Source organism: Pinus tabuliformis, chromosome 4_1, assembly GCF_031772625.1.
Source record: "Pinus tabuliformis cultivar Carrire ecotype Pingquan chromosome 4_1, CPIR1, whole genome shotgun sequence".
NCBI lineage: Eukaryota > Viridiplantae > Streptophyta > Pinopsida > Pinales > Pinaceae > Pinus > Pinus tabuliformis.
This window is the reverse complement of record NC_142303.1, coordinates 71361866-71433954: the sequence shown is the minus strand read 5'-3', so window position 1 is coordinate 71433954 and position 72089 is coordinate 71361866. Positions and strand designations below refer to the sequence as shown.

At 39.4% G+C, this 72089-nt stretch overlaps 1 protein-coding gene and 2 pseudogenes across 1 annotated transcript; all 3 read right to left on the bottom strand.

The window, feature by feature from the left end:
* Positions 1-4239: 4239 nt before the first annotated feature.
* LOC149174194 (uncharacterized) lies at positions 4240-4955 on the bottom strand (annotated as a pseudogene).
* Positions 4956-34202: 29247 nt separating this feature from the next.
* LOC149174193 ((-)-limonene synthase, chloroplastic-like) lies at positions 34203-61593 on the bottom strand (annotated as a pseudogene).
* Positions 61594-67301: 5708 nt separating this feature from the next.
* On the bottom strand, positions 67302-71349 carry LOC149174192 ((-)-limonene synthase, chloroplastic-like). The gene is made up of 10 exons (XM_089419227.1): positions 71025-71349; positions 70699-70901; positions 70490-70605; positions 70119-70327; positions 69449-69558; positions 69134-69232; positions 68834-69049; positions 68586-68724; positions 68219-68467; positions 67302-67976 (listed from the first exon to the last, which is right to left on the bottom strand). The coding sequence occupies exons 1-10, from the start codon at positions 71289-71291 to the stop codon at positions 67677-67679; spliced, it is 1908 nt and encodes a 635-aa protein (XP_089275353.1). The 5' UTR covers positions 71292-71349; the 3' UTR covers positions 67302-67676.
* Positions 71350-72089: the final 740 nt, after the last annotated feature.

Genomic DNA, 72089 nt, shown 5'->3' with positions numbered 1-72089 from the left:
AATCTAGTCATTGCATGATGACTTTTCATATGCAGCTGAGGTCAAAAAGGAAGCATTTCCTTTGTCTTCTAGACAATGGATCTCATCATCTTCTTCGAACTGGTCTTCTTCCATGACTGCATTCTAAAAAGGAGCCTTCACTGTTATAGACATATTTGGGCACATCAACCCCTAAAAGAGTTGTTTCATACCCTAAAAGAACATAGTCATCTGAGTTCATCATTCCCCAAAAGTTCCATCTCAGAAACCATCCAGAAATTGCCTAAATTGAACCATATTGACTGCTCCACTGGAAAAGTGCGATGCATACTAAGTGGTACACTACCAGGGTGTGATGCATACTGTTTAGGCCTTCTATAGGGTGTGATGGGTGAGGATGGACAAATGTCCGAGACAGTTTGCTAGGTGGTTGCTCATGGAATCTTCTAGAAACTTCTCTTGTGCCACTTGCCTCTCTAAATTCGCCCAAGGATGAGTAAGGGATCTAAGAAATCTCCAATCCCTTCTCTTATGGAATCAACTGTAACAAGTGGAATGACACTAATCAAACCCCAGGGATGACACACACCCTTGCACACATCTATAAATGGATCCCTCATCCAAGAGATCTGGAGGCTGGAATATTGTGAATTGCAAGGAAGTGCTGATAGTTTGTAATTGAGGAAAGAGCATTGTATTGTTGGTGCGATCTTGCTATTTCATGAGGTGAAGAAGGATTGAAGCTAGGAGGATGATGCTGGATCAGACAACTGGGTTGTAATTCTCCCTTCTATTAATAAATTTCTTCAAGTTTTCTTCCATATGATTATGCAATTGTGAATGCTAACATTTGTTCATTATATATCTGATTCTCTAATGTTTATGTTGTAATAGATCACGATGCTTTGATGGTTCTTTGTTGTTGTACTTGTGAAGGTACTCTCCAAGCGTGTTAAGTACGGGGAGGAGTTGCAGGATCTATCAAAGGAGAGAGAGATCAAGCAAGGGATTAAGCGAAAGTTCCAGGTTGGTTCCATTATCTTTCTCTTATCTGTTACACATAGAAAAAATCATTGAATTACTTTAAACTGTTGTTTCTAGGGTAGCTGCCAAACCTAGAGGGCTAGCATTCTTTAGGAATACTAGTTTTCCCAGAAACATTCACCCTTTGGTCTTCATTTGCATTTTTGTTTCTTTACAAAATCTGCAACTGCTCATTCGTTCTTCTATATGGATTTGGATTTGGATTTCTTGGGGCAAAGGTATTAAGAATTCTTCCTTTCCCCAGTTGTTGCTCAACCTTCAATTTAGAGATTCAAAGGCTAATGACTCGATCATTTTGGTCATTTTATATATCTTAGGATCAGAGGATGATGAAGACTATCCCCTTGATCTTCTTCTATCAACATTTCCCTTGAACTTCTCTGCATCCATGATGTTTGATTCCACTTCTAAGGCTACATCCTGCATGTCAGCCAAAGTAGCACATCGCCTCTCTCTCAACAGTAGGCAGAAGTCAGAATCAAAAGCACTGGCATAGGTGAGTTTAGCAGAGGTAGTAGTGGGTTTTACTTCAGCTGGAATCTTGTTGTACATATGGTTAAACCTTTTATTGAAATTAGATAGCAACTCACCATTTTCTCTCTTTAAGTTTCCAAACTCAGTGTTGTAATAGAGGAGGTCCTTTTTATCCCCCCAATGCTTTAGGAATGCATCATCTAAAGCTTCAATATTTGCTATAGATCTACGGGTTAGTTCTCTAAACCATTTTATAGCCTCTCCATCTAGGCTTTGGACAAAGACTCTCATCCACACATCATCTTCACTAATGTCCAGATTATCAGCATAGCTATAGAATGACTCAAGATGTTCTTCAGCAGTAACACCTTCAGTCCTAGTGAACTTAGGCCTATATTTCTGATATTCTCCAGTAGGCATGGCATTCAAAGGAGTGGGGAGTATTAGAGGTCCATACCTAGTAGCTATGATTCTTTCCATTTTGGTAGGTGCTTGTGGACCTGCCATAGTTGTGGTAGCTAAAAGAGTACCGACAGTATGAATGATAGAGGGCTGAGGAGTGACTGACAGGACTAAAGGAGTATGATGGATAGGAGGTGAGGTTTCCTTTGGGCTTAAAGCGAAAGGAGAACCTAAAGAATGAGGAGCTTTATGAATCTCTGAGAGTTTTTCTTCACTGCTATTATTAGATGCTATACTCTCAACATGTATTTGTTCTATTACAAGACTTTATTGTAGAGATATAGGAGATTGTTTAGGTTTACCTGAACCTGATGCTCCTTTTTGCAATACCTTTCTCTCTTTGATGATTTTTTCAGGATCAGGTACCGGGTCAGCGTGTAGCTTTTGAGGATTTCTCCGAGTATGCCTCACAAACTAAGCTAGAACTATGAAGTGGAGTCGCTAAGAGGTTCGGCCTCTAGTAGAGTCGCCAGATAAATGATTAGAACCAAAAATGTGCCCAAACTTTATCTATCATCAAAGTTGGATCTGTGTAGTTTCCTAGGGAAGTTGAGCTTTAATTTCCTTTCCCCAGCAACAGTGCCAATTATGTTATCACTCCAGGAAACTCTCCTAGGTTGTAAATCAGAGATGCCTGGTAACATGTAATCTTCAATATTGTTCTCTGAACTATTGGAATAAATGATGGTTTGGATCAAGTTAGATAACCATTTCAACTCTATTCTTACTCAAGACATGCATGAACACCCTTAACAACACAAGGCTTTAGACCACAAATGCCCAATAGTTTGTAGATTTAATGGGTAGATGGAGAATACTGACAGTACCAACAGATTACATACATGAACATATATGAATGGCTAGCTACAGGCAACAAATGAACTTACTGACTATACTGGCATATGCATATATAATAACACATATAAATGGCTAGCTACAGGCAGCAAAGAAGCTTGCTAATCTAATATATCAAAGAAGAGATAAGATGACAGTGATCTGGCCTTACACACATAGAAAACCTGCACAAACTGTTCTAGTGCAAGCGTAGAACAACATAAAGGGGATGGACATTGAACATCTAATGGCAAAAGAAGCTTATATTTCTTAGGATGAAGATGAGAAGCTTGAATAAACAGAGGAGGAATAATCTCCAAAAGTTGAACCTTTGTTACATCTAGTTTTCTGCCTTTTATGGGCCCTTTACAATGCTCCTGAGCTCTCAATAAGGCTCGAAGTCTTAACCTTGTTTGATCTATCCCTTAACCATTTGATTCCCTCAATAGGCAGGCATGGCTCGGAGGTTTTTCTCTTTCTAACATAGGAATAACCACACTCACATATTTTGGGTGCGTTGGCAGGGAGCTCTCTCTTGACAGAGATGCCTGTTAGAGCCTAGATTTGCCTCAGGATGAAAAGAAAAGGTTCTAGGTCCACATCAAACCATGCTCATCCTCGTAACTAGCCCTATGAGGACAGGAGAGGGCTCTCTCCGGGTCAATCTCAGCGAAAGATAATCGATGGGGCTTGAGATGACTGATTTAATAACTGATCTTAGGCTAGTAAATAAACATGAAAGAGGTAGTTTAATAAATGACTGAGTTTTCAGGGCTATATGGGACAAAGAACAGCATGAGCTGAGAAATTAAATCAAAGACACCGAGAGTTTCATGAGGCAAGATAGGCAGGAGGTTTAGCAATCAAATTTAAATAAAATGGAGTGGAAAGACTGTTAAGAGGTTGAAAAGGGCATAATGAATGAATCCTTTTCAAACGTAAGAAGAAACACAAAGCAGGAATGCCTTCCCAAGGCAGAGAAGTGAACTGGATTCCACCTTTCTTACTTAAAAGCATTCAACTGGAAATGACTATGAATGAACTGTAAAACATAACAAGATACATATGAAACAGAAAGAAGAAACATATGCTAAACTCATACCACATGAATCTCATGAATCAGAGCTGCATCATTTAATTAATTTCTTGGCCAAATTGTATAGTGAAGTGTTGAGTTTCTCTTCCACACCTTTCCCAGAACTCAGACCCTTTACAAATGATTTACAATACAATAAATAAACTCAGAGGTGGGAAAACAGATCGATGAAAATAGGGAGTTGTTTCAACTAAAATCATGAAGATAGAAGAAGAGCCGTCCATCTGTTCTATAGATAGAACAATGTTACATTATTCCACTTGAATCTGTTGATGACCAATGAAGAGGTGAAATCTGTAGGTGTAAATCCCCTTTGAATCACAACTGAAGACAAAAATAGGCCACATAGCTTATTTCTCTGCTACGGTTGATGTCTTCGTTTTAAATTTAGGCTTTGGTCCGTGTCGATGTCTCTCAATGCATTTAATTTCTAGAAGATGCTTAAACCATTCCTTTACAACATCTAAATATTCGGGCCTTTTACGCTCTCTCAGGAGAAGCACTCCTAACTGCTCCGATGCTTTAGCTTCTCGCAGGTGAATATTAACATCATCACTTCCAGAGACAACATACGTTGCATCACCACTAAATTTCACACAAAACACCCTTTGCATTCGTTTCGTATGGTAGATTTCTCTGCTGTGACCTGCATTATAGGGGAATATTTTCACTGTTCTATCATAAGATCCCGTCACAAATTCCCGACCAGATGGAGAATAATCAATATCCATCACAGCGGAAACATGGTCTTGGTGCGCACATGTTGAAATAGTTATTCTTCTCATATCATAGCTATAGCAGTTGCAATCTTCATTAGCTGTAGTGAAATTCATAGGTTATCTTGGATATTCCATTTCCTTGTCTGCATAATTAACTTGTTCAAAGGTGATGCCATTCGAAGGTCATATAGAACAATACTACGGCCACTGGCAATTGTTGTGAATATATCTTTCTCTGCAGGATTAAACTATTCAGAAATGACAGTATCAGACCCCCAAGCAAAATTGTTTATCGGTTCTAACCTGTCATGATCCCAAATGTCAACTTGAGCCCCACCAGTTGCCCATCACCTATCAAACGATGTTTCATAACAATTACAAAACTTCATAAACCTACTCGGAGCATAGGAAACTGGGTTGATTTGAAATTTATTAAGAGATAACAAAGTTTTGGTGTTCCAGCCCTGTGCACTGCGCCCCATCCCAACGCGCTGCACAGGCTAGATGCGCCGCGCCAGTGTAAATTTACACTGTGAAATGTCACTCTATGCGCCGCGCCCTGTGGATGCGCCGCGCCTACTCCCAATGCGTCACGCAGCTCTGTGTCAAAACACTTTCGACTTCCAAAAACTAAATTTGCTTCTCCCCGTTTTCATTTCGGTTCTCTAATGTTATTTGGCGTGCAAATGAAATGTTGGAACACAAAAATGTCTCTTATGACAGGGCTTTAATTTTTGACTTGTGCACACCCACTTTCTAAACTTTAGCACTTTTGCATTTAATACAACTCTGTCTTTTGGTTTCGTCACTGATTTTCTAAGCTTGAATAATGAAATTGTTCTTGATTTTTTGCAGGGATGGTGGCATTTGGATTTCAGCAAAGGATGACCAGAAGCTGCATTTGAAGTACTCCATGGCAGAAAACTTTAAAAATACATATTTATTCTTCTTCAAAAATAGAGTTTTGAAGAGGAATCATCCTTGAGCATTATTGATGATGAAAACCCTAAAATGAAAACTTATTGAACCTCCCTTTGGCCTGCTGGCATTATTGGGCACTTTGAGGACTAAATCAACTAAATCCTAGACCTAAAAAGACCTAAAAACCTTAAATAACTCTTTGCTGACCAAGAGATTAGAACAGGACTGTAAATGACTTAAAATTGATTTAATGAACTTCGATGAACAGACCTGAGCCAGCAGGTACAAAGCATGAGGGGTAATGACTGACAAGACCCTTCCGTCAGATTATGGCATGCCCCTAGCGGAATGCAGATGAATAAACGGAATGAGACACCTAAAAATGAAATGCAATAAGAGAAATGATCTCTGACGGAGGGATGTAAAGACCGACTCTAACAATGCCCACAATCTCTTCTGTTGATTTCGGATATGTTGCGTTGTTCTGCTCCATGATGTATTTGATTTGGGCTATGTTGTGTTGTAGATTCCCATGATATTTCTGTTTTGGGCTAGTTGGGTATGCTTTGTTGTGCTGTAGATGCCTCTCAGCATCGGTTTCTCTTCAAACTGTTTAATAATGAGTGTTTTCTATTTTACACAGAAACCACTGTAATGTTATAAACTCCTACCAATGTTTGTTCCTTTCAGACTTTAAAAGTCCTCAAAAATAATTTATTTACCCATCGGGTCTGCCCTTTGGGTCACTGTCACCTATCGCAGATGGCCCGGTCCCTTTGTTCCCTTTGTATTTTTGCAATATGGCGAAAACCTTAAAAAGCATGAAAAACTGATCTTTGTGGACCTGAAAACATATATATATTTCGCCTCTGAAACACATCGGGTCCAGACTTCATCACTATCGGCGCTGCCAAGGTTCTTGCATAATTAATTAAATAACAAAATATATGAAGAATGCATTACAAAATGCTTGGGTGCGGACTTGAAATATTAAGGAATATCGTTCACAATGCCGTCGAGTCTAGCCTTATTGCATCACACATAGGAATATGTAAAGGCCCCGCCCCTTTGGTCAGTACCGATGCGATAATGCGATGTGATCTGATCGCAATCGCATATCACTATATGTAAAGGCCTCGCTCCTTTGGTCTTCCCGATCTTCGATCCGCCGATGTGGTTTGGGTCGTTGATCCATGCATGTGATCGACGGTCCTTGTTTAATCGTCGATCACCATCGCCCCATGGTTTGCCCCGATTTGCCTCCACCGATGCGACCCACCAATAAGATCTGGGTCGTTGATCAGCCAGATCTAACGAATGTTTTGCTTTCTCACTTTAAAAGCCCGTGATTTTGGAATTTTAATGGTTTTCAAGTGTTTCCTGCCTCCCGATAGTGTATTTCCTCCCCTTTAAGGGCTTTCCACCTTTGACCATTTTGATTTCAAACGACCCTTAAGAGGATTTTGAAGAATTTTGGGGCACACTTGGATCCTTTGGGATAATTCTTAAGCAAGTTTGGAGACTTTTAGGACATATATGGATCCATTTTTGGGTTGTTTTCCTCCAAGGCTAATAGGGCATTATAGAGACCAAATGGCATGACTAGGAATTCATAATGGCCTTCATGAGTTCGGAAAGCAGTCTTTGGAATGTCTACTTCTTTCATGCGAATTTGGTGACATCCCGAGCAAAGGTCAAGCTAAGTAAAGAATTGAGCCGCATTTAGTTCATCCAGCAAATCATCAAAAACTAGGATGGGAAATTTATCTTTCACCGTCAGCTTCTTGAGGGCCCTGATGTCTGGACACATATGCCATTCCCCATATTTTTTTAGCACCATGACCACAGGTGATGAATAAGGACTAATGCTAGGATGAATGACATTGGCTTCCAAGAGTTCCTTGATGATTTTTTCAATTTCATTCTTTTGGGCGAAAGGATATCTGTATGGGCCCACATTTGGTGGTTGTGCCCCTGGGACCAAAGTAATGTTATGATCATGTTCCCCTCTTGAGGGTGCAAGCTCATGAGGCTTGTCAAATACTTGCAGATGGTTGTTTAAGACCTATTGCATCTCAGGATGAATATGAAGGGAAGTGGGTTCGAAGGCCTAGATGGCATTAAATTGGGCTATAACTCCATGGTGGCCCTTTTTTAACAATTTTTCCATTCTATGTGAGCTGATGATAAAAGGAGCACCTTCTGGAGTCCATGGAGGGTATGTGTGTAGTTATTCTACTTAAATCTCATATATAACTCCTGGAAATCCATTGTGATTGGGCTGAGTGTGCAGAGCCATTCAACACCCAAGACAATGTCACACCCACCCATGTTGATGGAAAACATGTGGGTCTTTAGGTGATAATCCCCCATTTGAAGTTTGACATTTTCACAGTGGCCTTCACATTTCATTGTCCCCCCATAAATAATCTGGACCTGGAAATTAGAGACTGCTCTGACAAAACAATGCACTACTTTAGTGACTCTTTGATGGATAAAGTTATGCATATTGCCACTATCAATCAAGACTACTATAGGGCGATGCTTAATAAAACCTCTGATTTTGAGAGTTTGGGGAGAAGAAATTCCTGCCAAAGCATGAAGCGAGATAACTGGTTCTTCAGGTGTAGCTGGGAGCTCATTGTCCAACTGGTTGTCCTCATCTTCCTCCTCTGGTCCCTCAAATGGTGGGGCTTCCTCAGATGAACTGTGATCAGTAGCATCAATTTGAAAGAATTTGGGTTCCTTGCATTTATGCCCCGGGGAGTATTTCTCATCACAACAGTAACACAATCCTTGTTTTCTTCTTTCTACCATTTCCACTGGTGACACCTTTTGAACCTTAAATGTTTGGGTAGTGCTCAGAGCCTGGGTGGGGCATCCCTTGGCTATGAAATTTGGACGAGTCGATTGGGCCGCTAACGTGCGTTCTACTTCACGAGCTATCTTGCAAGCTGCCAGCCATGAGACTGGGTGTTGTAGTTGGATGTGGGCTTGTATGGCATCTTTGAGACCACTGACAAAACATTCCAAGTAGAATTCATTTTCTATACCTCCTGTGCAGAAGGCTAATGCTTCAAAGGCTTTAATATATTCTTGCATTGTGCCTGTCTGTCAAAGCTTAGTAAGACGACCCAAAAAATTAGATTCACGGTCAAAGCGATCAGAAAGGGATTTTGAGAATATCTGCCAAGTCATTGGCATTGCATAACAATTTTTATGACACTACCACCATTGCCATCTTTCTTGGTCCAAGTACAGGCTTCCCACACTTAGCTTAGTCGCATCATCTCTGATGTGATTCAATGTGAAATATTGCTCCATTTGTGCTAGCCATATGTCTGGGTGAGAGTCATCAAATTTATACATGTCCAGCTTGGGTGGTTGAGGCTGGGACTGTTGGTGGTTTCCATAGAAGTGAAGAGAATGGCTAGACTTGCCCTCAAGGTTTTCATTAAAATCATATGCCTCCAATTGTTCCCCTGACTTGCCCTTTGTGATTGTGTCATTTAAGGTTTGGATCTACTTCGTTAATGTCTCCAACTTTTGTTCAAGGGTGTCTATCTTCTCATTGGGCATAGCTTGAGCTCTGGTTTGTACCATGCACAGATCCAGTGCACTTGTCGTTACCGTGAAAAAAAAATTGGGACCACCCAAAATTTTGATGCTGACAAGTGAATGGTGCCACCTTGCTCAGCCCGTCGACTTGATTCTTATGGGCTAAGTCTCCTATAATATTGCAGTAGACGATTCCCAGAAAAGTTAATTATGCCCAATGTCTTGCGAGAATCACGCCTAGGTATAGGAGCCACACAAATAGTCAAATCTGTCGGCGAAACCCTCAACTGCAAAGTATGAGTAGGAATGTGGTAGTGATCGAACCCCTGTTGCTAGATTTGAATACCGGATCTGATTGTTGTGACTGCTACAGAACCCAAACTGCTGGATCTGACTGGCGGATCTGATAGATCTGAATGGTGGAACTGATTGTTGTAGCTGCAAAAGAGGCCAATCTACTAGATCTGATCTAGCAAAGATGATTCGTGATCTAGAGAGAGACAAGGGAACTATGGTCTCAAGGAGTGTCAGGTGCTACATATTGCAATATACATAAGGGTCCGACAGTAGTACTCGGCCCAATCTTTTAGGGCACTAACCAAGGAGGATCAATCGTACCCTTAGTCGTACAACCCGACTACCCTATCGTATGCGAGTAATCTCCCCAAGTGTTGTTCTTGGCGTATTGTAGCAGCAAGACGACCGATGGTTTATCTATGGCGAGGCTTCAAGAGAGTTTAGGGGGCTTCCGATATACCCAGAGGGTACTTGGAAGACAGTCTGTATGCGGTTCTGTCTAATGCGCTACTACTCGAAGGGGTACCCACAGGGGTTACAAGGGAGTCCAACAAGCGTGACCACCTCTTCTATTTCCTGCATGCATGCCTCCCCAAATCCGCAGGTTTATGCGCTCAACAACAGATCTCGTGGTTTAAAGATGCCAGAACACGTCTCTAGCCAAAAAAATTCTGCTAAAAATGGAGATCCCACTGGCCCTGGAAAGTGCTCTGATGCCACTTGTTATGATCTTGACCTGTGAGAAGATACCAGAATACCAAATATGCAAAGAAATATACCCAGAACACAGAAAAATAAGAAATAACAACATTTATTTTATTATTCATAAAGGAAATCAATGTTCACTTGCCTCTTCGAGGAGGCAACCTCCAATAGAGCTGGGCTCAATTACAAAATAAGACACGACGCTCCTCAAGTGGAGTCTCTATCCTTTATATAGGATTCATACATGCAATACCATGGGTCAGTACCATGGTTCTTATTAATACCATCTATATAATACTATGGCCCATTTGCAACTAACTGTAGTCCCTTCTTTAAGTGCGGGTCAACCACTTACAATTATTAATATGGGCTTTATTGACTCTTTAACTAACTATAACTATGACTCGACCTTATTACATAAATAAGGGGGCTAGGGTTGGACCCTAACATTATAGCTTTCTACAACAAAAAGAAACATTGTCTTGTTCCTGAGATTAACTTTGTTTATGCATCAGATACTGTTGTAATTCATGTATGAATGTTATTTGATGTATAACTAATCATCTTGCTTATATGATATAAAGTTAGTTTCGTTAAAATGCTTTATCTATATGTTGCTATGTATGTTCGGATTGGTTGATTTGTAGATTTGAAGATCATCAGGAGTTGTAGAGGGTCTGAACCCTGCTGGAACTACCCAAACGAAGGACATCTGGGTATGGTCGTTATAGCATAGTTTGTTTATATAAGCATGTTGCCTGAGTTGTTTGAGTGTTTCTTACTGTAGTTTGCTCTTTGTCTGTTGGGGTTTCAACCCAAAGCCCTAGGGTACTTATTCCCGTAACAGAATTGGTGACTCCGTTGGGGATAACAATCTTGTTATTCCTAGTTTGGGTTGTTCAGTGTGAATTAGGGCTCAGTTCTTGGTTTGCTTGCTGTGACAGTATTTTTTGGTCCAGTAGAATCTTAGACCTTAAGTCTTATCTTTTTTATCTGACTTCATTTTTTTATTTTTCTTGCAAAGCTTAGTATATGCACTTTTGTATGTTTACAGTAGCGTACAAACGCTTGTTTCTGTGAAGTGAACCTATGTATACATGAGTTTCCTTTGTCAGAAGCACGTGTACACGCCTCTATGCTTGAACACAGTTGTGTATACCATTTTTTGCATTCTTTTATCAAATCTCTCTGCCCATAAAGGTTTGTTTCTTGGTCTGTTTGGTTTCTGAGTGGTGAATTTCTGTCTTTAGAATTAATTGTTCAGTGAGCTTACTATTTTTAATTCTCTTCTGCTTTGAAAAGCTTTTGGCCTAGGTTTGTTGTTGAGTGAGTTTTATGATTTGTGTTTTGGCACGCAAGACTTCTTATAGAGGTTCTTGATTGTTTTGGTCCTCTGGAACATCAGATTGTTTTCAATCTTTTTGTCAAGCTTGATTATTGGTCTACTTGCTTTGCTTTCCGTCATTTTGTGGCCTTACACCTTTTCTTGCTTTTTGAAAGTTTCTTTTTGATGAATTTGAAAGTGTTTATTTCCTGACTTCTTGGTTAGTTTCTCAAATCTCTTTGCTACTATTTGGGTCGATTAGTGCAAGTTGAAACTCTTTTTGTTCAAGTTTTCATTCGTTGTCGAATTGGTAACTTGCAAAGTTTCCTTGTGCTTTGCTTTCAGTCTTTGCGTCTTAAGTGGCATTTTGAGTGCTTTCGAAAGGTTGTTTTCATTGCTTCTTGAAAAAGAAAAGTCCTAAAAAAACATTGTTTTTGTCTTCTTTTTCCAAGTTTGATTTTGATTTCTTTTGATTTTTTGAAAGTGAATTGTGATCTTTTTGGATTTGTCCTTCTTGTTTGGAAAAGATTTTGTATTCCAAACTTGTATTCTTTTCAAACACTTAATTTGGCTTATTAATAAATTATAAACAATTGCTTTCGTTCTTTTTAGAGTAATCTAGGATCTTGCATTTTCATGTACACCTTGCATTAGGATAGTTTTGCATTATTAAAGCATCAATAGTCTTTTTAGTTTTTTGTGAGTGTGAAGTGTGCTTTAAGAAAAGAAAAGAAAAAAATTTTACCTTATAGAAGTTTTGTAGAACCCAAGTAGAAATTTCTTTTCATCGAAGAACAAACGATTGCATTTCATATAAGTTAGTTTTTCATTAATTTCTTTTGCGTCATACAAACACCATCGGTTTCATTTCCATTTATCCCTTTGACTTAAAAGAACGGCCATTTAAAATCAAGTGCTTAATAAAATAAACTATAAATTTTTGTATTGTCATCAGAATACACCAACATGTTTTAGGTTTATTTAAGGCCTTGGATTAGGCGAGAGGAGAGTAAACTCTCCAAGGCCACTCTAAATTGTAAAACATAGAAGTTTGATTAGAGAATGAAATTCAATAGCATTAGGGAGGCCGAGAAAGCTCCATGATTGGGAGTTAAGCACGAGGGTTCGTAAAGATAAGGACGAGAGCTACCCCCTCTCTTACTTGTCGGATCCTACCTCACGATTGTTCCGCCCAGCTTTTGATATGATTTGGTGTCTTTAGTTGCCAATCCTAGGGATCTACACAGGTGGCTGTGGAGGGGAATCCTATGGCACCTAAGGTTTTCGTTGCATCACGTTCAACAGTACTTCTGGAGGGCACCCTTGCGAAGCTTGGGGACTTGCACTGGCAAAGGATGTTTTCTGGAGGTCAGCGTAACTACCTCTGATACCTTCGCTAATAGGCCTGGGGCATAATTACCCCAGTCTATTTTCAGAAGGCCTTTATTATTAATTTTCTTGTATTTTGGTGTTCGGTCCTAATCACCAGGAGCGGAAATACTTGGAAGTTTTTTGTGTTGGGTTGTATTATATTCTTTCCACATAGTTACAGGGAGTTTGAGGGGTACCCGTAACCCCACTTTATGGGGTCCGGGGCAGCACCCCAGAAAATTTTGATTTTGGACCCTATGTTAGGTTGGTGGACCCACCTATGGTTTTGTGCATGATTTTCACACATGTTTTTTGGACGCAATGGTTTTTCGGTCCATGGTATTGGATGCGATGGTTTTCGGTCCATGGTATTGGATACTTCAGCATGTATAAATATGTATTATAACATTGAAAGGAACATAATGAAAAATCAAACTAGTAGTCCCGGTTTTGGGATCCAGTGGGAAAATCTCTATGTATATGTGTTTCATGTGTTATGCTCTCGCATTTTTTATTTTTCTATGTTTTAGAATTCGTATGCAGGTAATTTCTATACGAGGTTAAAACCTACATTTGGTATTGGAGTTGTTTTTGGCTTCAAGGGGACGCCTTTGTTGTTGAGGGGTTTTTTTCGGACCTGTGGTAGACCCTGTTCAGTGGGAGATCTGCGAGATCGATTCTGGTGGTGAAAGAAGATGGCGAGCAGTGGAAAGATAAAGATCGAGAAATTTAATGGTCAGAGTTTTGAGTTATGGAAACTCAAGATGGAGGATATGTTGGTGGATAAAGATCGATGGATCATAGTAGATCCAGGTACTAAACCAACAGGAGTGACCGATGAAGAATGGAAGAAGTTGGATCGGAAGGAAAAGAGCACAATATGATTGTGTGTCTCAGATTCAGTATTGCTGAATGTATCAGGGGAAGCTACGGCAAAGGCTTTGTGGGACAAGTTAGGGACTTTGTACCAATCTAAGTCTCTGGTGAACAAACTGTTCCTGTAGAAAAAGTTGTATAACCTGAGGATGAAAGATGGAGACTCGGTGATAGAGAATCTGAATGCGTTTCATACTGTGGTAAGTCAGTTAGCATCTGTTGATATTAAAATTTCAGATGAAGATAAGTGCATTTGTTTGTTGTGTTCTCTACCAGATTCGTGGGATAGTCTAGCTATTGCAATAGGTAGCAATGAAACTACTTTGCATTTTGATGAAATAGTTTCATCCTTGCTGATGGAGGAGATGAGATAGAGAAATATGGAGAGCCAGAATGGTGATGCCTTGTCTGTACGAGGACGGTCCCAAAATAGAAACAAAAATAAGTCATCGAGTGGGATATCTAAATCTCCAGGAAAACATGTAAAGGTGGTGTGCTGGAAATGTGGAAAGGAAGGGCACTTCAAAAGGAACTGTAAATCTAAAGCTCCTGATAAAGGAAAGGGATTTGATGATGCTCCTTCTACAGAGGCGAAAACCACCTTAGATGAAGGTGGGGATGTGTACTTGGATTCTTCAAGTACACATGTAGATCATGAAGCATGGATGATTGACTCAGGTGCATCCTTTCACTTCACTCCCCATAGAGATTGATTCTGCGAGTATGAGAAATATGATGGTGGTGATTTCTTCATGGGGGATGACAAGAAGGCTAGAACCATTGGTCGTGGAAAAGTAAAGTTGAACTTTCAAGGTGGAAGGGTTAGAACACTTCAGGGTGTTCTACATATTCCTACATTGGCTAGAAATCTGATTTCTGTAAGCAAGCTGGATGATGCAGGTGTAAAAACAGTGTTCGAGAAGGATACCTGCAAGATGGTTTGGGGAGCACCGATATTGATGCGGGGAGTTCAGACTGGAACTCTGTACAAGCTGTAAGGTAGCACTGTTGTTGATGGGTGCAACAGTCCTGTGGTTCCTGAAAGTGGAGCAAAAAATATAGTGGTCTCTAGAGAGAGGACCATGATGTGGCATCAAAGGCTTGGACATATTGGAGAGAAGGGCCTTCGAATACTTCATGGTAAAGGTATGGTAGAAGGTATGAGTAATAGCTCTCTGGATTTTGATTTCTGTGAAAATTGTGTATATGGGAAGCAGAATCGGGTGAGTTTCCCATCTGGAAGTAAGAGGGTGAAACAGATATTAGAGCTTGTACATAGTGATGTGTTTGGACCTGTGAAGGTTCCATCACTAGGTAATTTTGTGTACTATGTATCATTTATAGATGAATTCTCAAGGAATACATGGATATATTTCCTTAAGAAGAAATCTAAAGTCTTTGACAGGTTTAAAGAATTCAAGGCTTTGGTGGAAAACCAGACAGAGAAGAAGATAAAGGTGTTGAGGACAGATAATGGTGGAGAGTTTTGCAGTAAAGAATTTGAAGAATTCTATAAGAAGTGTGGTATATCACGGCAGAAGACTACTCCATATACACCTCAGCAAAATGGAGTTGCAGAAAGAATGAATAAGACGTTGATGGAAAGGGAAAGAAGCATGCTTAGTGGTGCCGGGTTAGGACAGGAATTCTGGGCAGAGGCCGTGGATACTGCATGTTACCTGGTCAACAGGTTACCTTCATCAGTGTTGGAGGATAAAACCCCACAAGAGGTATGGAATGGTAAGAAACCCTCTCTTTCACATCGAGGGTATTTGGATGTGATGCATATGTACATGTTCCAAAGGAGAAATGAACCAAGTTGGATAGTAAATATGAAAAGTGCATATTTATTGGGTATAAGGATGGTTTAAAAGGTTATAAGCTTTGGAACCCAGTAACAAGGAAGGTTGTGTACAGCCGAGATGTGGTGTTCAAAGAGGTGAAAGATGTTATTAAACATGAAGTCCAACCAAAGGAACCTGAGAAGATAGAGTTTGAGCTGAAGGAGGAAGAATCAGATTCTATAGCAGAGGACGAATCAGAATTTGAAGAGCCACAAACTCCGACTGTGAGAAGATCAATTCGAGAAAGGTGGCAGCTTGAAAGGTATAGTCCATCTGCTTTCTGTTCAAATTTTGCTTTGTCTGCTACTGATGATGATCCCAGAACTGTGAAGGAAGCAGTGGATTCAGAGGATGGAAAACTTTGGAAAGAGGCCATGGTTGATGAAATGGCATCTTTGCACAAAAATGAGGCTTGGGATATGGTGGAGTTGCCGGATGGAAGGAAACCCATTGGCAGGAAATGGGTGTTCAAGAAGAAGACAAATGCAGAAGGAAAGGTGGAGAAATATAAAGCTCGGTTGGTAGAAAAAGGTTATTCCCAGGTGCCGGGAATTGATTTTGGTGATATTTTTTCTCCTGTTGCCAAGGTAACTTCTATTAGATTACTTTTATCTATTGTTGTTGCTTTTGATTTTGAGGTAGAACAGATGGATGTGAAGACAACATTTCTTCACGAGGATCTGGAAGAGGAGATCTACATGAAGCAACCTGAAGGCTTTGCGGTGAAGGGTAAGAAAGAACTGGTATGCAAGTTAAAGAAGTCTCTGTATGGGTTAAAACAGTCACCAAGGATGTGGGTAATTGGCTTCACCAGAAGCAAAGCAGATCATTGTGTGTATTTTAAATTAATTGGTGACCGCATTATTTATCTGGTCTTGTATGTGGATGATATGTTGCTGGTTCGAAATGACAAAGAAATTATCCAGGATTTGAATACCCAATTGTCCTCCAAATTCGACATGAAAGATCTTGGTGCTACAAACTATATTTTGGGCATGGAAATTAAAATAGATCAGACAAAGAGGAAGCTCTGGTTAAACCAGAGGAAGTATGTTGAGACAATATTGCAGAGGTTTAATATGCAGGATAGTAAACCGGTGAAGGTTCCTATTCCTGTAGGTGTGAGGTTATCTGTTGAACAGTGTCCCAAGACACCAGAAGAGGAAGAGGACATGTCCCGTATTCCATATGCAAGTGCAGTCAGTAGCCTGATGTATGCAATGGTCTGTACTAGACTAGACATTGCACATGCAGTGGGAGTATTGAGCAGGTTTATGTCAAAACCTGGGAAGGAGCATTGGATAGCAGTGAAGCGGGTTTTCAGGTATTTGTGTGGCACTAGTGATTATGGTTTGTGCTACCAAGGAAGACCAAGATTGGACAGAATGTTTTGTGGCTTTGTTGATGCAGACTGGACTAGAGATTTGGAGAAGATCTACAAGTGGGTATGTGTTTAACCTATTTAGAGGTGCAGTCAGTTGGATAAGTAAGAAACAATATCTAGTGGCACTATCAACTACAGAGGCCGAATACATGGCAGCCACTCATGCAAGCAAGGAAGCAGTTTGGTTGCAGAGATTGTGTTCAAGTATGGGGTTAGTATAGGGAGCTATAAGGATAGACTGTGACAGCCAAAGTGCAATTTTCTTAGCAAAGAACCCTACTTATCATTCAAAGACAAAGCACATTGATGTTCAGTATCACTTTGTGAGGGATATGATAGAAGACAAAAAGATGTGGCTGGTAAAGGTGGACACTTTGAAGAATACTGTAGATGCATTGACAAAATCTGTGAGCTCTGAGAAGTTCTCCTGGTGTAGAGAACCAATGGGCATTTCAGGGCTGAGAAAATGACTAAGCTCTCCTGTAGCCCCCTGTGGAAAGAAAACAACAAGTGGGAGAATGTTGGGTTGTGTTATATTCTTTCCATGTAGTTAACAGGGGGTTTGAGGGGTACTCGTAACCCCACTTTATGGGGTCTGGGGTAGCACCCTAGAAAATTTTGATTTTGGACCCTATGTTAGGTTGGCGGACCCACCTATGGTTTTGTGCATGATTTTCGCACATGTTTTTTGGACGCGATGGTTTTTCGGTCCATGGTATTGGACGCGATGGTTTTCGGTCCATGGTATTGAATGCGATGGTTTTCAGTCCATGGTATTGGATGCTTCGGCATGTATAAATATGTATTATAACATTGAAAGGAACATAATGAAAAATCAAGCTGGTAGTCCCGGTTTTGGGATCCAATGGGAAAATCTCTGTGTATATTTGTTTCATGTGTTATGCTCTCGCATTGTTTATTTTTCTATGTTTTAGAATTCGTATGTAGGTAATTTCTGTACGAGGTTAAAACCTACAGTTTGATTGCTGATATCTCTTAGGGATATTTTAGTGAGTGTTTTGTGCTCCTAGTCGGCCTAGCTTTTAATTTTCTTGGGTCTTTAAGTATATTTTATAAAAATAATTCAAAGTGGTTGACCGACCATCTCGACAGTCTCAGAGACTTCATGGGATTTCACCTACGAGTTGAGAACCTTCTCCTAGAAGGCGTAGGAGCGATTTTACCAGTGGTTTCCAACTAGTGGCAGCAGGCACATCGGAGATTGATCCTCCGCTTGGGGGCATTAGTTCACAAGATAGACCTGGTACTACTACAGAGTTAGAGAGGAACACACCAGTTCTTTCTCGAGTACTCTTCTAGTTGGAAGATAGTATCGAAGTAGAAGAGCTTTCAGAGTTGGTTGTGGCTCCGAATTCTCCTCTCCCTCCTGATCATCCAGATGTTTTGTTATACGTTGGAACTCCAACTCACAGGCCTTTGAGCCCAGGTCCACATACATCTATCCCTTCGATGACCACTGCTGGAAGCATGAAATCCACGATGAGTGTTGTGAGCATGCAGACTCCCATATCTATGCAAGGGGGAGGAACTATTTCCATCCCTTCTAACACTCCCAATACCTGTTTATTTGGGTCTACTTCCATTCCGTCAACGAGTGGAAGTTCTCAAGCTAATGCATCCAGTTTTGGATTTTTCCCTTTTGGAATGCCCTCTCAAGGTATTCCTTTAGTTCTTTGAATATACCATCAACCGCCTCTACATCCATGATGAGTGGATTGACTTCTTTTAAGGGTTTCCTATTTGGAAGTGGTCATATACCACATTCCAGTCCGACAGTAGGGTCTATGCCTTTTCCTTTCACAAGTCAAGGTAGTAACCCATTTCAAATTTGGACAACCCCTGCGGTTAGTGGGATAGGAGCTGGGAATCAGTTTTTCGGCCAACAAGGGAATGTGTCGTATTCCTCGGTTAATTCATTTCAAAGTTTTTCACCCTTTGCTAACGCTTGGAACCCTTATCAAGGGTTGTCATCTCCTTTCAATACTTCGTTATGGGCTAACTTTACCGGTTACGGAGGATTTTCGGCAGGAGTTGGTCAAACTTCAAGTTTTGCTGGACCACAAGGATCACCCTTTGGTTTAGTAGGTTCTACAAGTTACTTCGGGCAACCTAGTGCCTTCCAAAATCCAGGTCATTCTTTTCAAACCTATGGGAACCCCGCCCAGTTAGGATGGAATTCCCAAGGTCCTCCACGACTTCCTTTTCTAGTCACGCTTAATCTGCCAGACTTGACTAAATTGATTAATGATCCAATTAGGTACAATTTGGCTTGGCCTCTGGTCCCAACTAAACTTCCATCGAATATTCTAAAATTCGAAGGGAAGAATGGTGAAGACCCAGGAGACCATGTGACCACATTCCACTTATGGTGCTCATCGAACTCCGTGATAGACGATTCAATCAGGTTGAGGTTATTTCAACGTACCCTAACCGAGAATGTGGCCAAATGGTATATAGAGTTGCCAGGGGGAACCTTTACTTCTTTCACTAATTTGGTTAATATTTTCTTAAACCATTTTCAGTTGCCTGTCCGCTATGAAGCCGAAACTGAGCTTCTAGCCAATTTTCATCAAGACACGGCAATGCACAATTTGGATCATATCCAGGAATGGAGATAGAGAGATGATATCAAAGCCAAAATTCCACCAGAGTTCTATCTCGAATGGTTTCTAAAATATTTACAACCTGAAATCTCTAAGGATTTTTCTCTTTCCGTTTTTTATTCAGAAGAGCAAGCTATTTTTCGAGCCCAGTAATTAGAATTAATATATTCTCAGTCTGGGACTTTTTAGAAAATCCTACTTGACGCTCCTAGATCCAAGGGTGATTTAGCCAAACCAAAGCTTGACTCTCATGCCGATGGTCTAGTTGGATCAATTGATGCAAATACGGTGAACCTTTTGAACCAATTGCAGCAGTTGTCTCTACAAACTGCTTCTTCTAATCAGGAAGCACAGTCTACACCTTCGCCCTCCAAACCTACCTCCATTAATTCCATTCAGACTTCTAACCCCAAAGGAAATCAACAATCTAATGGGAAGAAGCAGGGACAAGGTAAGAAGAAGAACAACGAAGGGAAGGATAATGCGAACAAGCTCGACAACGGTGCCGATGAGCATAGAAATGAGTCTAAAAAGAAGGTTAAATTTCCATGCAAGTTATGCAATGGAGATCATTTGACTCACCTCTGCCCCAAGATTCAGGATGCTCAGCGCTTGTTAGTGCAGCAAGGGTCCTCTGGCTCCCAAGCTGTCCTAACTAACCCTTTTCCCCAAGGGCAGCAATTACTTGTTGGCACAAACTTGAACGCTGGTACCTCCGTAGAGGGCAACCAGGAAGGGAAAAATTTCTCAAATGTTTTTATGATGAACTCTCATGTCGACGTTGCCACAGGCGCATGCGATTACAGTGAAACAAAAACTTCTAAGGCAATATCTGTTCCCGAAACCACAAACCCGCTTCATATTGAGCGACCCTCTGTTGAGTCTATACCTCGGATACCGAGAGGTTCTGCTAAGCACTCAATGATTAACCCTAATGCTAGGGCAGCCCAAAACTACTCGATTGTAGAAGATCTGGCTCAAAGCCCTTTGCTATGTCTGCATTGGAGGTACTCCAGTCGTGTCCTGCTCAAAGAAATGCTTTTCTTTCAGCAATCGAAGCAGTGGATCCAAAAAATTATTTAGTGCCCACGTTTGATATGCTGAATGTCAAAAAGAGACTTCCTCACCATATGGATTTCCAGATAAAGTCTACCTACCGGAAAACCAATATTTTTCGGACAGTTATAAATGAGGGAGCTTCCACATGCATAATGTTTATGTGGTGTTGGAAGGCCATTGGATCACCTTCAGTTGTTCCTTCACCAACTCTCTTAACAACATTTGATGGTAATTCTCATAGGCCACACGGAATTATCCCAACTTTTCCTATATGTGTTGGTGGAAAGGTCATTAATATTGAGGTAGAAATCGTTGATGCCAACTTGGATTACAACCTCCTCTTGGGAAGAAATTGGATTTATGAGATGGACACCATAGTTTCATCTCCATTTCGCATCCTTTGTTTTCCTCACGAGGGTAGAATTGTTAAAATTGATCAATTAGATTATTCTCCGGGTGATTCTCGTGCAACTTCGGATTCTACCATTCCATTGGTGGGTAATCCCCATCAACCTATAGAGAGTTTAGGAGGTGGGATGTACTCTTCTTTTATGGGTGTATTTGATCTTCCCCCTCCTATAGCTAGAATCGATACAATTTCATCCTCCAAGGGGCCTTCAGACCCTTGGACCTTACCTTCATCTACGACCACATTAGCTGGAGGGAAGGTTGATGGAATGGTATTTCCTATGTCTACAGAAGAACTTATCTATCAATCTATCGTTGACTCTACAGACAACCATCCCACTCCTTTTTTAGAGGAGGAATTAGATGGTGATGTGGCTCCAGCTTGGATCCTTGACTCTACTTCTGCTCTGGATTGCTTAGATACGGTTTTACCATCCGAGGAAGCAATTTTAGAAGCAATGTTGGTTGTAAATCAACCACGGGAAGATTTACATCATCGACCATATTTTCTTCCATATTTTCAAGAAGTCGAATCCAGGTTCTCCAATCTGCTTACTAGTGATGTTTGTATAGTGTCAAACCCTTTGGCTCCAACACATTTATATGCCAAAGGTCATATGTCGATTACATCAAGAACTGTACCTATAAACATCTCTAGGAACAAGTTGGCGGAGCCCTCAGATGGGCTCTACCTCAAAAATTATTTTGCTTAGGTTTCGGCCAAGCAATTAGTTCTTTGTGTATATTGTATTTTTTGTACATATTTTGTGGGGGATTACCTCCTAAACTCTCTATAGGTTGATGGGGATTACCCACCAATGGAATGGTAGAATCCGAAGTTGCACGAGAATCACCCGGAGAATAATCTAATTGATCAATTTTAACAATTCTACCCTCGTGAGGAAAACAAAGGATGCGGAATGGAGATGAAACTATGGTGTCCATCTCATAAATCCAATTTCTTCCCAAGAGGAGGTTGTAATCCAAGTTGGCATCAACGATTTCTACCTCAATATTAATGACCTATATATATATATATATATATATATATATATATATATATATATATATATATATATATATATATATATATATATATATATCATAAAACTTCCTATGTATACATAAAGTGTTCAAAAAATAATATACAAAATCAGGACTAAATGCCCATAATCATGTCCAGTCTATCTATCGACCCAGCTCAGGATGAGCGGCTAAGAAGGTAACTACTGCATTGGCCACACGCCGAAGTATGCAGACCCAGTCCTGTGGTACTCCTACCACGCGGTGCTACATCTCCTCAAGTAGGTCCTCTATGGCTACCATCGGTACCTGGTGAGTCAATCTCACCAAGTTTCTTTGGACTGCATATAAGACTCTCTCTGTCTCAGCAGCTGCCTCTTTGACGTCTCTTTGGCGATGCTTGTGCCACGAGAATCCATTTGGTCTCACTAGACCCACATCTAGAACATGATCATTTTGTCAGTATTTTGTCCCATCAAAAATATTTCTAAGTTCATTTTATATTTAAAAAAACAAAAACAAAAAAAAATCTTAAAAAATGGTTACCTATGTCTCCCCATGTTGCGTTTGGTTGCAACACCAAGTCTGGATCTCCTCGGAAATCAATGCCACCATACGAGTAGTCACCATAAGAGTAGTCGTCGACTGCGATGATCTGTTTGTCCCACCAGGTGAAAAACTCATCATTGAAAGTTGTCCTCGGCACGTCCCCGCCTCCAAGGCGTTTCATCAAGTCAGCCCACCTACCCATCCATGGATCTCGCGGGCTGCTGATAGAGACAGATACCTTGGGATGTAGCCCAGGTACCTTCTCAAAGAAGAAGGAGCATAAAATGGTCCCATATCCAAAGTTTTTTGTCTAACCTTTCTGAATGGAGGTCAGCTGGCTCTTCATGTTGGTTAGAAGAGGTGTGCACCAATCGAACACAGTGGTTAGGCATTCCACTACTAGGCTCATGGACACCCGTGAAGCCTGATGTAGTGAAGCTGATCCATTTACCCTCGCAATGGTAAACAGTAGAATCCTCAGAGATAAACTATCCACGTGTTTGATTGGAATCTGACTTCCAATCTTTTCCAGATGCCCAAGACAGTATATGTGTACATAGTCTTCTACTGAAAGACTACTCCGTGTCTTGTCGGTCGAATGCACAACCTCCCCTCTTTGGGAGAGACCTGTGATAAAGTAGATGTCTTCTACCTCAATCCTAAGAGGCATCTGATCTATCATGAAGGCATCATCCTCCACACTCAAGTAGTGGATCAGTAATTCGAGCAGGCGTGTGTTCACTTTCATGTTCGACATTTTGAAGAATTTCAACAAGCCGCACCCTCTCAATGCATCTAGTGCAGTTTGGTCGTTCATTACCTCATTATGAATTGTGGTATGCTCTCTCTCTCCATGTGATGGTCATCCTAAAAAGAAATGAGTTTCAACCATTAGAATTTGAGTTTGAATTTCAACTCGTGTACACACAAGTTCCCTTTACACACAGTCGCGTGTAGGGTCGTCGTATACATGGGTTGGTCACAGCCAACCCACGTGTACACAGAGTTGGATTTTTTATGGGCATCACATCCTCCCGCCCATAGACCAACCCGGAAGGGGTTTGGCCCTTCATCGTTTTACAAGTGGTTATATACACCCATAAGATTGCTCGTATGTGCACATCCGAGTCATTCCACTTCGCATTACAAACCTTTGTTAAAGCGCTCTCCAGGGGTTTGTTGAAGGCTTCAACCATACCATTAGCTTAAGGGTGATAGGTTGTACTTTTCTGATGATAGACCTAGAACTCTTCAAGCATCACGAAAGTCGTTTCGTTTAAGAAGTGCATGCCCCTGTCACTCATTAATATCTTAGGGCAGTGAAATTGGGACAGGATACACACAAAAATAAACTTCACAATTGTATATGCGCTACATTCCTTTACCAATTGCGATTCCACCCATCTCATCAGGTATTCGGTTGCTGTAACGATATATCATGCTCCAGTCTTTTTCCCTGGTGGTTGGATCGGACCCACAAAATCAATCGCCCTCTTATCAAACACCTGCAAAGTTATCTTTGGATTTAAGGGCAATTCATCTCTCTGTGATGGTCTCCCCATCCTTTGGCAAGCATCGCATGCCCTACAATACTCTTTTATATCCTTATGTACCGTTTGCCACCGAAGTCTCGCACGCAGGATCTTTTGCATGGTCGCTCTTGTTGAATAGTGGCCTCTCACTACTCCTCCATGTTCTTCTACAAGGATGCTTGGTCGTTCAAACTCTGAGACATATCGATGCACCGTCAATAATTAGAATCTATGAGTACTTCTACCCATATTTGTATGTTGGGTTGTGTTATATTCTTTCCACGACTAGACCATGTAGTTAACCGGGGGGTTTGAGGGGTGCAGGTAACCCCCGTCTATAAAATTTTGTTTTTTGACCCTATATTAGGTTGGGCGGACCTACCTATGGTTTGCGCATGATTTTTCGCACATGGTTTTCGACGCGATGGTTTTCGGTCCATGGTTTTGGACACAATGGTTTTCAGTCCATGGTATTGGATGCTTTAGCATGTATAAATATGTATTGTAACATTGAAAGGAACATAATGAAAAATCAAGCTGGTAGTCCTGGTTTTGGGATCCAGGGGAAATCTCTGTGTATATGTGTTTTATGTGTTATGCTCTCGCATTACTTATTTTCTGTGTTTTAGAATTCGTATGCAGGTAATTTCTGTACAGGGTTAAAACCTACATTTGGTATCAGATCTGTTTTGGCTTCAAGGGGATGCCTTTGTTGCTGAGGGGTTTCACTCAAGCCTGTGGTAGCCCTATTCAGTGGGAGATCTGTGAGATCGATTCTAGTGGTTAAAGAATATGGCGAGCAGTGGAAAGATAGAGATCGAGAAATTTAATGGTCAGAGTTTTGAGTTGTGGAAACTCAATATGAAGGATCTGTTGGTGGATAAAGATCAGTGGATCATGGTAGATCCAGGTACTAAACCAACGGGAGTATCCGATGAAGAATGGAAGAAGTTGGATCAGAAGGCAAAGAGCACAATATGATTGTGTGTCTCAGATTTAGTATTGTTGAATGTATCAAGGGAAGCTACGACGAAGGCTTTGTGGGACAAGTTAGGGAGTTTGTACCAATATAAGTCTCTCGTGAATAATTTGTTCCTACGGAAAAATCTGTATAACCTGAGGATGAAAAATGGAGACTCGATGACAGAACATCTGAATGCATTTAATAATGTGGTAAGTCAGTTATTATATGTTGATATTAAAATTTCAGATGAAGATAAGTGCATTGGTTTGTTGTGTTCTCTACCAGATTCATGGGATAGTCTAGTTATTGCAATAGGTAGCAATGCAACTACCTTGCAGTTTAATGAAATAGTCTCATCCTTCCTGATGGAGGAGATGATATGGAAAAATATGGAGAGCCAGAATGGTGATGCCTTGTCTGTACGAGGATGGTCCCAAAACATAAACAAAAATAAGTCATCGAGTGGCAGATCTAAATCTACAGGGAGATCTAAATCTCGAGGAAAACCTGTAAAGGTGGTGTGCTGGAAATGCGGAAAGGAAGGGCACTACAAAATGGATTGTAAATCTAAAGCTCCTGACAAAGGAAAGGTATCTAATGATGCTCCTTCTGTAGAGGTGAAAACCACCTCATATGAAGGTGGGGATGTGTACTTGGATTCTTCAAGTACACATGTAGATCATGAGGCATGGTTGATTGACTCAGGTGCATCCTTTCACTTCACTCCCCATAGAGAGTGGTTCTACGAGTATGAGAAATATGATGGTGGTGATGTCTTCTTGGGGGATGACAGGAAGGCTAGAATCGTTGGTTACGAAAAAGTAAAGTTGAAGTTGCAAGGTGGAAGAGTTTGAACACTTCCGGGAGTTCTGCATATTCCTACATTGGCCAGAAATATGATTTCTGTAAGCAAGCTGGATGATGCAGGTGTAAAAATAGTGTTCAAGAAGGATACCTGCAAAATGGTTCGGGGAGCAATGGTAATGATGCGGGGAGTTCGGATTGGAACTCTGTACAAGTTGCAAGGTAGCATTGTTATTGATGGGTGCAACAGTTCTGTGGTTCCTGAAAGTGGAGCAGAAAATCTAGTGGTCTCTGGAGAGAAGACCATGCTGTGGCATCAAAGGCTTGGACATATTGGAGAGAAGGGCCTTCAAATACTTCATGGTAAAGGTATGGTAGAAGGTATGAGTAATAGCTCTCTGGATTTTGATTTCTGTGAAAATTGTGTATATGGGAAGTAGAATCGGGTGAGTTTCCCCTCTGATGGTAAGAGGGTGAAACATATATTAGAGCTTATGCACAGTGATGTGTCTGGACCTGTGAAGGTTCCATCACTGGGTAAGTCTGTGTACTATGTATCATTTATAGATGACTTCTCAAGGAATACGTGAATATATTTCCTTAAGAAGAAATCTGAAGTCTTTGATAGGTTTAAAGAATTTAAGGCTCTGGTGGAAAACTAGACAGAGAAGAAGATAAAGGCACTGAGAACAGATAACGATGTAGAGTTTTGCAATAAGGAATTTTAATAATTCTGTAAGAAGTGTGGTATAGCACAGCAGAAGACTACTCCATATACACCTCAGCAAAATGGAGTTACAAAAAGAATGAACAAGACGTTGATGGAAAGGGCAAGAAGCATGCTTAGTGGTGCCGGGTTAGGACAAGAATTATGGGAAGAGGTGGTGGAGACCGCATGTTACCTGCTCAAAAAATCACCTTCATTAGCATTGGAAGATAAGACTCCACAAGAGGTATGGGTTGGTAAGAAACCTTCTCTTTCACATCTGAGGGTATTTGGATGTGATGCATATGTACATGTTCCAAAGGAGAAAAGAAATAAGTTGGATAGTAAATATGAAAAGTGAATCTTTATTGGGTATAAGGATGGTTTAAAGGGTTATAAGCTTTGGAACCCAGTAGCAAGCAAGGTTGTGTACAACCAAGATGTCGTGTTCAGAGAGGTGAAAGATGTTATTAAACATGAACTCCAACCAAAGGAACCTGAGAAGATAGAGTTTGAGCTAAAGGGGAAGAATCAGACTCTACAACAGAGGAGGAATCAGAAGATGAAGAGCCACAAACTCCGGGTGAGAAGATCAGTTCGAGAAATAAGGCAACCAGAAAGGTATAGTCCATCTGCTTTCTGTTCAAATTTTGCTTTATCTATTACTGATGATGATCCCAGAACTGTGAAGGAAGCAGTAGATTCAGAGGATGGAAAACTCTGGAAAGAGGCTATGGTTGACGAAATGGCATCTTTGCACAAAAATGAGGCTTGGGATATGGTGGAGTTGTCGGCTAGAAGGAAACCCATTGGCAGCAAAAGGGTGTTCAAGAAGAAGACAAATGTAGAAGGAAAGGTGGAGAAATACAAAGCTCAGTTGGTAGAAAAAGGTTATTCCTAGGTGCGGGGAATTGATTTTGGTGATATTTTTTCTCTTGTTGTCAAGGTAACTTCTATTAGATTACTTTTATCTGTTGTTGCTACTTTTGATTTTGAGGTAGAACAGATGGATGTGAAGACAACATTTCTTCATGGGGATCTGGAAGAGGAGATCTACATGAAGCATCCTGAAGGTTTTGCGGTGAAGGCTAAGAAATAACTAGTATGCAAGTTAAAGAAGTCTTTGTATGGATTAAAACAGTCACCAAGGATGTGGTATCAAAAATTTGATACATTTATACGGGGACTTGGCTTCACCAGAAGCAAAGCAGATCACTGTGTTTATTTTAAATTAATTGGTGACCATGTTATTTATCTGGTCTTGTATGTGGATGATATGTTGTTGGTTGGAAATGACAAAGAAATTATCCAGGATTTGAAGACCCATTTTTCCTCCAAATTCGACATGAAAGATCTTGGTGCTGCAAACTATATTTTGGGCATGGAAATTAAAAGAGATCGGAAAATGAGGAAGCTCTGGTTAAACTAGAGGAAGTATGTCAAGACAATAAAGCAGAGGTTTAATATGCAGGATAGTAAACCGGTGAAGGTTCCTATTCCTATAGGTGTAAATTTATCTGTTGAATAGTGTCCCAAGACACAAGAAGAGGAAGAGGACATGTCTTGTGTTCCATATGCAAGTGCAATCGGTAGCCTGATGTATGCAATGGTCTGTACTAGACCAAACATTACACATGCAGTGGGAGTATTGGGCAGGTTTATGTCAAAACCAGGGAAGGAGCACTGGACAGCAGTGAAGTGGGGTTTCAGGTATTTGCGTGGCACTAGTGATTATGGTTTGTGCTACCAAGGAAGACGAGGATTGGACAGAATGTTGGATATTTGTGGCTTTGTTGATGCAGACTGGGCTGGAGATTTGGAGAAGATCTACAAGTGGGTATGTGTTTAACCTATTTGGAGGTGCAGTCAGTTGGATGAGTAAGAAACAATCAGTAGTGGCACTATCAACTACAGAGGCAGAATACATGGCAGCCACTCATGCAAGCAAGGAAGCAGTTTGGTTGCAAATATTGTGTTCAAGTATGGGGTTAGTACAGGGAGCTATAAGGATAGACTGTGACAGCCAAAGTGGAATTTTCTTGGCAAAGAACCCTACATATCATTCAAAGACAAAGCACATTGATGTTCAATATCACTTTGTGAGGGATATGATAGAAGACAAAAAGGTGTTGCTAGTAAAGGTGGACACTTTGAAGAATACTGCAGATGCATCGACAAAATTTGTGAGCTCTGAGAAGTTCTCTTGATGTAGAGAAACAATGGGCATTGCAGGGCTGGATAAATGACTAATCTCTCTTGTGGCCCCCTGTGGAAAGAAAACAACAAGTGGGATAATGTTGTGTTGTGTTATATTCTTTCCACGACTAGCCCACGTAGTTAACCAGGGGGTTTGAGGGGTGAAGGTAACCCCCCTCTACAAAATTTTGTTTTTTGACCCTATATTAGGTTGGGTGGACCTACCTATGGTTTTGTGCATGATTTTTCGCACATGTTTTTGGACGTGATGGTTTTTGGTCCATGGTATTGGATGCTTCGGCATGTATAAATATGTATTGTAACATTGAAAGGAACATAATGAAAAATCAAACTGGTAGTCCTGGCTTTGGGATCCAGGGGAAAATCTATGTGTATATGTGTTTTATGTGTTATGCTCTCGCATTGTTTATTTTTGGTGTTTTAGAATTCGTATGCAGGTAATTTCTGTATGGGGTTAAAACCTACATTGTAAACCTCGCCCTGGCAAGGGGAAGCCAAGAAAAATTACCCTAGAGAATCTTTATGATGACATTGAATCTTTAGAAAAGTGAAGAGAAGAAAGAGAAAGCCAACTTAAACAAGAACTCTCTACAATTCTCACAGAACATAAAATCAAATTATCTACAATGCTTGAAAATAACTATAAATCATTAGAAAATAAAATGATAGCTCTTAAGATTGAAACCCAAGGAATGAAAGATAGGATTCAATAAATTGAACACAAAAAACAATTAATGGTTGAACAAAATCACATTCTAAGAGACGAGATCAAAGAATTAAAAAGAAAAACTAAATAATAAATCAACTCTAGGTAGCATAGAAAATAAATTAGATATCAAACCCATAAAAGAGGAAATGAAGAAATTAATTGACCTAGACCATGAGCACCACAAAAGAGCTCTAAACCTTATAATTGTTGGCATAAAAGAGGAAAATGATGAGGACAAATTAGAAATAGGAAAAAAAAATTAAAACCTAAGTCACAAATCCAAACAACTTATCTAACAGAAGAAAAAGGGTGGAAAAGATACTTCAGCATAAACATACACTCATCCTTGTTAAGATAAATTGTGTTGACCATAAATTAGATGTACTTACTAAATTGCCAAGCCTCGAAAGGTCAAGAATCTTTATAAATGAAGATCTTATTTCAGAAGATCAAGCTGAACTAAGGAAAGAGGTTCAAAAGTTGAAGGAAGAAAGAAAGGAAGGGAAATGGGAAATCATTTGAAATAGAATATATATCATTAGAGATAGAGTGCAAACTAAATGTGATAAATAGGAATTAAGAACACTCTGGATCCTCTTCTGGAACTGTCATGGTTTTGAATGACATAGTGTTCCTATGCTAAGTTGGATCCTGAGTGTTATTGATCTTATTATCTTAGTTGAAACTTGGGAACATGAGGAATCTAGGGTCCCCCACATTGATGAACTCATTCTCTTGTCAACTTCGAATAAGAAATCCTCTCATAGAGGTTTTGGTGGCATAAATGGCTATATAAAAATTCTTATATCTTCTCACATTCAGCTTCATAAGATCAACCCCTTCATTCAATACATGTGGAATGATATTTCAGATCCTAGCGCCAATAGGATTTTTCTCACAATTTATTACTTCGCTCTTATCTACTCTACCTCCTACAAGAAAAAAAAACCTCGATAATATTTTCCCCTTCATCACCTTAGAATGAGACACAGTCTAAGGAATGAAGGTAATATCCTTATGCTTAGGGATTTCAATGCTAGAACCACTACTAGCCAAGTTGCTCTCCTAAGTAATAACACTAACCATAACCCTCTATGGCTTGATGAGGACTATGAATTAGCTAATAAATTCCAAAGAAAGACTAAAGACACTACTGAGAACCTATTTGGTACCGATCTTATCAAGATCTACAATTCCTAGGACATGATAATTTGTAATGGGATTAATAAGTGGACTTCCTCTAGTCCGATGACTTGTATTCATGAGTAGGGAAGTAGTATTGTGGATTATACAATATCAGACACCCGTGTTCTCAATTATATTGTAAGTTTGGATGTCCTAAATGACCACGAGCCTAACTCTGATTATAGACCTTTATCCTTAGCCCTAAATCTTGACATGCACACCAACTACAAGTAAAAGAATAATGAGGTTCAAAGGCATATCCTTTTTTACATAAGTAAAATATATCTCTTCTTAAAAGTTTTAAAGAGAGATTTAGGTTTCTTGATGTACAATTATAACATCAATCTCATCTAGAACAATTTTATTGAAAACCCTTTCCACTACCATTAACAAATTCTCTTCCATGGCGTCATATAAAAAGGATAATAAAATTTCCAACCCTTGGTATGATAATGACTTTAAAAGTGCCAAGAAAGTTATTAAAGATGATGCTAACAAAACTATGAAATTGGAAAAAATAAGTGTGTACAAAACTCATATTACAAGGAAAAAAGTTCCTATATTAATAAGTGGCAAGAGCTTATTCTTAACCTTTCTAAAGTTGAGCCTAGAAATTTTTGGTGGAATGTTCTCGTTCATAAAACTAAAGAAGATAATTTGATCCCCTTACATAACTGGGATATTTATCTTAAGAATCTTTACGACTCTCCAAACACCATGAGAAATATATTAAACACTCCTATAAAGGAGGATATCTTGTATTTGGAAGGTGTGGAGTTCGAGATTAAGAAGCTTGCTAATGGGAAAGTGAGCTTTATTGAAGGCTACCAAGCTAAAATTTTAAAAATGTGAAAGTATATCCTCATCCCTCATATTCATAAACTTTTCAATCTGGAAGTAAAACATGGCTCCTCTAAGCCCTCAATGCAAAGCCTTATTGTGCCTATCTTTAAAAGCGGGGATAAAAATGTTCCCTCTAACGATAGGACCATTATGATTAGCCACACTTTAGCGAAACTATATGGGCTCATTCTACAAAAGAAGATTAACCTCTGGCTTGAAAGGCATGTTAAAAGAGCTAAAGGCCAAGCTCAATTTTAGAGATATCACTCAATTATTTACCATGTTTTCACTCTTAGGATCATCGTCGAGGAATGTTGCAATAGTAAAATTGATCTCTTTTTTTTCGTTGACTTTAGAAAATCTTTCGACATGGTTCCTCGAGATAAGATATGGCAAAGACTTGAGGAGATGCTCTCAAGTTAAGAGTTGCCATAATTCAGCTATACGAAAATGTTGTTGCCAAGCTTAAGACTACCAAGGGTTGGTTTATACAAATTAAATCCAATATCAGTGTTAAGCAAGGGTGACCCCTTTCCCCTACCCTTTTTCGCATTTACATCGATAAGCTAGAGGAGTGTTTGGAAGCTGTTGGTTATGATGGCCCGAAGCTCACTAATATGGTCATACTCTTCTCCTTTATGCTGATGATATCGTTCTTCTTACTTGAAGCTATGATGATCTTGACAAACAACTTAAAATCCCCCATGATTACTGCTCCAAGATGGGTATGATTGTTAATACTAACAAGACTAAGTCATGATAATTAAGTCCGAAAAGATCAACCATGATAATTTCATCTATGATAACAATTACTTGGAGACAAGGAGAATTTTAGGGGCTAATATTCGTGGGTGGGATAATTTTCGATGCTTTTTCCAAAAAAAGATTCACTAATTTCCATTTTTTTCCTTAAATGATTTGCCCAAATTTTATACTACAACATTATTTTACCTTAAAAATCGCCAAAATCATATATCGAATAATATAAAATCATTGGACATCTAAATATTTCTACAAAAATATGACCTAAAATTTTACAATTTCCATATTAGAGACTAGTAAGATTCGCGAGGGTTTCTAAACTTTAAGATAAGCTTTCATCCTTAAAATTTTCCCTGCTTGGATAAGGTTTCTTCATATAAATATTTAGGTATTGACATTCATCATCAGCTCAACTGGAATTATAGCATTGAGAAAAGGATTATTGGAGATTGCAAAGCTTATTACGAGCTTAAAAATGGTTGTAAGTCATCTAATCTCTAGGTTTGGAGTAAGAAGAAGTTCCTCTTTGGGACTCTTGTCACCCCTGTTATTTTATATGGTTGTGAGGTTTGGGGTTGCAACATATCTAGAGAATCACAGAGGAAGATCGAGCTGATCCAAAAGCAATTTATAACCTACAACCTCAAGATTAAAGGAAATATTCCATATCCTATCCTCTTCATTGAAGCTAGCCTTTCCCCCATTGAAAACATGGCTATGTTTAGGTCTCTCATGCATGTATAAGAAGAATTTTTACAACACGGAAGCCAAGAGGTTCCCCAAAATCACCTCTAACTGTAGCCAAAACCCCCATCTCCAGTTTAAGCAGGGATGACACAAGGATGCCTAGTCTTGGCTCGTCTATCGATGAATAAAGGAAGAGATCATCCTAGAGATGAAGGATAAAATTAAAAATGCTATTACTTCCAAATTTAAGGAAAAATTGTGGGTTGATAAGGAGCTAGAGGGGAAAAGGAAACTAAAGTATTATAAGGAGGTGATCAACACCACTCTTGCTAACCAAAATTATCTTTATGTCTCAACTAGTGCTAAGAAAACAATGAACACGGAACTAATTCTCATGAGCTTCGAAGTGAAACCAGAGGTTGGTCTAGCTCCTAATCACATCTGATCTCATTTCCATAACATTTGCCATAATACCCAAAACTATAGTAATCTAGCAACCCTTCTTTCTCTTCTTTTTGATCATAGAAATAAAATTTTAAAAAGTCTTAATTAATTTCATATCTTTAAGTCTGATAGACCATATCTAAAGTTAATCATCAATGTTACATATTAATTCCTTTGAAGTAAAAAAATAAATGTCACATATTAATTACTTTAAAGTAAAAAAAATAAATGTTAATAAATTTGTTTGTTTATTTTTTATAAATCCAAATGTTTAAATTAATCTAATTTTTAATATTTATATATAATTGTTTATTTATTTTAAAATTTTTATTATAATATTATATTTTCCATTGATTTTTTTACGAAACTAAAACACATCTTACTATTCTTTTTTAAATTTATTATTTGTTATATACATATAAGTCTATAATTATTTAATTTAATTTTATATAATCAGCGTAACAGTCTACCAATTAGATGTACTTGGGCCTGCACAAAATTAATTTGACATTCGTTCGCCTGATACAGAAAATCTGCTTGCGTACCTTTCTGAGATTGGCCGTTGCGTGTTTGGTAGTAATTTCCAACATTTTTGTTATCACATGGGGAAGATTGAGACACAGATTTTTGCATACACCCATTGGAAAATGGATACCAACTTATTGTTGATATGATTTGTTACAAAGGCACAGGTTCAAGGACCATACACCGATATTAACTAATTGGTAATAGGATTTGTTACACAGGTACAGGTTCAAAAACCATAAACCAATATCAACTTCTTGCTAATATGATTCGTTACACAGGCACAGGTTCAAGGATCATTCTGCGGACCAAATTTTTCGTCTGCATGGTGGCATTGCTAAATCCATCTCGATATAGGTAGAGGTGGTGGAGAGCTCTTTTTATGTCAAAAGCGTGTTTCCTGGTAGGCATTGGAATATAGCTATCGGGTCGTAGAAATTCCCAATTTAATTCTTTGATTACTTCATTGGCCATGGAGTTGATATGATTGAGAGCATCTTCCTCTGTTGATCCCGGATTGTCTTTCATATAACACCATATGCATGAAGCTTCTTCTCCACGAGCCTTGTCCGCCTGCATTAAGTACCATGCCAATGACAATGACAGTATTGTCATTATGAATAAGTTTCGGTCATCCTTATGTCTTTTATAATTTGTAAATTTGAATTTGTTTATTCCAAAAGTTAATATATTTCGAAATTTGTAATCGAAGTTAGGCTCACAACATCAATTATCTAGTACAAAACCAAAACCAGTGTGAAGGTCACTATACAAATTGCTTCCATCAGCAAGTGATTGGTAATACCTTGTAGCAGTGTGTGTCACCGCGTAGTCGAAGGAAGGAGGATGCCAAATCGTTGAATCTCGACGGAAAATCGATTCCCATCCAGACGCGCTCAGGAAGCGGTACGTCCAATGTGAGGATCAGTGTCAATGTCGTTGGGCGATAAGCAGCGCTAATTTTCCCGTTCTCGTAGTACTCCTCAAACGTTGGCAGGTTACCACTGGTGATCGACTTTGCTTCTTAAATATATGACTCGAGATAAGCCTCCCACTGCAAGTGCACACATTAACTAATTACCAGTACAGTACAACACTGTAACAAATAAATAAATATTAATCTCTGAAAATATATATATATATATAATAAATAAATATTAATCTCTGCAAATATATATATATATATACATGAAATGCTAGCTTCCATACAACCTTTCGAGCATAGTTGAGGGTGTCTCGGCCTTGTGTCTTCTCCGCCTCTCTGGCCATTTTAGTTAGGGCGTTGTAGAGTACCATGTACACACCTTTCATATAATCTGGAAGGTGCACTGTCTCGGAGGGATCCTATATGATCAGGAATTTATATATAAACGTTAAACACACAACTTTGGTACGGTAGAGACATTATAGACACTAACAATTATTCTTCTAAAATTCATTGAATGCCCATCACCACCTCTTGACTACTTCTGTGAAGAGTTAGATTTCGTTCATCGTTCCAAAAGTGTCGTAGATATCGTCCAGAACTGTGACTAGATAACACGTTTTGGCAAATCCCAATCTGAATGCACGATGTTTGGGGTCAGTCGCAATACAGGACTCCAAAGTGTAGTATTCCACCTGACGATGCCGGCTGAAGTCCAGTTTAGGCAAACTCGAATCCTTCCACCATCTAAAGATATCATGGATTTTAAAATTATGACCATCGAATCAACGTCTGTCCATGAAAAAGAAATCTAACAACACAACTCATCACTTGGAGATACATTGTAACTCTTTTAAATGTAAGGAGCGAAAGATGTTGAATTCCAATTTGGCGAGGTCTAAAAGTTTGTCGCCATCCATATATTGTGGCCTGGAAAAGGAAATGTAAAAGTTATAAAACATTGCGGTCTGGAAAAGGAGATGCAAAGTATGAAATGAAAGCCCTATATAGAGGAAATGAATTTGAAAATCATTACTGAGTGAAGAAGATATCTTAACTAGGGACGAATGGAGGGCGAACAACGAGGGTTTCAGATAGTTGCAGAGGTTGATCTACATGGAAGGACGCAGAGGAGGGAGCTCCACTCCCTCCTATAAGGAGGTCGTAGCCAGCAGAGGCAAGAAACCTCTAGAAAATGCCAGAGGTACTACTGAGGAAGGGAAAAGAAATATGGAAGAGGAAATAGAAGGAACCAAAACTAAGGAAAATAATAGCACAAAAGGAAAGGAGGAAGAAGACAAAACACAGGGACCTAAAGACAAAAAACAAAAGGGACCTTGTAAGCCCAAAGCTAAGATCACACCCAGAGTAGTTTTAAATGATCTTGCTCTGCAGGCGCACAAGGATCACCTGTGGACTTATGCTATCATCTATAAATTCATGGGATTATGGCCCACTGAAAAAGCTTTACAGATGTGCATCAAATACCACTGGAAACCTAAAGGGAGCATTGACCTACATCTTGGGTCAAAGGGATTCTTCACTGTGGTGTTCACAAATATTGAAGACAAAGACAAAGTGTTTGAAGGAGGGTCCTACTTCTATGCAGCAGCTGGCCTCTATATGCATCGATGGATGATGAATTTTGTTCCGGAGCATGAGACTTTTACTTCGGTACCAATCTGGGTAAGGCTCTATTCTCTACCTCTTGATTACTGGAAAACTGAATCGTTAGCTGCCATGGGCAATAAATTATGTCGTTTTTTCAAAGCTTCTGAAGCCACAAGAAGAAGAAAATATACTTCCTTTGCAAGGATATGTGTGGAAATGGATCTATCCGGAGCTCTTCCGGATGAGGTAATCTTGGAAGTTTTTTATGAAGAATGGGTGCAAGCAGTAGACTATGAGCATATTCCATTCAGATGCCATAGATGCCATGAACATGGACACCTATTCAGATATTGCCCGCTCAGTAAAGTAGAAAACAAGAGCAAAGCTAACACAATGAAGGACACTAATAGCCTTCAAAAAGTGGTGAATAGAGGAAAAGGTGGCAAAAGAGGGACAAGGCAACATCAAAATCAAGGGCAACAGGTCAGTCAGAACAAGTTTCAAATTCTTGAAGAGGATGAAGAGATTACAAAAGAAAATCAAGTAATGCAAGGAAGTCCTGGGGAAAAGGAGAAAGAAGAAAACCATGAACAAACATAGGATATTGATAATCAAAAAGAGACTATGATGAGTGATGTAGAACTGGAGATGGATCAGGAAATGACCCAGAGTGAAATGGAACTGGAGGACCATGAGCTACAGGAGATTCTTGACAAGGAACACCTAGATCTGGAAGGGTTCTTGATACAGGGAACCACGGGAGGGGTAGATTCGTTACCTCAAGAAGAGCTTAATAGAATACAGCAGTTGTTTTTATGGAAAAATCAGGATAAGGGGTTGGAGAAAGGAAAAAACATTGACAAGCAGGATAACAGAGGTGTGAAAACGATGAAAATAACTCCTGGATTAACAACTAGAAACCTAGGAAAGAAAAGAGGTAGAAAAAAGCAGAATGAGCTCTTGATGGAGTGTGGAAAGCTAATGATAGATTCAGGTAAGATGAAAGATCTAGCCAGCTACTCCTTTACGAATCTTGAATTATGAAGTTCACATCTTGGAATATCAAGGGTTTAGGTAGTAAAAGAAAGCAGAGAATGCTTAGTAATAGAATGAAACAAGCAATGTTGGATATAATCGTCATCCAGGAAATGAAATGTTCCATTCAAAAATTAAGACAAATTCATAGCAAATGGCTCAGTAGATTTGAGTTTTAGAAGTCAAAGCAGAGAATGCAATAGGGGGCATACTCACTCTTTGGAACCCCCGAAAAATTGGCATAATAGATGCTGAGGCATCTAGGAATTATTTATCAGTAATTATTCAGCCTGTAGGAGATAGGGATACCGATATGGTCACGAATGTTTATGGCCCTCAAAGAATAGATGATAAACTCAGGTTTCTAGACTCCCTTGTGGATCTTAGGGATAGACATGCAGGAATACCTTATATCGTGGGAGGGAACTTCAACATGATCAAATCTCTTTTGGAGAAAAAAGGGGGAACCAAAGCTCTAAGTAAAGACTCTTTAGCATTTCAAACCTTTACAGTTAATTTGAAACTAGTTGATATTGATATGAACAATGGCCTCTTTACTTGGAATAACAAAAGAGGAGGATAGTCTCATGTAGCCTCCAAGTTAGACAGATTCATTATCTCAGAGGATCTTATGCTTATAGATAAGGAAGTAATAGTGAGAGTTCTCCCCTTCGGAGTCTTTGATCACTGGCCGGTCCAATTGGAGATCAAGGGCATAGGTACTTCCAGGAACAGACCTTTTAGATTTGAGAATATTTGGCTTTCCCACCCAGAATTCATCAACAATATTGAAAAATGGTGGTCAAAAGATTTGTAGATTCAGGGAACAAGAACGTTCCTTCTACATAAAAGACTAAAGAACATCAAGCTCAAGCCTAAAGATTGGAACAAGAATGATTTTGGCAACATTTTTGTGGGAAAAAAATCTGTTGAAAACAAAATGCAGGATCTCAACCAAGCTCTGATCATGGAAGGCTTTGATAAAGTCAAAAGTGATCAAGTTGATAAACATCATCAAGAATGGGAGAATCATTGTAAACAAGAGGAAATATTTTAGAGACAAAAGTATAGAGTTCAATGGCTAAAAGAAGGAGAGCGTAACACTAAATTTTTTCACAGATCCACCATGGTTAATAAAGCTCACAACAGAATCTCTTCGATCAAGAATGAGGATGGGGAGCTTCATATCTCCCATGAGGACATAGAAGCTGTGTTAGTTCAGCACTTCCGAGGCATAACTTAGGAAAACAATTCAGACAGAGAACATTTCATCAGGGATGTAATTAGAAACATCCCTAAGCTGGTGTCTAGAGAGGACAATTTCAACCTTAACAGGCCAGTAACTGAAGAGGAGGTCAGTGAGGTCCTCAAAGATATGTAGAATGGCAAAGCACCAGGTCTAGATGGTTTCAATGTGGATTTTTTTAAAGCTTGCTAGAATATTGTTAAACAGGATAATTTGAATGTAGTGGAGGATTCGAGGTTGAACAAAACTATTCTGAAAGTGCTCAATACCTCCTTCATCTCCCTGATCCATAAACAGGAAATTGCTTAAACACCTGATAAGTATAGACCCATAGCTTTATGCAACGTGGTCTACAAGATAATATCCAAGGTAGTGGCCAACAGACTCAAACCTCTACTTCCTACTCTAGTTTCAGGGGAACAATCCAGTTATGTTGAAGGCAGACAAATTCTAGATAATATCATTCAAGCGCATGAAGTGGTTCACTCGTTAACTAGCAAGAGGCAAGTTGGAATGATCATGCAATTGGACATAGCCAAAGCTTATGATAAGGTGAACTGGACCTATATCAAGAAAGTTCTTATTGCTTTTGGATTTGATCATAACTGGGTCAGATGGGTTATGGCCCTGGTGACTTCATCCAACTTTTCAATATTGGTGAATGGATCTCCCTTTGAGATTTGTATTCCTTCTTGAGGCCTCAGGCAGGGAGACCCGCTCTCTCCCTTTCTTTTCATCCTCATGATGGAAGGACTTGGTCAGTCTATAAAATATGCTAAAGTAACAGGTAAGATTAAGGGCCTTCAACTAACTGAGAATGGCTAGGCACTAACTCATCAACCATTTGAAGATGATACCATGTTATAGGGAATCCCTACAGTCAAAGAAGCTACAGCCTACAAACAAATCTTGAATGACTTTGCCATGCCTAAAGGTATGGAAGTTAATCTCTCCAAATCAAAAATATTTTTCTTTAATACAAATATTGCTATTCAGAGAAATATCTCCAGAATTATAGGCTTTCAAAGGGATTCCCTCCCCTCAAAATATTTGGGAGTTCCTCTAACTGCTAAATCGATGCACAAGAGCATTTGGGAACCGTTGATTAATAAGATGCAGGATAAAGTCAGAAAATGGAACATCAGATCTTTAAATCTAGCTGGTAGGTTGGTACTTACAAAGGTTGTACTGCAATCAATTCTTGTTTTCATGTTATCAGCACTCCAAGCTCCAAAAGGAGTCTTACAGCAATTCAGAAACATCCAAAGAAACTTCCTTTAGGGTAAGGAGGAGACAAGGAAAAAATGGGCCTTAGTTTCTTGGGAAAAAATCTGTAGACCCAAGAACCACGGAGGCCTAGGCTTGGATGATCAGGAGATTCTTAGCAACGTTTTAGGGGCCAAACTATGGTGGCGTTGGGTTTAAGATCCAAAGGCTCAATGGGAAAGTATCTGGAAAGAAAAATATGCCAGCTCCTGGCAAACTAGTGATCTCACAAGAATGTCTGGAAATATAAAGGGCTCATACCTCTGGAACAAAGCCTAGGAGAACAGAAGCCTAGTACAAGAAAATAGTTTATGGGAAATCAGAGAAGGAGATCTAGCTCTATTCTGGGAGGATAAATGGCAACAAGAACCAACACTGATAAAAGAGGAATTTTTAGGCCTTAAGCACGAGACAGATAACCAAGGATTAAATAAGGTAAAGGATTTCTGGGATCATACTCATCATACAGGAAAGTGGATAATCTAGAGAAACATTGATTGCAGAGATGATAGCCCCTTGAAAACAAAAGCAGAGGCACTCATGAGAATGTTGGAACAAAGGATGATCTTAGTAACAGGGGGGCAAGATCTTAGTAACAGGGGGGCAAGACCAACTAAGATGGGGCAACAATAAAGAGGGCACCTTTAATCGTAAGGAAGCAAAAGGTATTCTCCTTGAGCTAGATTCCCATGTTCTGGATAAGATCTAGCAGAACCTATAGAGGCACCAAGGGTGGATGAAGATCAAACTATTCATGTGGTTGGTACATCATAAGAAAATCTTGACTTAGGATAATATTTGGAAGAGGGGTGTTCTGGGGCCTTCTAGATGCCAGCTCTGTGAAGCTCAAGAGGAACAATGGAGCATATACTCAATAGCTGCATTTTCACCTCCTAGTTATGGGATACATTTGCTACCATTTTTCAACAAACTGATAGGGACAAAGGGATTATCATTAATACCCTAATTAATTGGAGAAGAAACTTTTCGGATTATAAATTTCCTAGCTCGGCTTAGGCCCTAACGCCAAGCTTCATTATATGGAATGTTTGGAAAGAAAGGAACAAGAGAATATTCAAGGATGAAAAGAATCCACCTCATCGCCTGCTTGAGCTGAACTTGAAATAGCTTAAGGAGACGGTGGGCACCATAGTTCGTAATCACCCTAAGAATCCTCCCTTAGAGGCTGATTTAAGAATTCTCAGGAAGCTGGGTATGCAAGGGCTCATTCCCCAAGGCCTGGATAGGAAAATAATCTCAATGTAAATGGAGAAGGATTTCTGGCATCCTCCCCCGAAAGGTTATTTGAAATACAACATTGATGGGGCGTCAAAAGGCAACCCGAGAACAACTGGTTATGGAGGGGTTTTAAGGGATAAAGAAGGAAACATTATCTCCATCTTCCATTGCCATTTAGGAAGAGTCATCAACAACATCGCTGAATTAATGGCTTTGGAGCAATGCTTAGAGTTTCTGAAGCAGGACAACTACTTGAATGTAATTATAGAAGTGGACTCTGAGTTAATCATTAACTCGGTGAGAAGAATTAGTTGCAGAATAGTGCCGAAGAAAGTCTCAAAACACTAGAGGCTAATCCAGGTTTTCCAAATAATTCAGGGTCACCTCCAAGGACTTCGCACAATAAGTTTCAGCCATGTTTGCAGAAAGGCCAATAAACTGGCAGATCTTCTTGCCAACTAAGGTGTGAGCTATACAGAAAGCAGGGTTTCGATGGAGTGGCAGGAGTTGCCTCAAAGCAGACTAAAAGCTCTTTGTTATGAGCAAGTGGGAGAGGACAGGGAAGTGTTTCAATACAGAGCCAAGGAGGCAAGTTTGAAATGACTTGTACTTAGAATGATTCACCATTGTCTTTCAGAATGCTCTTTGATGGGGGGCAGACCACTATCGGCCTCAGAAAACCCTGGTGTGCGTGGACCTGATATCTCAGGTTACCGAGTGGTCGACTAGGAGGAGTTATCACAACATTCCATGGTTTCAGGTTCAGGCAAAGAAGAAACAATGTGAGGGACGAGAATCTCATCTTTCCCAATAGCCGTAATATCCCGAATTTCCTTTCCCAGGAGGTAAAACAACTTCCATGGTGGTTTTCGGCTGATCGCATGACTCTCAAGTGGGAAATGGTTTTAGTGAATTGGAAGCGATTCCATTCAGCTTCCTACACTTGGCAGGGGGGTGGTAATGAATACCGCCCCCGTCGCACACTAATGTCCGGAGACCTTGAACCGTGCGATATTACTCTCAACCGTTGGATTTCGCTGAGCGGATCTACGAACAGGAATGATCATGGAGTTTGGTGGGGCTGGGCTGTTAAACACCGAACATCTTCGCTGGGCAATTTCTTCCTCTGTCGTTGGATTGCGCGAGGAGAATGGACGGTCTTGATTACAGATGCAAGTCCGGGGAGCTGGTGCGCGGGAGACTCCACGGTTTTTCATACGTTCTTCTGACCATATGGCACAATTATGGTTTGTATTCCAAGGGTTCCTGAGAGGGGGGGTGAATCAGTATTATCTGATTAATCAAATTTTTAAATGCTCAGAAACATATACGCTACTTCAGTTAAGTGAACCAGCGTGTACACGCTACTGTGACGAAGTAAAACAGCGTATAGGAAGAAAACTCACAATTTAGTTAGCTTATTCTTCAATTAAGTGCATCAGGACATTATTCATCTCATTAACAGTAAACATGTGCAGTAAAACAGAACAGATAAAAAGCCACACACATGAACACCAAGATATAAGGTGGAAACCCAATGTGGGTGAAAACCACCTGCTGCAAGTTGTCTCTATCTTTCTTTAATATGAAACTTCAGTTTACAATCTTTTGTACTGGTGCAGCCTTATACCAGTACGCAGGCTACAACCTGCAGAAGGCTTCAACCTTCTCTCGTTCTCCAAACTTCCTTGGAAGGGAGCTCCAACCCCCTTTGCTCTTGTACTAGCCAAGATACTAGTACGTAGGTGCTGACCTACAATCTTCCTTCTTTCAGATATCACTTTTCATACATTTTCAGACTTGGATATTCCTGAAGCACAACATTACAATCTGAAGACCACAAATCATTCAATTTCCACAACAGATCATTGAAGCATAAAACAACCAAACTTTGAATCACTGAACCACTGAACCCTGTCAATCACCAGTTACCAGAACACAGAGCAGACTACAGAACTCTGCAATAACAGTCAGACCCCACTGTAAACCCAAAATCAAGCTTCAAAAGATATACGCTACTTCAATGAGCAAAACCCGCGTATACACGCTCTTTTACCGAAGCCAACCTGCGTACAGATCATTAGATCCCGATCTATCCTTAGATCTAGTCTTCCATCAACCGATGTGATCTCTCCTTGGCTTAGATCAAGCAACCCAGAACCTGCATATCAGATCTCTTTCTCTCTTAGATATTCAAGCCTTGTCGAAAGATGATTTTGCCTAATGATCTTCTTCTCCTTATATAGTCTTAGGCCTAGCTCAATACCAAGAGCCAAAACCATAGTAACACAATACCATCAACTTCAAAACTAGGGATCGACACGCCCGTCGAGACACAATGGTCCGAAATCATAGGCACAACTTCCAAGGACTAACCACCATGGACCAAAGGAACCTTTCCACATACACGCGCTTTTTATGAATCGAACTTGCGTGTACACGCGACTTGGGCTTAACGAAACGGCGTGTATGAGCTTCCTTGGTATGCTGTACTGAGATCTGTCTTCTGATTAAGTTGCCATCACCTGTACCAACCTCTGAGCACCTGTACCATCCTCTGAGTGAGTTGCCATCAAGGACAACACTTGAATCATAATGCCAACAATCTCCCCCTTTGGACTTGATGGCAACCATCACACCAAGTCACTCTCCCCCTTTGACATCAAGGGCAAAGGGCTGTGCTCCCCCTGAGGACATGCTGATATCTCTGTTTGGCTGTGCTGACTTGTGCTCCCCCTGACCGAAGGCCAGATCTGCAAAAGATGTTCTTCAACAAGAACCAAGCCTTATACACCATAAGGGACCTTCCTATCACCAAAAGACTCAATACATACATCCATACTCCCTACCAAGAGGGGACATAACAGAAACAACCAATTATATTACAGCATTCATCCCAGGCATAGTGGGGAAACCAACAAAGGCCGTTACATGACCTTGATACCATAAAAGAGATATGACAAGAGAGATACATGACATAGAGACAACAGATCTAGACCAAGACTTAGGAAAGACACCAGCAGCATCTGATTAAACATCTTGTTAGATCAGGAACCAGAATTTCTTTCTGAGCTCCTTCTCCTGAAACCAACAACCAAAACATCTGAATGCCAACAATGCTTTATGAGACTTTTGAGCTGCTCCCCCTGAACCTGTGCCTGTTGCACTCCCTGAAACTGTGCCTGAAGAATTCTGACATTCCTATTGCTGTTCAGAACTTCAGAGTTTTCCCTTGCTGTTCAGAACTTCATATACGCGTTTTATCCTGTACAAAACAGCGTATGTACGCGGATATTCTTTCTGCAACAAGCGTCCAGCATACACGCGACTTACCCAGCATGAATCCGCGTGTATACGCACATATCTCTTCCGTAACCTGCGTATACCAACTTTTCTAGAGAACAAACAAACTTCAACAACAGGATGAAGCATCAACTACTCCCAGCTTTTGTCTGAGATATTCAAAAGTTTCCCTGGGCAGTGGTTTTGTGAGAATATCAGCAACTTGCTCTTTAGAAGGAACATACTCCAACTTGACCTTCTGCTCAAGCACTTGTTCCCGAAGAAAATGGTACTTGATTGGTATGTGCTTGGTCTTTGAGTGCATGACAGGATTCTTTGAAATGCTGATTGCACTTGTATTATCACATAAGATAGAGACAGGTGGAGTGCAAGTGATTTGAAAGTCCTGCAAGGTCTGCATCATCCAAAGAAGTTGTGTGCAACAAGATGCTGCAGCCACATATTCTGCTTCAGCTGTAGATAAGGCAATCGAACTTTGTTTCTTGCTGAACCAAGATACTAATCTGGAACCCATGAAGAAAGCACCTCCACTTGTGCTTTTCCTATCATCCACACTTCCAGCCCAATCTGCATCTGTGTAAGCATGAAGAGTGAGATCAGTATTTCTAGGATACCATAAGCCATAGTTTTGGGTCCCTTGAAGATATTTGAAGATTCTTTTGACTGCCTGAAGATGAGTTTCCTTTGGGTTGGCTTGAAATCTTCCAACCATTCCTACTGCATGTGTAATATCTGGTCGAGTACCTGTCAAATAAAGCAAACTCCCAATCATGGATCTATAAGTGGGTTGGTGGACTGCTGCTGATTCATCATTTGCACTGAGGCTGCATCCTGTAACCATGGGTGTACATACTGGCTTTGACTCTTCCATGCCATACTTCTTCAAGATCTGCTTGAGGTATTTGGTTTGAGACAAGAAGATACCTCCTTCACTTTGTTGGATTTGCAATCCAAGAAAATATGTCAATTCTCCAAGAAGTGACATTTCGAATTCTTTCTGCATAACCACGGCAAAGTTTTGACTCATGGTCTCTTCATTGCTGCCAAAAATAATATCATCTACATAAACAACAAGAATTAGCAATTTGTTATTTTCAACTTTTATATAGAGATTGCTATCTGCTGATCCTTTTGAAAAGCCTTGTTGGTGAAGATATTTGTCCAACCGATAGTACCAAGCCCTTGGAGCTTGTTTGAGCCCATAGAGTGCCTTTTTCAATCTGCATACAAGGTTTGGATCATTTCCAAGAATGAACCCATCTGGCTGCTCAATATATACTTCTTCTTCTAAGTCTCCATTCAGGAAGGCTGATTTTACGTCCATTTGAAATACCTTGAAGTTTTGAAAGCTTGAGAGAGCAAGGAACATTCGGATGGCCTCTAGTCTTGCCACAGGAGCAAAGGTCTCTTCAAAATCTATTCCTTCTTGCTGTGCATACCCTTTACAAACAAGTCTGGCCTTGTTTCTAATTACTTCTCCATTTTCATTTAACTTATTCTTGAAGACCCATTTTGTTCCTATTACATTCTTATCTTTTGGTCTAGGAACTAATTCCCAAGTGTTGTTCCTTTCGATTTGCTCAAGTTCTTCATCCATTGCTTTGACCCAACATTCATCTTTGCATGCTTCTTTCACATTTTGTGGTTCAATGGAGGAGAGTAGAGCCAAGTAGCTTGAAGCTTCTGCAAGTGTCCTTCTTGTTTGTACTCCTGCTTCTTTCTGCCCCACAATCTGAGTTTCTGGATGATTCTTTTGGACATATCTGGATGGAGTCTTCTCTTCTATTCTTGTCTGCTCCACTGGTTCTTCTTGAGATTCTTCTTCTTCTTGAGGTTCTTCTTCTTCATCATTTCGCCTTTGAGAGTAACCTTCATCTTCTTCAATGTCTTCATGATGAACTTGCCTAGGAATATATCCCTTCTCATCAACCACTATATCAATACTGTCAACAATTCTGCCAAGTCTTTTATTGTAGCACTTGTATGCTTTGCTATGTGGAGAATAACCAAGAAGAATGCCCTCATCTGCTCTAGGTTCAAGTTTGCCAAGTTGCTCATCAGTGTTCTTAATATAACATTTGCTCCCAAAGATTTTGAAATGCTTCACGGAAGGAGTTTTACCACTCCAAAGCTCATGAGGTGTTTGAGTGCTGTTTACTCGGACATTTGTTTTGTTAAGAATGATAACAGCAGCATGTGCAGCTTCACCCCAGAAGGTTGCAGGAGTACCTGATTCATCGAGCATAGCACGAGCCATTTGTTGGATAGTTCTGTTCATTCTTTCCACAACCCCATTTTGCTGAGGAGTTCTAGCTGTAGAGAATTCTCTTCTTATCCCATGTTCATCGCAGAAATCGAAAAATTCATTTGATGTGAACTCCCCACCTCTGTCAGATCTGAGGCACTTAATTTTGTGTCCTGATTCATTTTCAGCCAATGCTTTGAAGGATTTGAATTTTTCGAATGCTTCATCTTTGTGCTTCATAAGCCCTAACCAAACAAACCTTGAGAAATCATCAATGAATAATATCAGATATTCTTCTCCTCGAGGTGTCCTTTTCCTAAATGGACCACATACATCTGTATGGACTAGCTCAAGAGGCAAGCTAGCTGATCCTTCCTTCTCTGGAAAGTTAGTTCTGGTTTGCTTTCCAAACTGACAAGATTTGCATATGGTGTTGTCTGGAATTTTGATATCTGGGAGATCGCGAACTGCCTGATATTTGCATGCTTTCCTTATTTGTGAGAAGCTTAGATGTCCCAACCTTCGATGCCATAACCAGTGCTCTTCATCCTTGCTAAGATAGCATTGTTGTTGTCCTTCTTCAAATATGTACAGATTATTTGGAGTTCTTTTGCCTTTGAGAACTGTTTTACCTGTATCAAGATCACGAACAAGACATCCATTCGATCTGAAAATAACTTCGGTTTTTTGATCACACATCTGGCTGACACTTAGAAGATTATGCTTCAATCCATCAACATACAAAACATTTCCAGCCTTAACCTTTTCTTTCAAAGGAGCAATACCTTTTCCTTTTATAGTTGCAGGAGTATCATTTCCAAAAGAAACTTTCTTTCCCTTTTCTAAAGTAGAATAAGATTCGAGTTTTTCTTTATCACCTGTCATATGTTTCGAACATCCACTGTCAATGTACCATAGATTTTCCTGTCCTTCTGCATAAAACGCTATCCCACATCTTTCTGTCTGAGGTTCTTTTATTCTCCATTTTTTGGTGCTCGTGGCTTGTTCCTTTTTCTCCTGAAACCTGCTCCTGCATTCAGACTCTTTATGACCAAAATTATTGCAAATAGAACATTCAACTTCATTTTCAAGAACTGAAAAGTTGTTATAGGTCCTCTTTGTAATCCCTGTCATACTTCTTTGTTTTTGAGCTTCCCTAGTCATGATTGTTTTATATGCAACACATTGAGCTGCTTTGTGACCAAAGTTATGGCAAGAAAAGCATTGTCCATTGAAGAAGCTTCTGCGGTTATTGAATCTACCAGCCAACTGATTGTAATTTCTATTTTCATCTATTCTTGTGCCAAACTGAGAAGATTTTACCTGTGGTTGGTTGTAGCTTTTGTTCACCCTTAAGAAGGATTGTCCCTGATAGTTTCTATTTGTAATTCGTCCCTGCTTTACCTGATTATCTTCATTGTTCTTCTGCTCATTTCTTCTTGCTGCATCAAGATAACTTTTTGAGGTGGATGCTTGAGAGGTTTCTCCATTATAGCCCAAACCTGTCTTGTTTAGAGGAGACCGCTGCACATTGATAATCTCATCCAAAGTTTCAGATCCTTTGACAAACTTAAGATTAATAGTTTTTGTTTTCTCAATTTCTTTTCTGAGACCAACAATTTCACCTTCTAGTTTTTCAAGATGTTTTTCCTTTTCATCAATTTGAAATTGCAAAGTATCAATGATCACACTCTTTTCTTCTATGCATCTCTTGAGTCTAGTAATTTCATTATAGAGATTATCCACATCTACAGCATCCTCATAATCATCATCTTCAAATGCCATTAATAGCTTATATTTATTACCTTATTCATCTTCATCACTGTTTGATAAGCCATCACTATCTTCATGGGTGTAGTAGCTTTTCTTATTTGCACTTTGTTTCTTATTCCATCTAGCAGGTTCTTTTCCTTTATCCTTATTAGGACATTTTGCAGCATAATGACCTACTCTTCCACAAGCAAAGCATTTGAAAGGTAGCTTACCTCTGAACCTTCCAGCACCCCTTTGAAGATTTCTGACAAAGTTTGATTCTTCTTCCTCTTCTTCTGGAACATGGCCTGCTTCATAGTAATCTTCTTTTCTTGATGCCTTAAAAGCAGCTTCCCTTCTGTCTGATGGACCTCCCTTTCTCATTTCATAAGCAGTTAGAATTCCATGTAGCTGAGACATAGTGAGAACTTTGAGATTTTCCTTTTCTTCTATTGCAGATACTTTAGATTCAAACTTGGGGGATAATGATCTTAGAATCTTTTGAACTACTATAGTCTCTTTTATTTCTTCACCCAGATTTTTCATACAATTAACAATCTCATCTACCCGAAGAAAATAATTAGCCACACTTTCATCATTATACATCTTGAGGGTCTCATATTGAATCCTGAGAGTTTGAAGTTTAGCTTGCTTTACCTGTTCATCTCCTTCATAGCTAGTGATCATTTTGTCCCATATCTCTTTTGCTGATTTGAAGTGCATGACCTTCATGAATTCTGTTTGAGATATACTTCCTAATAGAGTACTGACTGCTTTTGCATTTGTTTCATATGCCTTTTTCTCAGCTGGATCTGTAGGAGTAGCTGAAGGAAAAACATAGCCTGTTTCTACAATGTCCCAAACTTCTGTACCAAGAGATTGAAGATATGCAGTAACTCTTACCTTCCAATAATTGAAATTTGTTCCATCAAAAACCGGTGGCCTGATTGATGCTTCTTTCTCGTAGTTGCTCATGATGAATGATCTTCCTTCAAGCGATCAAGCTTCTCTGAAGGACCTGCTCTGATACCAATTGTTGGAAATAATACTGAGAGGGGGGGTGAATCAGTATTATCTGATTAATCAAATTTTTAAATGCTCAGAAACATATACGCTACTTCAGTTAAGTGAACCAGCGTGTACACGCTACTGTGACGAAGTAAAACAGCGTATAGGAAGAAAACTCACAATTTAGTTAGCTTATTCTTCAATTAAGTGCATCAGGACATTATTCATCTCATTAACAGTAAACATGTGCAGTAAAACAGAACAGATAAAAAGCCACACACATGAACACCAAGATATAAGGTGGAAACCCAATGTGGGTGAAAACCACCTGCTGCAAGTTGTCTCTATCTTTCTTTAATATGAAACTTCAGTTTACAATCTTTTGTACTGGTGCAGCCTTATACCAGTACGCAGGCTACAACCTGCAGAAGGCTTCAACCTTCTCTCGTTCTCCAAACTTCCTTGGAAGGGAGCTCCAACCCCCTTTGCTCTTGTACTAGCCAAGATACTAGTACGTAGGTGCTGACCTACAATCTTCCTTCTTTCAGATATCACTTTTCATACATTTTCAGACTTGGATATTCCTGAAGCACAACATTACAATCTGAAGACCACAAATCATTCAATTTCCACAACAGATCATTGAAGCATAAAACAACCAAACTTTGAATCACTGAACCACTGAACCCTGTCAATCACCAGTTACCAGAACACAGAGCAGACTACAGAACTCTGCAATAACAGTCAGACCCCACTGTAAACCCAAAATCAAGCTTCAAAAGATATACGCTACTTCAATGAGCAAAACCCGCGTATACACACTCTTTTACCGAAGCCAACCTGCGTACAGATCATTAGATCCCGATCTATCCTTAGATCTAGTCTTCCATCAACCGATGTGATCTCTCCTTGGCTTAGATCAAGCAACCCAGAACCTGCATATCAGATCTCTTTCTCTCTTAGATATTCAAGCCTTGTCGAAAGATGATTTTGCCTAATGATCTTCTTCTCCTTATATAGTCTTAGGCCTAGCTCAATACCAAGAGCCAAAACCATAGTAACACAATACCATCAACTTCAAAACTAGGGATCGACACGCCCGTCGAGACACAATGGTCCGAAATCATAGGCACAACTTCCAAGGACTAACCACCATGGACCAAAGGAACCTTTCCACATACACGCGCTTTTTATGAATCGAACTTGCGTGTACACGCGACTTGGGCTTAACGAAACGGCGTGTATGAGCTTCCTTGGTATGCTGTACTGAGATCTGTCTTCTGATTAAGTTGCCATCACCTGTACCAACCTCTGAGCACCTGTACCATCCTCTGAGTGAGTTGCCATCAAGGACAACACTTGAATCATAATGCCAACATATCGGCCTCAGAAAACCCTGGTGTGCGTGGACCTGATATCTCAGGTTACCGAGTGGTCGACTAGGAGGAGTTATCACAACATTCCATGGTTTCAGGTTCAGGCAAAGAAGAAACAATGTGAGGGACGAGAATCTCATCTTTCCCAATAGCCGTAATATCCCGAATTTCCTTTCCCAGGAGGTAAAACAACTTCCATGGTGGTTTTCGGCTGATCGCATGACTCTCAAGTGGGAAATGGTTTTAGTGAATTGGAAGCGATTCCATTCAGCTTCCTACACTTGGCAGGGGGGTGGTAATGAATACCGCCCCCATCGCACACTAATGTCCGGAGACCTTGAACCGTGCGATATTACTCTCAACCGTTGGATTTCGCTGAGCGGATCTACGAACAGGAATGATCATGCAGTTTGGTGGGGCTGGGCTGTTAAACACCGAACATCTTCGCTGGGCAATTTCTTCCTCTGTCGTTGGATTGCGCGAGGAGAATGGACGGTCTTGATTACAGATGCAAGTCCGGGGAGCTGGTGCGCGGGAGACTCCACGGTTTTTCATACGTTCTTCTGACCATATGGCACAATTATGGTTTGTATTCCAAGGGTTCGAAGGTTACCTTTGTAGGGTTGGGGGTCATGTCTTAGGCGGTTAGCATTTTAATTTTCCTGGGTCCACGGTGTCGAGTAGACGTTTGTACATTATGTAAAATATTTTCTGGCTTAATGAAATAGAAGAAACAACTCTTGCTTCAGCAAAAAGGAAAGCCCTATATAGAGATTATATTATTATCGAAGACGAATTTCCAGAATTTGGCATTTGATTGAAAATAATCAGGTGCCGGTTACAATATTACAACAAAATTCTAAGTTTTATAAACTTAGGTGCAGTGACTTCAGGTGGGTGAATATATCCAAACTCTGAAGATCTCTCTTCGAAGTTCTACTTCTTTAAATCTATATTATTTTTTTCAAGCAGAGTTGCAATGATAGTTCATTGCCATCAACATATTTCAACTATCCTATTTATATTTCAACAAATCCACAAACTAAATGCATATGGAATGTTTAAATGTTAAAAAAGGAATTGAAGAGTGTGCTCCTACTTATTCTTCTTGAGCCATGGACTAGTAGGGTGTCCAAATACATCCATGTAATTCCTGGTTTCCAATCTCAGCATGTTTGTGTGCCAACCATATTCCAAAGCATACTCTATCTGCTAGTCAAATAATTGAAACAATAACATAACATCATCGCATACACATTGTGAAATGAAAAACATCACCGCAACACATCCTGAAATGAAACAGGAATGACATGATGATGTATTTGTAGTGCTCATTGTTATCATTTTGTAAGAGAAAAAGTGCAATCAAATGAAAAGAAATTGATTTATTATATTGTAATACAAAAAAAAAATGTGAATGGTATATTTATCAAGTTTTTTGGAAAGGTTAAATTTAGAAGGTTTAGAAGTAAGTTGTAGAAAATCTAAATTATGTTGTAAGCCTATCTGAAACTTACATTACTAGACAAATTAACATGTAAATAGTGATTAAAGAAAAGCGTCAGAATATTACTCAGCTATCACTATTCAGAAACTAGAATCCATAAATAATAAATTTCACTGAACACAGTTACTATTCAATCAGCTGCAGCCTATAAATTGCAACTTTTAATAATGAAATGAGTAAGCTTCTGAGTTGTGTTTGCACCTCTGATACTCACCTCCTGTGAATGAGTGGACATGGAATCTCTTGCATGGCTTCCTTCAAATATTTTGAGAAGATTTCAGCATCTTCCATAACTTTCTCCCCAGGAAAAGCAATGAGGGAAGCACGATATAAATTAAGAGAACTTCTAATCTCTCCCTCTGTTTTACTAGGAGATCACGTAAACTATCCATTTTGATTTTGGAAATCCTTCAGAACCTCTGAAATGAATACAATCTTTTAATGACAACCATTAAGAAAAAGACCATGCAATTTGACAGAGTTCAAAATAAAATTTAGATGGCAGCTTGGACTATGTTTGACTAAGTTTGAAAAAGGTGAACTATGTATGTCCATGGGCTAAGTGGGGAAGCCGAAGTAACCCACACATTGATTCAATACTCCCCAAAAGGCCAAGGCCCTATGCTATCAATGAACCAAAACAGAGAAGCTGGAGTTCTACCAGTGTGTCACCAAGTGTTGTAGCGACTACAACCATCCTCCAAAATTTTTGCCTCCATCCAATTTTGGAGCCTCCATTGAGAGTTTTACTTGATGACTACACGCACTCGGGTTCACTCTATGAGCTCGTGTGAGTCCTCACACCCACCTTGTGTGATCATTCCACCCAAGTTTTTGCATGTTGATTTCATTGTCATGCTTGCGACCATGTTCTGGTTGTACTCAAGGTTTTTGCTTCACGTGTACATGTTGTGTTCACTATGTAAACATCTGTCGCACTCACACACGGAGTCACATACACTGTCACACAAGCATTGTCATGGTTGACCAAGCTTGTCGTTCACACCATCAGTCAGTCATGTTGAGCATGTGTGTCTGGATGGTTTGAGTCGTCTCGAAATCGATTCATGTAAGTGTGTGTTTGCAAGATCACGTATGCATCTTTCAATCGTTCACACACTTAGTCACTTCACTGAAGTTATGACGACCAGATTCCCCTTTGAAAGTCAGACCATCACCCCGCCATCAACTCAATCGACTGTCACCCAGAACAGTCTAGAAGCACCAAGCACGCCATTTCAATCTGCGCTACTCGTAAGTGAATCAATCAACCTTCATGCTGGTCAACTAAAGAGTTTGACCCAACAGACACCCCAAGATTGACTCCCCTTAAAAATTGCACAGAGGCTGTAGACCTTACCCACTCCGCTGACTAAGAAAATTACACAGACAGGCCGGACACACACCAAGTGCTCGTCCCTATCTCCCTCAGATAGTTACGTATTTTTTCTAGCCAACCCTCTTGACAGTCGACCGACTGCTCACCCAGAAAATTGTGCAGTTTTCATGAGAAAGTCCTCTGTTTCCCAACAGTCTGCTCAACTCAAAACTAAACAAATGTGAGTAGAACGCCAACCTCCCAGTATCATTGCACTTTTTCCCTCTAGTAGCTCCTAGTAGTTGATTGCCAGTTCCCCTGAGGAATTGTGCAATTTTTGCTTCCAGTGACCCAACAGCTGCCTGCCAGTTCCCCTCAGAAATTGTGCATTTTTTACTGTTAGAATTCTACTGCCTGCTTGTTCCAGAAATTGCACAAATTTTTCCTGCCAAACCTTCTCGTAGCCCACATTGTTCCTCCCAAAAACTGCGCAGTTTTTTCCTCCAGCTGAGCTAGACCTTGCAAACAGTCATTGTCGATCCGGATTGCCCATCTTCATCACCCATTGACTCATGCGATATTTTCATTAGCGGTTCCCAGAGCCTCCATCCTATCTCACAACCTTGTCTCTTATCCCGGTCGCCCGCATCTGAAACGATCATGCATCATGGTAGACTAGGAGGTTTTTAGATTTGATGTCATCTCGTCATGGGTGACTGCAGATACAGGTACACAAACAAACATGGTGCGATGAAAGATGGGATGATCGAAGGGAGCACATGCAGAAGGACATGTTCGCCAACGGACAAACAAACGATGCATGCAAATGGATGTGCTCGTGAAGGGATGATCATGAAAAGATGTGTTCACGGACGGACGGACGAGAAAACATGCAAAATGTGTTCACAGATGGACGGATGGACGAACATGCATTATTCGTGAACAGATGAACATGTCAAGCCTTCCAACATACAAGCAACAAGCAACGTGCGAATGAACATCAAGCGAACCAAATGACCATTGAAGACTCCGCTCATGTTGCCATGTGGAGGTGTTGTGACACACCATGAGGACATCCATCACCAACAAAACTGTAGCCTTACATGCACACTAGCAGGAGCACGAATGTACCATCATTGTCATGTTGAGTCTTGTCATGAGTCATGTTGTCCACATCTCTACTGTGGGCCATACTGTCAAATAATGTAATGTAACGTGGAATTCCAAGAGACCCACTTGTTCTACAAAAAGCCATGGAAGTCCAACAGTCATGAGGGTAATCGAACAGTCACAAGGGTCAATTTCACCCTTGGCTATAAATACCCCCTCATTTGTACATGCAAAGGACTTTTCACCTCAGATCCTCCCACATCACCTTGAGAGTCTGTAATATTTTATTTGAGGAGTAAGTAGTGGCTCCAACTCCTCACTCACGAGGTTAGTGATGTATGGTGTAATGATGTGTCTTGGAACTTTCTCTTAATTCAGAATCCTGCTAACATGCCAACACATTTTCACACATGTATTGTAACTGTTGTAAGACTAATCTCGAACACTTGAAATGCATGTTGCTTTAACATGTGTTTAACACTTGAACTAATTCACTTGTTGTAATACATATATTTTAATGAAAATGTGTTGTATATGCTATTAACTTTGTCTCATCCCTGTTAACTACTCTCCTTGACATCTGACAAGCCTTTCACATAAAAATTGCTATAACAACCATTGCACTCGCGTGGACTAATCCATTGAGTGTTATACGTGTTAACTTCCTTGTGTGTTGTGATTGTCGCATCCGTGTGGACTGTTTCTTCGGAAGTTGTACACGTCTTGTTGTGTTGTGTTTTCTCAGTAGAGTTGGGGCTTCACCCAATAGACTTGGGACTCACTCCCACCCTCTCCCTCTATGGTGAAAGAACCATTGACACAAGTGACACTTACAATCACCAGGCACATGAACCTCACTTCTCAAAAGACAAAGCAAACTACTCTCATGTGCTGACAAGTAAGAGTTGAGGCAAATATTTAAGATAATGGAAACCGGGACATCATACCAGATGCGACTCCCACACCAAACGATGTGAGATCTAGTTGGGACTTCATACTAGGGTCATCCCCTGAATGTTGGTGGGTCCAGCACCATCAACAGGTTCTAAAGCTTATCATTTTAAACATCATGGAAAAGATTCTCGTCGGTCGAAATACTCACGTTTGTCAAACTCTTTTGAAAATCATCGACTTCTGATCCTTCTTGTGAATATTGTAATGCTAATCATTTTCCTTATGGCACAAGCTATCCTCTTGAGTATTAATGAATTTGTAAGTCATTTGGTCAATCAAATCCCTCATATTGATAGATTAATTTCCCATGTTGATACAAAGGTTGAATTTGATTCAACGCATGTTGAGTCATTGTATATTGATTGGTTTCTTGTATTTCATATACTAGCATTCATATATAATCCTTATAATTGGATTCAAGGTAGTGATGTTTCACATTCAACCTGTGAGGAGATTGATTTTATTATTCAAATAATTTGTGAAGCTACTCAAATTAATCCATCTTTATGTTCAAATAATGGAAAATATGATGATGTCTTAATCAACCCATATGATCATAACTTTGCCCTTAAGACTTGTATTTCAATTGATTATTTTCCCATTAGTTTATCTGATGATAATTGTTTTAAATTTGTTGATTCCATCAAGACCATAAATCCTTATGATTCATGATTTCATTTTTCATGTACTTTTCAAGTAGTTGAAGCACTTCATCTATTGTCAATGTTTATGTCAGGCCTTCATGATTTTGATAAGCCTTTTGAAAATGATTAGACTCATTTTCTCTTACAAGATTATCCCCTTGATTCCATGCCATTAATTGAAAAATAATTTCTCAAGGATATTAGGGTTTTCAAGAGGATTTTTTTGTATTTCATGATTGAATCTATAATTGACTCGAACAATCTTACTTAGCAAGCTCTATCTCTAATAATAAGCTTTGATATTCCTTGATGTTTTCTAAGGATAATAACATTAATGAAGGTATATTTGCAAGAATATTTCATGGTTGGTATGATTTTTGTTCTAACCCAAAAGGTAAGGTTACAAGATAGTTAAGGATAGTTGTTATGGCACATGTTTCTACCTTTAACAAAGACCTTCTATCTTTTGTTCAAATTATTCATGAACATATTTTTAATTTTGCACATTTCTTTATATTTCTTTCAATTGCTCATATTTTTGTATTTACAGGTTGGAAGCAACTTGAGTGGCTACATTGGAAATTTCAGTACAATTAACCCTAAACTTCTATCTAGTTAGATAAGGAGTAGGTCTAGTTTCATTTTAGTCTTCTTTTACATTGCATGGACCTTGCATTGCGCTCCGCATCTAGTGTTTTTATTTTCTTTTTTTCTTGCTTCCATCTTGCATGTTGTTTTTAATTTTAGTCTTCCATTTCCTTTATTATTTTTATTTTTTCCTTCTTGTTTTGTCATGTCTTTTATTTTGGGTTTTGTTCAATAACACCATGCATGAGATATGATTTTGCCTGGCTCAAGAGAACACTGTGAAATTTTTGTAAAGGAAATTGTATTGACAAGTGAATCTTAGCTAATATGTCTTCCTCTTCTTTGTTTGGGCCTACATATCTTTTAACGTGAACGATATTTGTACAGAAAATATGATTAATTCAACCAGAAATCCATAAGCAGAACCATGAGGCTCATATATACTTTAGAATATTCATTCCTTGACTCAATATGGTACTTGAATGGTGTTCGACATGCTGATCCAATCAAGTAGAGAAGGGAAACAGAAAACAAATGGCGAGCATGTTAATTATAGAGGTATATAACCTATCTATGAAGGAACAACTACTTTTTCTCTTAATAATTTGGGATCCATCTTCCACCTTGGTAGTATAAACACCGATAAAATTCCAATGAGCATATTGAAATAAAATAAAATAAGAGGTGAAAGAAGAGAAAGGCTTCCTATGTAGGGAGGTGAAGCAAATAACTTCGTCAGGGTACTGAACAAGCTCCCTGGAAGTGAAGGAATGCCTATGTTCCTGTAGTGACTCTAAATGGGTACTGAATAGGCTTGCTAGTAGTGGAGCAACACCATCGCTGAAATTAAGACTCTGGTCTTTTCAAACTCGCAACTAAATATTACCCTTCTCCCAGATCAAAACAATTGTGATATGGAAAGCTTCAGGGATATGTGTTCAACCAAGAAGGGGACAGGATAGAATATACTGATAACTGGGATAAATGGGGAATCTGCGGAAATCCACATAGTGAATCAATACTTCCTGAAATACTAGACCTTGTGCGTAAAGGTAAATGTTGGCTCGATGGGGCCTAACCCAGGTTCAACGCTACTTGCTTCAACCAACAAAACCCTAAATTGTTGGCCCTTTCGGCAACAACCCACGTAGCATAGGCTGTAGTCTCACCTGAAGCAGTATTGGGGGATGATAGAACCATGTTTCTGCATCTAGAGGCCTATCTGATGGGTTCCTACGCTTCTAGGGCTTAGTTTTGTCTTCACGAACTCTAACCCTTTCAAAATAGTTAATAATAATAAATCTCATACATAAAAATTATATCTTCGTGAAAGTCATTACCTAGTCATATCATGCATAAATGATCTTGATCTACCACTTTTGCACATTATATAAACATATATTCATATACTTTCAGAGACAGAGGAATACACATAATTGCAAAAGGGAACACAAATGAACAAATACGCAAAGTATGGATCAAAATTGTCTTTATTAGATGGGATCTTCAAAGTAAAATCTCTTCTTCCCACACACTCGGCTGTAGGGGCCCACACACTCACCAAGGTCTCCACGCACTCAGCTGCAAGAGCCTTCCCCTTCACCTAAGTACAAGAAATATATTTTCCTACCTTAGCTTACTTTCCCAAAACAATGATCCTCTATCTTCTTATTTTCTTCATAGAATCGCTATGACTTTTCTATTTATAGCCTTTCCTTTTACAATATCAATGTCTGTGGACCATGCGTGGGTCTCAAAACCTTCCTAACACTTAACCACCTAAGGGACTAAAGTCCCTTTTACTCTTACTATTCGCGCTTTGCTTCCACAAATCACAGATACTTGACATTTTTACAAAAAGGAAATATAAAATTTAACCCCAAGGACCCCATCCCAACAAGCTCCGAACACAAGTTGGTGACTAGTCCTTGAGTCACTCAGTTGACACTTCAATCCTTTCTTAGAGTTCGTGTAACTCTAACTTCAAAACCTACAGATCAATTATTCCCTGCGTAGCTGCCTACTGCACTTCCTTGACTAAGTTCTTTGTAGTGGGGCCTTCCACCGCAAGGCCCATTGTCCTTTGAGTCTATTGCATGCCCTTTAGTTTTCTTTGTAGAGTGATATGGATGGCCTCCTCTGTCCAAGGCTGTATTCTTGCCATAAGAATGGCCTATTTCTGATGCATCTCTTCAATTTCATTCTGAAGCTGCTTCCCTTCTAGTAGTCTCGCGAACCATTGTACAGGTGCCAAAGTGTGCGTAGTCGACCTAATCTCATTGAACTGCTGCTATTTTTCTCTAAGGTCGGTGCCAATATTCTCCAGAGTGGGGTCCTCTTATAGAGACGTCCATAGCTCCATGGCCTGCTCGAACAACTCTATGCAGTCCTTGACCGTTGCTTCTAATGTGGACATTTCTTCCTTTATAAAAGCTCCTCATTGCTCTCGAACCTCTAGTGGAGTTGTGGGCTGCAGCTTCAATTACAACTCAGAAATTTGTAGCTGTAACTCAAATTAGACTCTGTCGATTTCATCTTTGGACTCCTTGACTGATGCGACCAACTTCTGTATCTTTTCTATTGACGCTTCATCAGCTACAATATTAAGTTCAGGCAACTCATTACACCTGTTTAATTGTTGCTTCTAAGTGTTGGTTGTGCATAACAATTTCTTCCTTCTCCTTTAGTGTCTATGCCTTTTCTTTGAAGATCTTCTAGTTATTTATTTTGAATTCATTAATCACCAGCAATGCGCACTGATTCCTAACCTCAGCTCATCTAATACGCCTTGGTGCAACTCATGTAGGGTTTGGACAGGGAGTGTCGCGAGGTTGATGCCTAGATCCTTGATCTATGAAATATGGGCATTGGCCTCTTCTGAGTCGAAGCACAGGGTCCCTTCTAGCAATTTCATCAAGCAGAGAGCCAACTTCGCATTTGTGTCCAACACTATCATGCTTGCTTGATGCAATCTCGCCTAAATCCCGCTCACTTAACCTATGCTCCCTTGCAGTCGGCCTGTCTAGATCTATCGATCGCACAGATCCTTCTATACATTTCCCAGTGCCTGTTGGTAATACTACCCAAACTGGGTTCATAATTCTATTGTAGTGTCCCAAAAGTTGTTGCAAATTTCATCTAAGTCCCCTTCAGTGAGGACTAACAGATCCACCTCGTAGAATCTAGTCAATTTTTGCTTCTTTTGCAGCCCCGAGGTTGTATGCTTCCTTATTTTCCTGACCACAAAGGGGGTTCCTTGCTCCACGCCCTCGCCCCCTTTTACATCTGACCCTTCTTGGTCCTGGGTGTGCTCAGAATCAAATTGCGCAACCTCGATCGTGGTTTCCTGGGCTACTCACTCTTTGTTAGTGGCTTCCTTAGCAGAAACTTTCTCTCAAGATGAATCCTCCTAGGCCTCCTTCTATTTTTCTATTGCTAAGGTCTGCGCAATGGTACCTTTTGCTACTTTTCTCATTTTGGTGCCTGGATATGATGGGTAAATCCACTCTCCTTGCCATTTACTGACAATCTCTATGACATCTGCCTCACCAACAAGATAAGACAACTTGTGCCATATCTTCTTCAAACCCTCGCGCATAAACATATACATTATGGAAGTCAACCTTGAAGTCAACGTAGGGCTCATACTGATCATGTAAGGTAGGTGACAACCTCAGCCTTTGGCTGATCACCGTGCATAGATCCGTATCCACCAGTACCTCGAACATCTTGGTCTTTGTGGCCCATGAAATGTCTTTCGTTTCCCAGAGAGAAGAAAATTCGCTACCTCCGAAAGGTCTGATTCTTGAGGAGGAAACTGGTTGTCCTCCAACATCCTCCATGCTACTAATTCTATCAAGAGTAACAACCTGGATAATGAAATGCCTTCCCCTCATCCTAGGTCTCTCGAAAATTCTCCAAGAACTCCTTGCACAAGTATTGAGCCTAGTTGTACTAGACTCCTTTGACACATTGTGTAACCAGAGAGATCACGGGCACTAAAACCTCGTTTGTGTGACACTTCTGCATGATCATGCATGCCAATATCTATGCAGCGAACTACACTGCAGGATATGAAATGGAGCAGATGGAATATCCGCGTGACTTTTTAACTAAATTGAACTCGCTCTTCATCTAATCTGTGATTTTCTTCTCCTTCGTTTTCCCTCCAAATGCTTCTGTTGGATCCACACCTTGATAGGGTAGTGAGTTGATCGATTGGATCAACATATCTCTAATTGGGATGGGTTCTCCCAGCTAGAGACACCCATCATGCACCAAGGTGAGTAAATCCTGCTTTCTCAACTCCCATGACCCACTCCATAGGTTCTAATGATGTAACCCCAGTTTCCTCATAATATATTTTTGACAAGTATTTGGCCAGTGCAAGCTGAGGGAACTTCTCATGATCTCTAAAATCCCAATCCTCCAGCTTGAGCGTCGGAATGCAGCCCAAAAGTGCGCCTTCAAACACCACCTTCTCTCGCAGCAACGGTGTAGAGATCATAAATTTAGCATTGTCCTGGTCTTTAGGCATCTTGGTTGTGCCCTTGCACAGTGGGATGTACTTCGAGAGCTGAGTCATAGGCTCATCCTCCTCGGCATTCAACTCCTAGATGCCTCCACATAGTTCTTCTTCATCTAAATCAAGGGGCTCATGTGGTTGTTGCGCTTTGTCCATCTTCCCCTTCTAGTGGATTTCCGTGGGAAGTTTTCACGGTGATTGCCTCACCGGAACCTATTATGGCTTCTTCTGCTTCTTGTCAGTTGCAGAGAGCTTAGATATAGGAGAACTAGGTGTTGTAGTCAGAAATCCCATAGGAACAGAGGGCGTTGCTTCAACGGAGGGCGCGGCTTCAGAGGGAGCAAGTTATGTTACGTGGAAGTTGCAGTCATTCTCTCAAAGATGATATCATGGTGTCAATCAGGTAAGTTGGTGAACTCTGGTTGTTCTAGAATGTCCTCCAAAACCTTCTCAGACATACAACACTCATTCTCATAGCAAAGTTTAAATAAAACTTGTTGGAAGCAAAGTGTTCGATGCGGGGCAGCCTGCTAGATTTATAGGCGATTTCGAGTTTGAATCCAACCGTTCCCTCCAATTTTGATCATTATTTCATCTTTGGCAGTATATTTACAAGATTTTCCCCATAAATGCCCCCTCCCTGCTCCTCCTAATGGAAAGTTTTTCATCCAATCATCTACAGTGCTTGCAATGGCTACCTTTTGACCAAGCTGCGTGGCACCAACCTTTGTGGCGTAGCTCACCTTGGGGCCCTACTTTCTTCCATTGTGTAACCCTCTTACTTCGTCTTTCCAATTTTTGGGTAGTGTAGTTATAGTCTGGTATTTCCTTGCCGCTGCCTGGGGTACTAAGACTATCCTGCCATCATATAGTAATTGCGTAGGGGGAGGATCAGCCTTGTACAACTTCAATTGACTATCATTGACTATGTCTGGAAACAATTCTCCAGTCACCTTTGCGAGCAGAATTTTGCCACCATGTATAATTTCCTTTACCACATAGGGTCCAAGCCAATGCATTTGAAACTTTCCAGGAAATGTTATAAATTTTTTGTCATATAATAAGACTAAATCATTAAACTGGAAGGTGCACTTCTTTATATGTCGATCGTGCCATGCCTTTTCGTGCTCCTTTTGCACCTATTGGTAAAATCCTGCTAAAAATCGATCCTCCTCCAATTCCATCAGCTACACGAGATGTTCCTCCATAGTATCGCAATCATCCATATCAGTTAGTGCTACAATCCGTAGACTCGACACAATATATTCCATGGGCATCACAGCCTCCTGCCCATAGAACAACCTGAAAGGGGTTTTGCATGTCATCTTTTTACAAGTGGTTATATACACCCACAGGACTGCTCGTATGCACACATCCCAGTCATTCCTCTTTGCATTACAAACCTTTGTTAAATCTCTCTCCAGGGGTTTTTTGAAGGCTTCAACCATATCATTAGCTTGAGGCTGATAGGGTGTACTTTTCTTATGATAGACCTAGAATTCTTCAAGCATCAGCAAAATCGTTTTGTTTAAGAAGTGCATGCCCCTGTCACTCATTAATATCTTAGGGCAGCGAAATCGAGACAGGATACACACAAAAATAAACTTCACAATCGTATTTGCGCTACATTCCTTTACTAGTTGCGCTTCCGCCCAGCGTGTCTAGTATTCGATTGCTGTAATAATATATCATGCTCCAGTCTTTTTCCTGGTGGCTGGATTAGATCCACAAAATAAATTGCCCTCTTATCAACCACCTACAAAGTTATATGTGGATTTAAGTACAATTCATCCCTCCGTGATGGTCTCCCCATCCTTTGGCAAGCATCACATGCCCTACAATATTCTTTTACATCCTTATGTACCATTGGCCACCAAAGTCTCGCGCGTAGGATCTTCTGCATGGTCTCTCTTCTTGAATAGTGACCTCTCGCTACTCCTCCATGTTCTTCTGTAAGGATTCTCGGTTGTTCAAACTCTAGGACATATCAGTGCATCGTCAATAGTTAGAATATATGAGTACTTCTACCCATATTTGTAAACCTCTCCCTAGAAAGGGGAAGCCAAGAAAAATTACCCTAGAGAACATTTACGATGACATTGAATCTTTAGAAAAGTGAAGAGAAGAAAGAGAAAGTCAACTTAAACAATAACTCTCTAAAATTCTCACAGAACATAAAATCAAATTATCTACAATGCTTGAAAATAACTACAAATCATTAGAAAATAAAATGATAGCTCTTGAGATTGAAACCCAAGGAATGAAAGATAGGATTCAATAAATTGAACACAAAAAACAATCAACGGTTGAATAAAATCACATTTTGAGAGACGAGATCAAAGAATTAAAAAGAAAAACTAAATAATAAATCAACCCTAAGTACCATAGAAAATAAATTAGATATCAAACCCATAAAAGAGGAAATGAAGAAATTAATTGAACTAGACCATGAGCGCCACAAAAGAGCTCTAAACCTTATAATTGTTGGCATAAAAGAGGAAAATGATGAGGACAAATTAGAAATAGGAAAAGAAAAATTAAAAACTAAGTCACAAATCCAAACAACTTATCTAACAGAAGAAAAAAGGGTGGGAAAGATACTTTAGCATAAACATACACTCAACCTTGTTAAGGTAAGTTGTTCTGACAATAAATTAGATGTACTTACTAAATCGCCAAGCCTCGAAAGGTTAAGAATCTTTATTAATGAAGATCTTACTTAAGAAGATCAAGCTGAACTAAGGAAAGAGGTTCAAAAGGTGAAGGAAGAAAGGAAGGAAGGGAAATGGGAAATCATTTGAAATAGAAAATATATCATTAGAGATAGAGTGCAAAATAAATGTGATAAATAGGAATTAAGAACACTCTGGATCCTCTTCTAGAACTGTCGTGGTTTTGAATGACATAATGTTCCTATGTTAAGTTGGATCCCGAGTGTTATTGATCTTATTCTCTTAGTTGAAACTTGGGAACATGAGGAATCTAGGCCCCCCCACATTGATAGATTCATTCTCTAGTCAAATTGGAATAATAAATCCTCTCATAAAGGTTTTGGTGGCATAAATGGCTATATAAAAAATCGTATATCTTCTCACATTCGACTTCATAAGATCGACCCCTTCATTCAATACATGTGGATTGATATTTCAAATCCTAACGCCAATAGGATTTTTCTCACAATTTGTTACTTCGCTCTTATCTACTCTACCTCCTACAAGAAAAAAAACCTGTATAAGATTTTCCCCTTCATCACCTTAGAAAAGGACACAGTCTCAGGAATGAAGGTAATATCCTTTTGATCAGGGATTTCAATGCTAGAACCACTACTAGCCAAGTTGCTCTCCTAAGTAATAACTCTAACCATAACCCTCTATGGCTTGATGAGGACTATGAATTAGCTAATAAATTCCAAAGAAATACTAAAGGCACTACTGAGAATCTATTTGGTATCGATCTTATCAAGATCTACAATTCCTAGGACATGATAATTTGTAATGGGATTAATAAGTGGCCTTCCTCTAGTTTGATGACTTGTATTCATGGGTATGGAAGTAGTATTGTGGATTATACAATATCAGACACCTGTGTTCTCAATTATATAGTAATTTTGGACGTCCTAAATGACCACGAACCTAACTCTGATTATAGACCTTTATCCTTAGCCCTAAATCTTGACATGCACACCAACCACAAGTAAAAGAATAATGAGGTTCAAAGGCAGATCCTTTTTTATAGAAGTAAAATATATCTCTTCTTATAAGTTTTAAAGAGAGATTTAGGTTTCTTGATGTACAATTATAACAGCAATCTCATCTAGAACAATTTTATTGAAAACCCTTTCCACTACCATTAACAAATTCTCTTCCGAGGTGTCATATAAAAAGGATAATAAAACTTCCAACCCTTGGTATGATAATGACTGTAAAAGTTCTAAGAAAGCTATTAGAGGTGCTCCTAACAAAACTATGAAATTGGAAAAAATAAGTGTACAAAACTCATATTAAAAGGGAAAAAGGCCCTATATTAATAAGAGGCAAGAGTGTCTTCTTTACCTTTCTAAAGTTGAGCCTAGAAATTTTTGGAGGAATGTTCTCGTTCATAAAAAGAAAGGAAATAATTTCATCCCCTTACATAACTGGGATATTTATCTTAAGAATATTTACGACTCTCCAAACACCATGAGAAATATATTAAACACTCCTATAAAGGAGGATATCTTTTATTTGTAAGATGTGGAATTCGAGATTAAGAAGCTTGCTAATGGGAGAGCAAGGTTTATTGAAGGCTACCAAGCTAAAATTTTCAAAATGTGAAAGCATATCCTCATCCCTCATATTCATAAACTTCTTAATCTGGAAGTAAAACATGGCTTCTCTAAGCCCTCAACGCAAAGCCTTATTGTGCCTATATTTAAAAGTGGGGATAAAAATGTTCCCTCTAACGATAGGGCCATTATGATTAGCCACACTTTAGCCAAACTATATGGGCTCATTCTAGAAAAGAAGATTAACCTCTGGCTTGAAAGGCATGTTAAAAGAGCTAAAGGCCAAGCTCAATTTTAGAGGTATCACTCAATTATTGACCATGTTTTCACTCTTAGGATCATCGTGGAGGAATGTTGCAATAGTAAAATTGAACTGTTTTTTGTTTAGTTGAATTTAGAAAATCTTTCGACATGGTCCCTCGAGATAAGCTATGGCAAAGACTCGAGGAGATGCTCTCAAGTTAAGAGTTGCCATAATTTGGCTATACGAAAATGTTGTTGCCAAGCTTAAGACTACCAAGGGTTGGTTTATAGAAATTAAATGTAATATCAGTGTTAAGCAAGGGTGACCCCTTTCCCCTACCCTTTTTCGCATTTACATTGATCAGCTAGAGGAGTGTTTGGAAGTTGTTGGTTACGATGGCTCGAAGCTTGCTAATATGGTCATACTCTTCTCCTTTATGCTGATGATATCGTTATTCTTGCTAGAAGCTATGATGATCTTGACAAACAACTTAAAGTCCCCCATGATTACTGCTCCAAGATGGGTATGATTGTTAATACTAACAAGACTAAGTCATGATAATTAAGTCCGAAAAGATCAACCATGATAATTTCATCTATGATAACAATTACTTGGAGACAGGGAAAATTTTAGGGGCTAATATTCATAGGTGGGCTAATTTTAGATGCTTTTTCCAAAAAAAAAGATTCGCCAATTTCCATTTTTTTCTTAAATGATTCGCCCAAATTTTATAGTAAAACATTATTTTACCTTAAAAATCGCCAAAATAATATATCGAATAATATAAAATCATTGGAAATCTAAATATTTCTACAAAAATATGACCAAAATTTTTACAATTTCCATATTAGAGACTAGTAATATTCGCCAGGGTTTCTAAACTTTAAGATAAGCTTTCATCCTTAAAATTTTCCCTGCTTGGAGAAGGTTTCTTCATATAAATATTTAGGTATTGACATTCATCATCAGCTCAACTAGAATTATAGCACTGAGAAAAGGATTATTGGAGATTGCAAAGCTTATTACGAGCTTAAAAATGGTTGTAAGTCATGTGATCTCTGAGTTTGGAGTAAGAAGAAGTTCTTCTTTGGGACTCTCGTCACCCCTGTTATTTTATATGGTTGTGAGGTTTGGGGTTGCAACATATCTAGGGAATCACGGAGGAAGATCGAGTTGATCCAAAAGCAATTTATAACCTACAACCTCAAGATTAAAGGAAATATTCCATATCCTATCCTCTTCATTGAAGCTAGCATAACCAATTAGATGTACTTGGGCCTGCACAAAATTAATTTGACATTCGGTCGCCTGATACAGAAAATCTGCTTGCGTACCTTTCTGAGATTGGCTGTTGCGTGTTTGGTAGTAATTTTCAACATTTTTGTTATCACATGGGGAAGATGAAGCCACAGATTTTTGCATACACCCATTGGAAAACGGATACCAACTTATTGCTGCTATGATTTGTTACAAAGGCACAGGTTGAAGGACCATAAACCGATATCAACTAATTGCTAATAGGATTTGTTACACAGGTACAGGTTCAAGCACCATAAAGCGATATCAACTTATTGCTAATAGGATTCGTTACAGAGGCACAGGTTCAAGGATCATTCTGCGGACCAAATTTTTTGTCTCCATAGTGGCATTGCTAAATCCATCTCGGTATAGGTAGAGGTGGTGGAGAGCTCTTGTTATGTCAAAAGCGTGTTTCCTGGCAGGCATTGGAATATAGCTATCGGGTCGTAGAAATTCCCAATTTAATTCTTTGATTACATCACTTATCATGGCGTTTATATGTTGGAGAGCATCTTCCTCTGTTGATCCCGGATTGTCTTTCATATAACACGATATGCAGGAAGCTTCTTCTCCACGGGTCCTGTCCGCCTGCATTGAGTACCATGACAATGACAATGACAGTATCGTGGTCATCCTTATGTCCATCGTAGATTGGAGAATATTTTGCAAATCAAGTGTTTGATTTATTTACGATCTAAGTTTTCAAAATTTAAAATATTTGGAAATCTGCAATGAAGTTAGGCTCACGACATCAATTAACTAGTACAAAACCAAAACCAGTGTGAAGGTCACTATACAAATTGCTTCCGTCAGCAAGTGATTGGTAATACCTTGTAGCAGCGTGTGTCACCGCGTAGTCGAAGGAAGGAGGATGCCAAATCGTTGAATCTCGACGGAAAATCGATTCCCGTCAAGACGCGCTCAGGAAGCGGTACGTCCAATGTGAGGATTGGTGTCAATGCTGCCGCTCGATAAGCAGAGCTAATTTTCCCGTTCTCGTAGTACTCCTCAAACGTTGGCAGGTTACCACTGGCGATCCACTTTGCTTCTTGAATATATGACTCGAGATAAGCCTCCCACTGCAAGTGCACACATTAACTAATTACCAGGCCAGTAGAACACTGTAACAAATAAATAAATAAATATTAATCTCTGCAAATATATATATATATATATATGAAATGCTAGCTTCCATACAGCCTTTCGAGCATAGTTGAGGGTGTCTCGGCCTTGTGTCTTCTCCGCCTCTCTGGCCATTTCAGTTAGGGCGCTGTAGAGTGCCATGTACACTGTTTTCATATAATCTGGAAGGCGGTCTGTCTCCGAGGGATCCCATCTGATGAGGCATTTATATATAAACGTTAAACACACAACTTTTGGTACTGTAGAGACATTATAGACACAAACGATTATTCTTCTAAAATTCATTGAATGCACATCACCACCTCCTGACTGCTTCTGTGAAGAGTTCGATTTCGTCCATGGTTCCAAAAGTGTCGTAGATATCGTCAAGAACTGTGTTAAGATGACAAGTTTGGACAAATCCCAATCTGAATGCACGATGTTTGGGGTCAGTCGCAATGCAGGACCCCAAAGTGTAGTATTCCACGTGACGGTGCCGGCTGAAGTCCAGTTTAGGCAAACCCGAATCTTTCCACCATCTACAGATATCATGGGCTTTAAAATTATTCCCATCGAGTCAATGTTTGTCCATGAAAAAGAAATCTAACAACACAACTCATCACCTGCAGATATCCTGTAACTCCTTTAGTTGTAAGGAGTGAAACATGTTGAACTCCAATTTTGCGAGTTCTAAGAGTTTTTCGCCATCCATATATTGTTCCCTGGAAAATGAAATGTAAAGTATTTCAGAAGAGTTTAAAAGATCAGTTGTGTGGTAGAAAATCATTAGGATAAACCTATTTCAACCCTTTTATTAATATTTTAATAATAAATTTAATTTTAATATCCACTCAAAAAATAAAGAAATCTTCACTTTCCCTTGAATATGTAAAATCCAAATGTCAAAAACAGAATTGACTTGAAGTGCGCGCTCCTACTTATTCTTCTTGAGCCATGGACTAGTAGGATGTCCAAATACATCCATGTAATTCCTAGCTTCCAATCTCGGCATATTTGTGTGCCAACCATATTCCAAAGCGTACTCTATCTGCTAGTCACATAATTGAAACAATAACATAGCATCATCATCGCATACTCTAGGCTAAAAAATAAATGAAAAACATCACCGCACCACATTGTGAAATGAAACAGTAATGACATGATCATGTATTTGTAGGTGCTGTCATCATTTTGTAACAGAAAAAGTGAAATCAAAAGAAATTGATTTATTATATTGTAATACGTGATGATATATTTGTAACAGAAAAAGTGAAATCAATTATATTGTAATACGTGATGATATATTTATAAGTTTTTTAGAAAGGTTAAATTTGAAATGTTTAGAAGTAAGTTGTGTGTGGGTAGAAAATTCAAATTATGATGTAAGTTTAGCTGAGATTTAAATTATCAGATAAATTAATATGTAAATAGTAATTAAAAAAAGTGTCAGCTCAGTAATCTATTTTAAATGGATAATAAGTTAAAATAGATAGATAAATAAATTTCATTCAACATCGTTACTATTCAATCTGCTGCCGTGTATAAATTGCAACCTTTAATGATGAAATGAGTAAGCTTCTGAGTTGTGTTGGCACCCCTGATACTCACCTCTTGTGAAAGACTACACACGGAAATCTCTTGCATGGCTTCCTTCAAATATTTTGAGGAGAAGATTTCAGCATCTTCCATGACTTTCTCCCCGGGAAAAGCAATGAGGGAAGCCCGATATAAATTAAGAGCACTTCTAATCTCTCCCTCCGTTTTACGGGGAGAGCACATAAACTGTCCGTTTTGGTCTTGGAAATCCTTCAAAACCTCTGAAATGAATACAATCTTTTAATGACGTCCGTTAAGAAAAAGACCATGCAATTTGACAGAGTTCAAAACAAAATTTAGATGGCAGCTTGGCTGGCTTCCTCAAAGAAATTTATCCAATGACCAGAATTCAGAATTTTTAACTCTGGCGATGGATGGCCAACCTGAGGACACCAGGTATCCGTGTAGACGAAGAGTTCGAAGTCCCAACGCAGTCGAGTTGAGATCAGTGACAACACTCTCTCTCCCACATCCAATGCCTTTTTCGACGCTCCAATAACTGCAGGCCATTGTAAATTCCTGATATAATGAGATGTATTTCATTTATAAGGCATAAATAAATAATGATGAGAAGGGTTATACGGTGGCTGACCTGTAAACATAATCCAACGCTGATTCTATCTCATTTTCGAAATGTCTATCGATCCCCAAACGTTCAACACTGTCGACCATCCAAAGGCGTTGAATCAGATCATTCAGGGGAGTGATTAATTCGCCATTCTCCTCTGACATTGAATTGAATAGCTTCTTTACTTCCCCAATTAGTCTCTCCGCACGTTCAAGGTAAGAAGGTTCCTAGGACATATAAAATAAATTGGGAAAATAAATTATTGCACTAATTCTGAAGGAATTAGGACTGACTATAAACAAGAATAAATTCAACTGAAGCTGAAGCTGAAGCTAAAGCTAAATACTCACCCCATAAGGCGCGGAAAGGGACTGTATGAAATCATCGTCCCAGAGGTTGGAATGGTAATCACCTCTGCGTCTTATAACAGCATCATCAGATACGGCGGTCCTCAAATTCATGCTCATGGAAGCACCTGTCATTAGTTTCCCTTGCCTGCGCATTGCGACATTTGGAATTGTTATATGGAGAGGTTTAAGCTCACGACCAGACCTGTCGATGAACGATGTGGGCAGGCACAAGTGGGAAGGCAACGAGATCACAGAAACAGGAAACATCCCTGCTTGCTTATAATATGATGATATGAGAGCTTTTGACCTATGAGATACCTCGAAATAATGAAGCAAAATATAAGCTGCCAGTGGTATATATAGGGCTTCTTGCCCATGTACGCTACAGTTTAGATACCTAGTTTTGTCCGAGCACTGCTTTCCATCCTTCACTTCAGTTTATCAGCGTAGATTCCTTTCCTTGTCCCGACGTTCTTGCATGGTCAGTTGATAATCCTTTTGTTAAATTAAAGTTATTAAAGAAAGGTGTGAACTTGGATTATGCACATATATAATTTTTTTTAAGTACATATAAATTTAGTTAAGCATACATTATTTAGAATAATAAATTTGTGTTTGTATTTCTTCATGTACATAGATAAAAATATGTTTAAAAAATAAATATTTCATAATAAATAAACGAATAGAGCATAACATCGCAGTACGTCTCCACAACTTAAGGAATTTATGATGATACATAAAGTATTATTACCTAATTATGCAGTGATCTTTTAGATCTCATTATAGATTTCTTTTCTGTTTAGGATGCTCCCTTTCTAGGTTAGTGAATACCAGAATACTTAGTAGATATCAAAATGGATAGTACCTTTTCTTATGGATATATAATTTTTCGTTTGAATTAAAGTGGATACTTCTTTGTATAAAATTAAAAAATAATTTAATATTAATAACAATAAAACATTTAAAATATTAAATTATATTTTTGAATTATTATATATTAATCTTTTATTTATAATTATAGAGTTGAAGTGGATTTTTACCTACATAAAACTAATAGAATATTTA

Bases quoted from the DNA above. Each gene is read 5' to 3' on its own strand.
- LOC149174192 (XM_089419227.1), bottom strand. From the start codon at position 71,291: ATGTTTCCTGTTTCTGTGATCTCGTTGCCTTCCCACTTGTGCCTGCCC. The intron at 69,050-69,133 runs GTGATGAGTTGT...TGATATCTGTAG, and splicing joins GAGTTACAGGATATCTGCAG to ATGGTGGAAAGATTCGGGTT. The intron at 68,468-68,585 runs GTATGGAAGCTA...GTGCACTTGCAG, and splicing joins TCAACTATGCTCGAAAGGCT to TGGGAGGCTTATCTCGAGTC.